Source organism: Mesoplodon mirus (assembly GCF_964341445.2).
Source record: "Mesoplodon mirus genome assembly, contig: HAP1_SCAFFOLD_34, whole genome shotgun sequence".
Classification (NCBI taxonomy): Eukaryota; Metazoa; Chordata; class Mammalia; order Artiodactyla; family Ziphiidae; genus Mesoplodon; species Mesoplodon mirus.
The window spans coordinates 367,598-439,686 of record NW_028295813.1 but is presented as its reverse complement, the minus strand read 5'-3'; positions in this window follow the sequence as shown (position 1 = coordinate 439,686).

Genomic DNA, 72,089 nt, shown 5'->3' with positions numbered 1-72,089 from the left:
TGATTGTCTGCTTTCCCAAGGTATATTCACCAGACTGGAAGTGCCCTTGGCTTTGTAGCTCTGTTGTTTACTTGTTTTAACGAACACAATGCACTCCTCCAGTGAGGCAGTTTGCAATTTACATCCAGCCCATCAGCATAACAAGGCTCCCTGTTCTCCAGGGCCTGTCTTGCCTTTCTGGTTTTTACCCATTTTTTGGATGTACATTTTGACAAGTGGGAATTGATACTTTGTAGTGCAGATTTGCATTGCCAGCATGCTTGCTTTGCCAAAATGTGCGTATGCGTTTTCTCCTGCATATATTCAGGAGAAAACGCCTACGCCCTTTTTGGCCAAGTGCATCATTGTCGATTTGTGCCCCTCTTCCTTTGCCTTAAAAGCGATTCCAACGTACCTCTTGAAGTCTGTTTCATGCTATTCTGCCTCGCTTTCAAGTCCGCCTCATTGCCTTCCCTCAACAGATTTTTGGACGATAGTTGTCCTTTATTACTCTGCCTCTTTGTGAATTGTTGTGCACTGAGCTACATTATTTAACTCGTTTTTTGTGAGCTGAACGCAAGTCCAATATTTTGGTTCAGGACCTATACTGGTTCCCGGTGTGTGGCTGAGGCTTTGGTTATTTCTTCTTCTTCCTGCGAAGTAAGATGACATGTGCCCGTACAAATGTCTAACAGCTACTCTCTCACTGGTTCTCCCTCTTCCCTTTCATCCTCTGCCAAATTGGCAACCTGTGCGAACCAGGAGGTTAAAGGTGCTGTCTCTCCAAGTTGGAGATTGATAGTAAAGCAGTTGGAAAGTCAAATGGGTGCACCAGGAGTGGGACTATTCGTTGAGTTTTAGAAACCTTTCGTATTCACACTGTGTCCATTCTCTAGGGTTCCCGTACATATTATAGCTGTAGTAATATGCCCTTAAACCTGGCCTGTTGGGACCCATGGAATGGGTGCCACACATTATAGCTTTAAAGGGTCTACATTTGCTCACCCAATCTCACCAATCCTCTCAGACCCAAGTGTCCATCCTTATGCCACATCCAGCTGTCATTGTAGATAGGGTCATTCCAGGTTTCATCAGCGACCCTGAAGGTATTGTATAAGAATTTTTCTGTTTTTATGTTTTGTTTTGAAATTCATTTTTATATTGGGTTTGAGCTAATTCTCCCTGCCATGTTTATGTCATTCTAGACACACTTAGTTACCTTACGGAGACATATCAATACATAGGTTTTAAAATTTTTACTAGTCAGATATATTTCTATGTGGGGAATAGGGATGTTGAGTTCTGTTCACTGAGGAAGGAGTAGGGTTTGTCTCTTTTGTTTTTGGATTATGGAACGGTACCTGTGCTAATATCAATCTTTTGTTTTGTGCATCTCCCCACCTGTCTTTCCCCTTAAGCAAGCGTTAGAGTGTTTTCTAAATCTGAGACTCTGTTCTCTTCCCTAAATCAGTTCATATGTTGCCATGTTTACATTCCCTTCATAAGTGATATCTTATGTCAGAATGCACCATGGCCCTTGTCATAATAATGCTTCATGACCCCTGTCATCACAATGATCCATGCCCTGGTTATCAAAATGCTCCATGTCCCTTGTCATCAAAATTCTCCACGTACTTGTCATCACAGTGCTACATGACACTTCTCATCAAAATGTTACATGCTCTTGTCATCACAATTCTCCATTCTCTTGACATTGCAATGCTCCATGCCCTTGTCATCACAATATTCCATGCCTTTGTCATCACATTGCTCCATGACCCCTGTCATCACATTGCTCCCTGACACCAGTCATCACAATGCATCATGCCCCTTGTCATTACAGTGCTCCATGATGCTCGACATCACAATTACCCAAGGTCTTCTCATCACAATGCTCCACGGTTTTGCCATCACCATGCTCCATGCCTTGTCATCTCAAAGCTCAATGTCCTTGTCCTCACAATTATCCACGTCCTTGTCATTACAATGCTCCATGGCACTTCACATCACAATGTTATAAGCTCTTGTCATCACAATACTCCATGCACTTGTCATCGCAATGCTCCATGACCCCTGTCATAGGAAGCTCGATGCGCTTTTCATCAAAATGTTTCACGACCAGGACATTAAATTTCTCAATGGCCCTTGATATCACAATGCTCCATTCCCTTGTCATCACAATGCTCCTTTACTTTGTCACAACAATCCTCCATAACACTTGGCATCACAATGCTCCATGATATTGTCATCAAACTGGAACATGACATATTTCATCACAATGCTCCCTGACACCTTTCTTCACAATAATCCATGACCTTGTCATCACAGTGCTCCATGACCTTGTCATCACAATGTGCCATGCCCATTCTTATCACAATAATCCAAGAAAATTGTCAGACCAATGCTCCATGCCACTTTTCATCACAATGCTCCATGAACGCTGTCATCAAAATGCACCATGCCCATCATCATAATGCTTCATGCTATTGTCATCACAATGAAATCAAAAAGCTCCATGACATCTGTCATCACAATGCTGCAAACCCTTGTGATCACAATGCCCCATAACACTTGTCATCACAATGCCCCATGACACTGGTCACCAAAGTTATCCTTGGGCTTCTCATCACAATGCACCATGACTTTTGTCAACACAATGCTCAATACCCTTGTCAACACAATGCTCTCTGATTATTGACCTCAGTATGCACCGTGCACTCTTTCATGACAAGGCTCCATGCCTTTTTCATCACAATGGTCCATGCCCTTCTCATCAAAATGTTCCAAGACACCTGTGATCACAATGCTCCTTGCACTTGTCTTCACAAAGCTCCATGACGAATGTCATCAGAATGCTCCATGGCCTTCTCATCATAATGTTCCATGCCCTTGTCATCACAATGCTCCAAGACCCCTGTAATCAAAATGATCCCTGCGCCTTTTCATCAGAATGCTCCATGAGACTTGTCATAACAAGGTTCCATGGTCTTCACATCACAGTGCTCCAGGACCTTGTCATCACAGTGCTCCATTCCCTTGTCATCACAAAGCTCCATGACGCATGTCATCAGAAGGTTCCATGGCCTTCTCATCACAATGCTCCATGCCCTTGTCATCACAATGCTCCATGCCACTTTTTCATCTCAATGCTCCATGAAACCTGCCATCACAATGCACCATGCCCATCATCATAATGCTTCAGGCTATTGTCATCACAATGAAATCAATATTCTCCATGACCTCTGTCATCATAATGCTCCAAACACTTGTGATCACAATGTTCCATAACACTTATCATCACAACACCCCATGACGCTCATCATCACAATTATCCATGGTCTTCTCATCACAATGCTCCATGATCTTTGTCATCACAATGCTCAATACACTTGTCGTCACAATGCTCCCTTACACTTGTCGTCAGTATGCTCCTTGAACCCTGTCATGACAAGGCTCCATGCCTTTTTCATAACAATGATCCATGCCCTTTTCATCACAATGCTCCAAGATCCCTTTAATCACAATGCTCCATGCACATCTCATCAAAATGCTCTCTCACCAGAGATATCACAGTATTCCATCACTAGTCATCACAATACTCCCTCACCCCTGTAATCACTATGTTCCATGACACTGTCATCACAGTGCTATATCCCCTTATCATCACAATGTTCCATGACCCCTGACATCACAATGTTCCATAACCCCTGTCATCAAAATGCTCCATGACCCTTTTCTTCCCAAAGTTCCAAGACCCCTGACATCACAATGTTTTATAACCCCTGCATCAAAATGTTAGTTTACACTTTTCATCAAATTGCTGCATGAACCGGCCATCAAAATGCTCCCTGCCTTTCTCATCACAATGCACCATGCCCTTGTCATCAAAATGCTCCATGACTTGTCATCACAAACTCCATGACCCTTGGCATCACAATGCTCCATGTCATTGTCATCACAATGCTCCATGAACCCTCTTATCACATTGCTTCATGCCCTTGTCATCACAAAGCTCCCTGATACTTGTCATCACAATGCTCGATGCACTTCTCATCACAATGCTCCATGCCCTTGTCATTACAATCCTGCATGACCCATGTATCACAGTGCTCCGTGCCCTTGTCATCACAATGCTCCATGCCCAATCTCATCACAATAATCCATGAAATATTTCAGACCAATGTTCCATTCCCTTCTCATCAAAATCTTGCATTACCCTTGTCATAAGGATGCACCATGACCTTTGCCATCAAAATGTTCCACGTCCTATTCATCACAAGGTTCCATGACACTTGTCATCACAATGCTTAAGACCCCTGAAATCACAATGCTCCATGCCCTTGTCATCACAAAGCTCCATGACGCATGTCATCAGAATGTTCCATGGCCTTTTCATCACAATGCTCCATGCCCTTGTCATCACAATGTTACAAGACCCTTGTAATCACAATGCTCCATGCGCCTTTTCATCTCAATGCTCCATGAACCCTGTCATCACAATGCACCATGCCCATCATCATAACGCTTCAGGCTATTGTCATCACAATGAAATCAATATTCTCCATGACCTCTGTCATCATAATGCTCCAAACCCTTGTGATCACAATGTTCCATAACACTTATCATCACAACACCCCATGATGCTCATCATCACAATTATCCATGGTCTTCTCATCACAATGCTCCATGATCTTTGTCATCACAATGCTCAATACACTTGTCATCACAATGCTCCCTGACACTTGTCGTCAGTATGCTCCTTGAACCCTGTCATGACAAGGCTCCGTGCCATTTTCATAACAATCATCCATGCCCATTTTATCACAGTGCTCCAAGTTGCCTGTAATCACAATGCTCCATGCCCTTGTCATCACAAAACTCAATGACGCATGTCATCAGAATGCTCCATGGCCTTCTCATCACAATGCTCCATGCCCTACTCATCACAATGCTCCATGGCCAATATCATCACAATGCTCCATGACCACTGTCATCACAACACTCCATGACAGCTGACAACACAATGATCTGGGACTCTTGTCATCACAATGCTCCATTCCCTAGTCATCACATTGCTCCATTACCCCTGTCATCACAATACTCCATGAACATTTTCATCCCAATGCTCCATAACCCCTGTATTCACAATGCTCCATATCGCTTGTCATCACAGTGCTCCATGATACCTGTCATCACAATGCTCCATGCCTTTGTCAGCAAAATGCTACATGACCTTATCATTACAATGCTCTATGCGCTTGTCATCACAATCCTCCATTTCCATTATCATCACAATCCTCCATGAACCTTGGGATCACATTGCTTCATGCCCATTTCATCACAATACTCCATGCTCCTTGAAATCAAAATGATCCATGACCTCTGTCATCACAATGCTCCAAACCCTTGTGATCACAATGTTCCATAACACTTGTTATCACAACGCTCCATGTTGCCTGTCATCACAATACTCCATGCCTTTTTCATCACAATGCTCTATGACCCCTGTATTCACAATGCTCCGTATCGCTTGTCATCACAGTGCTCCATGACACCTGTCATCACAATGCTCCATGACCTTTGTCATCACAATTCTCAATACACTTGTCATCACAATGCTCCCTGACACTTGTCATCAGAATGCTCCTTGAACCCTGTCACGAAAAGGCTCAATGCCTTTTTCATCACAATGCCCCATGCCGTTTTCATCACAATGCTCCATGCCATTGTCATCAAAACACTCCACAAGCTTGTCATCAGAATGCTCCATGACCCTTGTCATCACAATTCTCCATGCACTTGTCAGCACAATGCTCCCTGACACTTGTCATCACAATGCTCCAAGCCATTGTCTTCACAATGCTCCATTACCTTTGTCATCAGAATCCTCCATGACACTTGGCATCACAATGCTCCATGCCATCGTCATCACAATGCGCCATTACATATGTCATCACCCTGCTCCCTGACACCTCTCTTCACAATACTGCATGACCTCGACATCACAATGCTCCATTCCCTTGTCATCACGATGCGCCATTCCAACTGTCATTGCAATAATCCATGGAACTTATTAGACCAATGTTCCATGCACTTGTCATCACAATGCTCCATGCCCTTGTAATCACAATGCTCCATGTCATTGTCATCACAATGCTCCATGAACGCTCTCATCACATTGCTCCATGCCCTTGTCTTCACAAAGCTCTATGACACATGTCATCAGAATGCTCCATGGCGTTCTCATCACAATGCTCCATGCCCTTGCCATCACAATGCTCCTTTACCACAATCATAACAATGCTCCATGACCCCTGCCATCACGATGTTCCATGGCCTTGTCATCACAAAGCTCCATGACCCTTCTCATCACAATGCTCCTAGAACCATTTAATCACAATGCTCTATGACCTTTTTCATCTCAATAATCCATGAACCCTGTCATCACAATGCACCATTCCTATCATCATAATGCTTCATGCTATTGTCATCACAATGAAATCAAAATGCTCCATGACCTGTCATAACAATGCTCCAAACCCTTGTGATCACAATATTCCATAACACTTGTCATCACAATGCCCCATGATGCTCGTCATCACAATTATCAGTGGTCTTCTCATCACAATGCTCCATGACTTTTGTCATCACAATGCTCAATACACTTGTCATCAAAATTCTCCCTGACACTTGTTGTCTGTATGCTCCTGGAATCCTGTCATAACAAGGCTCCATGCCTTTTTCATCACAATGATCCATGTCCTTTTCATCACAATGCTCCAAGACACATGTAATATCAATGCTCCAAGCCCTTGTCATCACAATGTTACAAGACCCCTGTAATCACAATGCTCCTTGCCCTTGTCATCAAAAAACTCCATGACGTATGTCATCAGAAAGCTCCATGGCCTTCTCATCACAATGCTCCATGCCCTAGTCATCACAATGCTCCACGACCCCAGTAATCACAATGTTCCATTTCCTTTTTCATCAGAAAGCTCAATGAGACTTGTCATCACAAGTCTCCGTGGTCTTCTTATCACAATGCTCCAGGACCTTCTCATTACCATGCTCCATTCCCTTGTCTTCACAATGCTCAATGACCCCTGTCATCACAATAATCCATGAACATTTTCAGCCCAGTGCTCCACGACCTACTCATCACAATGCTCCATGGCCAATATCATCACAATGCTCCATGACGACTGTCATCACAACACTCCATGACACCTGACAACACAATGATCCGTGACTCTTGTCATCACAGTGCTCCATTCCCTAGTCATGCCAATGCTCCATGACCCCTGTCATCACAACACTCCATGAACATTTTCAGCCCATTGCTCCATGACACTTGTCATCACAATGATCCATGCCCTTGTCTTCCCAATGCTCCATGACCACTGAGTTCACAATGATCCGTGACGGTTGTCATCACAGTGCTCCATGACACCTGTCATCACAATGCTCCATACCTTTGTCAGCAAAATGCTACATGACCTTGTCATTACAATGCTCTATGCACTTGTCATCACAATACTCCATTTCCATTGTCATCACAATCCTCCATGAAACTTGGGATCACATTGCTTCATGCCCTTTTCATCACAATGCTCCTTGCTCCTTGAAATCAAAATGATCCGTGACCTCTGTCATCACAATGCTCCAAACCATTGTGATCACAGTGTTCCATAACACTTGTCATCACAACATTCCATGATGCCTGTCATCACAATACTCCATGCACTTTTCATCACAATGCTCCATGACCTTGGTCATCACAATGCTCAATACACTTGTCATCAAAATGCTCCCTGACACTTGTTGTCTGTATGCTCCTTGAACCCTTTCATGACAAGGCTCCATTCCTTTTTCATCACAATGATTATTGTCCTTTTCATCGCAATGCTCCAAGATCAATGTAATCTCAATGCTCCATGCCATTGTCATCACAAAGCTCAATGACGCATGTCATCAGAATGCTCCATGGTCTTCTCATCACAATGATCCATGCCCTAGTCATCACAATGCTCCAAGACCCCTGTAATCACAATGCTCCATGCCCATTTTCATCAGAATGTTCCATGAGACTTGTCATCACAAGTCTTCATGGCCTTCTCATCACAATGCTCCAGGAACTTGTAATCACCATGCTCCATTCCCTGGTCTTTAAAATGCTCCATGACCACTGTCATCACAACACTCCATGACACCTGACAACACAATGATCCGGGACTCCTGTCATCACAATGCTCCATTCCCTAGTCATCACAATGCTCCATGACCCGTGTCATCACAATACTCCATGAATATTTTCAGCCAAGTGCTCCATGACACTGGTCATCCCAATGATCCATGCCCTTGCCATCCCAATGCTCCATGACCGGTGTATTCACAATGCTCCGTGACGCTTGTCATCACAGTGCTCCATGACACATGTCATCACAATGGTCCATGCCTTTGTCAGCAAAATGCTCCACGACCTTGTCATTATAATGCTCTATGCACTTGTCATTTCAATACTCCCTCTCCATTGTCATCACAATCCTCCATGAACCTTGTGATCACATTTCTTCATGCCCTTGTCATCACAATGCTCCATGCTCCTTGAAATCAAAATGATCCATGACCTCTGTCATCACAGTGCTCCAAACACTTGTGATCACATTTTTCCATAACACTTGTCATCACAACGCTCCATGATGCCTGTCATCACAATACTTCATGCCCTTTTCATCACAATGCTCCATGACCTTTGTCATCACAATGCTCAATACACTTGTCATCACAATGCTCCCTGACACTTGTCGTCAGAATGCTCCTTGAACCCTATCATGACAAGGCTCCATGCCTTTTTCATCACAAGGCCCCATGCCGTTTTCATCACAATGCTCCATATCATTGTCATCAAAATACTCCACAATCTTGTCATCACAATGCTCCTTTAAATTTGTCATCACAATGCTCCATGCACTTCTCATCAAAATGATCTCTCACTACTGATATCACAATGCTACATCACTATTTGTCACAATACTCCCTCACCCCTGTCATCACAATGTTCCATGACTCCTGTAATCACAATGCTACATGCTTTTATCATCACAATGTTCGATGACCCCTGACATCACAGTGTTTCATAACACCTGTTATCAAAATGTTCCTTGACACTTCATCAAATTGCTCCATGACCCTGTCATCACAATGCTCCCTGCCCTTCTCATCACAATGCACAACGCCCTTGCTATCAAAATGCTTCTTGACTTTTTTCATCACAAAGATCCATGACCTTTGGCATCACAATGCTCCATGTCATTGTCATCACAATGCTCCATGAACTCTCTCATCACATTGCTCCATGCCCTTGTCTTCACAAAGCTCCATGACACATGTCATCAGAATGCTCCATGGCCTTCTCATCACAATGCTCCACGCCCTTGCCATAACAATGCTCCATTACACCAGGCATAACAATGCTCCATGACCCCTGCCATCACGATGTTCCATGGCCTTGTCATCACAAAGCTCCATGACCGTTCTCATCACAATGCTCCAAGACCCCTGTAATCACAATGCTCTATGCCCCTTTTCATCTCAATGATCCATGAACCCTGTCATCACAATGCACCATGCCCATCATCATAATGCTTCATGCTATTGTCATCACAATGAAATCAAAATGCTCCATGACCTCTGTCATATCAATGCTACAAACCCTTGTGATCACAATATTCCATAACACTTGTCATCACAATGCCCCATGACGCTCGTCATCACAATTATCAATGGTCTTCTCATCACAATGCTCCAAGATCTTTGTCCTCACAATGCTCAATACACTTGTCATCAAAATGCTCCCTGACACTTGTTGTCTGTATGCTCCTTGAATCCTGTCATGACAAGGCTCCATGCCTTTTTCATCACAATAATCCATGTCCTTTTCATCACAATGCTCCGAGACACATATAATCTCAATGCCCCATGCCCTTGTCATCACAAAGCTCAATGTCGCAGGCCATCAGAATGCTCCTTGGTCTTCTGCTCTCATTGCTCCATGCCCTTGTCATCACAATGTTCCAAGACCCCTGTAATCACAATGCTCCATGCCCTTGTCATCAGAAAACTCCATGACGCATGTCATCAGAATGCTCCATGGCCTTCTCATCACAATGCTCCATGCCCTAGTCATCACAGTGCTCCAAGACCGCTGTATTCACAATGCTCCATGCCCCTTTTCATCAGAATGCTCCATGAGACTTGTCATCACAAGTCTCCATGGTCTTCTCATCACAATGCTCCAGGACCTTGTCATAACCATGCTCCATTCCCTTGTCATCACAATGTTCCATGACCCCTGTCATCACAATCATCCATGAACATTTTCAGCCCAATGCTTCACGACCTACTCATCACAATGCTCCATGGCCAATATCTCAAAGCTCCATGACCACTGTCATCAAAACACTCCATGACTCCTGACAACACAATGATCCTGGACACTTGTCATCACAATGCTCCATTCCCTAGTCATCACAATGCTCCATGACCCCAGTCATCACAATACTCCATGAACATTTTCAGCCCAATGCTCCATGACCCTTGTCATCACATTGAACCATGCCATTGTCATCCCAGTGCTCCATGACACCTGTATTCACAATGCTCCGTGACTCCAGTCATCACAGTGCTTCATAAGGTTTGTCTACACAACGGTCCATGCCCGCATCATCACAAGGCTCTGTGACATTTGAAACCACAATGCTCCATGAACATTTCCTCACAATTCTCCATGACCATTGTCATCACAATGCTCCATGCGTTTTTCAGAACAATGCTCCATGACCCTTGTCACCACAATGTGCCATGCACTTTTCATCACAATGATCCACAACCTTGTCATCGCTATGCTCCATAAACCTTGTAATCACAATGCTCCATGCACTTCTCATCCAAATGCTCTCTCACATGAGATATCACAATGTTCCATCACTCGTCATCACAATCCTCCCTCACCCATGTTATCACAATGTTCCATGACCCCTGTCATCACAATGCTACATCCCATTATCAGCACAATGTTCCATGACCCATGACATCACAATGTTCCATAACCCCTGTCATCAAAATGCTCCATGACCCTTTTCATCCCAAAGCCCCAAGACCCCTGGCATCACAATTTTCTATAACCCCTGCCATCAAAATGTCCCATTACACTTTTCTTCAAATTGCTGCATGACCCGGTCATCAAAATGCTCCCTGCCCTTCTCATCACAATGCACCACACCCTTGTCATCAAAATGCTCCATGACCTTTGTCATCACAAAGCTCCATGACACTTGGCATCACAATGCTCCATGTCAGTTTCATCAAAATGCTCCATGAACACTCTCATCACATGTCTCCATGCCCTTGTCATCAAAAAGCTCCATGACACTTGTCATCACAATGCTCGATGCCCGTCTCATCACAATGCTCCATGACCTTGTCATTACAATCCTCCATGACCCATGTATAACAGTGTTCCGTGCCCTTGTCATCACAATGCTCCATGCCCACTCTCATCACAATAATCCATGAAACTTTTCAGAACAATGCTCAATGCCCTTCTCATCACAATGCTCCATTACCTCTGTCATAACAATGCTCCATGACCACTGCCATCACAATATTCCATGGCCTTGTCATCACAAGGCTCCATGACCCTTGTCATCACAATGCTCCAAGACCCCTGTAATCACAATGCTCCATGCCCTTGTCATCACAAAGCTCTATGACACATGCCATCAGAATATTCCATGGCCTTCTCATCACAATGCTCCATGCCCTTGTCATGACAATGCTGCAAGACCCCTGTAATCACAATGCTCCATGCCCCTTTTCATCTCAATGATCCATGAACACTGTAATCAAAATGCACCATGCCCATCATCATAAGGCTTCAGGCTCTTGTCATCACAATGAAATCAAATTTCTCCATGACCACTGTCATCATAATGCTCCAAACTCTTGTGATCACAATGTTCCTTAACACTTATCATCACAACACCCTATGACGCTCATCATCACAATTATCCATGGTCCTCTCATCACAATGCTCCATGAATTTTGTCATCAAAATTCTCAATACACTTGTCATCACAATGCTCCCTGACACTTGTCGTCAGTATGCTAATTGAACCCTGTAATGACATGGCTCCATGCCTTTTCATCACAATGCTCCATGCCCTTGTCATCACAAAGCTCCATGACGCATGTCATCAGAATGCTCCATGGCCTCCTGCTCACAATTCTCCATGCACTTGTCATCACAATGCTCCAAGTCCCGTGTAATCACAATGCTCCATGCCCCTTTTCATCAGAATTCTCCATGAGACTTGTCATCACAAGTCTCCATGGTCATCCCATCACAATGCTCCAGGACCTTGTCATCACAATGCTCCATGACCCCTCAAATCACAATACTCCATGAACATTTTTAGCCCAGTGCTCCATGAACTTCTCATCACAATGCTGAATGACAAATATCATCAAAATACTCCATGACCACTGTCATCACAACACTCCATGACACCTGACAACACAATGACCCGGGACTCTTGTCATCACAATTCTCCATTCCCTACTCATCACAATGCTCCATGACCCCTGTCATCACAGTACTCCATGAACATTTTCAGCCCAATGCTCCATGACCCTTGTCATCACAATCATCCATGCCCTTGTCATCCCAATTCTCCATGACGCTTGTAATCACAATGCTCAAAGAACCCTTAATCAAAATGCTCCATGCCCCTGTCATCACAAAGCTCCATGACGCATGTCATCAGAATGTTCCATGGAATTCTCCTCACAATGTTCCATGCCCTTGTCATCACAATGCTCCATGACCCCTGTAATCACAATGCTCCATGCCCTTATCATCACAAAGCTCCATGACACATGTCATCAGAATGTTCCATGGCCTTCTCCTCAATATGTTCCATGCCCTTGTCATCACAATGCTCCCAGACCCCTGTAATAACAATGCTCCTTGCCCCTTTTCATCTCAATGCTCCATGAACCCTGTCATCACAATGCATCATGCCCATTATCATAATGCTTCCGGCTATTGTCAGCACAATGAAATCAAAATTCTCCATGACCTCTGTCATCACAATGCTCCATGACCCCTGTCATCCCAATACTCCATGAACATTTTCAGCCCAATGCTCCATGACATTTGTCTGCACAATGATCCATGCCCTTGTCATCCCAATTCCCCATGACCCATGTATTCACAATGCTCCGTGACTCTTCTCATCACAGTGCTCCATGACATCTGTCATCACCATGCTCCAGGCCATTGTCAGGAAAATGCTACGTGACATTTTCATTACAATGCTCTATGCGCTTGTCATCACAATTCTCCATTACCACTGTCATCACATTCCTCCATGAACCTTAGGATCACATTGCATCATGCCCTTGACATCACAATGCTCCATGCTCCTTGAAATCAAAATGATCCGTGGCCTCTGTCATTGCAATGCTCCAAAACCTTGTGATCACAATGTTCCATGACACTTGTCATCACAACGCTCCATGATGCCTGTCATCACAATACTCCATGCCCTTTTCATCACAATGTTCCATGAACTTTGTCATCACAATTCTCAATACACTTGTCATCACAATGCTCCCTGACTCTTGTCGTCAGAATGCTCCTTGAAACCTGTCCCGAAAAGGATCCATGCCTTTTGCATCACAAAGACCCATTCCATTTCCTTCACAATGCTCCATGCCATTGTCTTCAAAATACTCCTCAAGATTGTCATCAGAATGCTCCATGACCCTTGTCATCACAATTCTCCATGCACTTGTCAGCCCAATGCCCCCTGACCCTTGTCATCACAATGCTCCAAGCCATTGTCATCACAATGCTCCATTACCTTTGTCATCAGAATCCTCCATGACACTTGGCATCACAATGCTCCATGCCATTGTCATCACAATGGTCCATTACATATGTCATCACAATGCTCCCTGATAACTCTCTTCACAATACTGCATGACCTGGTCATCACAATGCTCCAAGCCATTGGCATCACAATGCTCCATTAACTTTGTCATCAGAATCCTCCATGACACTTGGCATCACAATGCTCCATGCCATTGTCATCACAATGGGCCCTTACAAATGTCATCACATTGCTCCCTGATACCTCCCTTCACAATACTGCATGACCTGGTCATCACAATGCTCCATGCCCTTGTCATCACAATGTGCCATTCCTACTGTCATCACAATAATCCATGAAACTTCTTAGACCAATGTCCCATGCCCTTGTCATCACAATGCTCCATGCCCTTGTTATCACAATGTTCCAACACCCCTGTAATCAGAATGCTCCGTGCCCCTTTTCACCAGTATGCTCCATGAGACTTGTCATCACAAGGCTCCATGGTTTCTCATCATAATGCTCAACGACCTTGTCATCACAATGCTTCATGACACTGTCATGAAAATTCTCAATGGCCCTTGTCATCATAATGCTCCAAGCCCAAGTCATGACAATGCTCCATGATATTTGTCATCACATCCTCCATTACATTTGACATCACAATGTTACATGCCATTGTCATCGCAATGGACCATGGCATATGTCATCAAAATGGTCCCTGACACCTGTCTTCACAATACTCCATTCCCTTGTCTTCACAATGCTCCATGCCCTTGTCATCACAATGCACAATGTCCACTGTCATCACAATAATCTATGAAACTTGTCAGACCAATGCTCCATGCCCCTGTCATCACAATGCTCCATGCCCTTGTCATCACAATGCTCCATGACACCTGTCATCACAATGCTCCGTGACTCCAGTCATCCCAATGCTTCATGACCTTTGTCATAACAAAGGTCCATGCCCTCGTCATCAACAGTCTCTGTGACCTTTTTAAACACAATGCTCCATGAACATTTCATCACAATGCTCTTTTACCCATGTCATCACAATGCTCCATGCGCTGGTCAGCACAATGCTCCATGACACATGTCATCACAATGCACCATGCGCTTGTCATCACAGTGCTCCACAATCTTGTCATCACAATGCTCCTTAAAATTTGTCATCACAATGCTCCATGCACTTCTCATCAAAATGCTCTCTCACCACTGATATCACAATGCTACATCACTATTTGTCACAATACTCCCTCACCCCTGTCATCACAATGTTCCATGACTCCTGTCATCACAATGCTACATGCACTTATCACAATGTTCGATGACCCCTGACATCACAGTGTTCCATAACACCTGTCATCAAAATGTTCCATGACATTTTTCATCAAATTGCTCCAAGACCCTGTCATCAGAATGCTCCCTGCCCTTCTCATCACATTGCACAACGCCCTTGCCATCTAAATGCTCCATGACCTTTGTCATCACAAATATCCATGACTCTTGGCATCACAATGCTCCATGTCATTGTCATCACCATGCTACATGAACGCTCTCATCACATTGCTCCATGCCCTTGTCTTCACAAAGCTCCATGACACATGTCATCAGAATGCTCCATGGCCTTCTCATCACAATGCTCCATGCCCTTGCCATCACAATGCTCCATTACCACAGTCATAACAATGTTCCATGACACCTGCCATCACGATGTTCCATGGTCTTGTCATCACAAAGCTCCATGACCCTTCTCATCACAATGCTCCAAGAACCCTGTAATCACAATGCTCTATGCCCTTTTTCATCTCAATGATCCATGAGTCCTGTCATCACAATGCACCATGCCCATCATCATAATGCTTCATGCTATTGTCATCACAATGAAATCAAAATGCTCCATGACCTCTGTCATAACAATGCTCCAAACCCTTGTGATCACAATATTCCCTATCACTTGTCATCACAATGCCCCATGACACTCGTCATCACAATTATCAATGGTCTTCTCATCACAATGCTCAATACACTTGTCATCAAAATGCTCCCTGACACTTGTTGTCTGTATGCTCCTTGAACCCTGTCATGACAAGGCTCCATGCCTTTTTCATCACAATGATCCATGCCCTTTTCATCACAATGCTCCAAGACACATGTAATCACAATGCTCCATTACCCCAGTCATAACAATGCTCCATGACCCCTGCCATCACGTTGTTCCATGGTCTTCTCCTCACAATGCTCCATGCCCTTGTCATCACAATGTGCCAAGACCCCTCTAATCACAATGCTCCATGCCCCTTTTCATCAGTATGCTCCATTAGACTTTTCATCACAAGGCTCCATGGTTTTGCCATCACAATGCTCCAGGACTTGTCATCACAATGCTTCTCGACATTGTCATGAAAATTTTCAATGGCCCTTGTCATCATAATGCTCCAAGCCCTAATCATCAAAATGCTCCATTATATTTGTCATCACAATTCTCCATTACATTTTGCATCACAATGCTCCATGCCATTGTAATCGCAATGGACCATGACATATGTCATCACAATGCTCCTTGACACCTGTCTTCACAATACTCCATGACGTTTTCATCAGAATGTGCCAGGCCCTGTTCATCACAATGCACCATGCCCACTGTCATCACAAAAATCTATGAAACTTGTCAGACCAATGCTCCATGACCCTGTCATCATAATGCTCCATGCCCTTGTCATCACAAAGCTACATGACCCCTGTCTTCACAATGCTCCGTGACTCCAGTCATCACAATGTTTCATAACGTTTGTCATCACAGTGGTCCATGCCCGCATCATCACAAGGCTCTGTGACCTTTGTAACCACAATGCTCCATGAACGTTTCATCACAATGCTCTTTGACCCTTGTCATCACAATGCTCCATGCGCTGGTCAGCACAATGCTCCATGACACATGTCATCACAATGCACCATGCGCTTGTCATCACAGTGCTCCACAATCTTGTCATCACAATGCTCCTTAAAATTTGTCATCACAATGTTCCATGCACTTCTCATCAAAATGCTCTCTCACCACTGATATCACAATGCTACATCACTCTTTGTCACAATACTCCCTCACCCCTGTCATCACAATGTTCCATGACTCCTGTCATCACAATGCTACATGCACTTATCACAATGTTCGATGACCCCTGACATCACAGTGTTCCATAACACCTGTCATCAAAATGTTCCATGACACTTTTCATCAAATTGCTCCAAGACACTGTCATCAGAATGCTCCCTGCCCTTCTCATCACAATGCACAATGCCCTTGCCATCTAAATGCTCCGTGACCTTTGTCATCACAAAGATCCATGACCCCTGTCTTCACAATGCTCCGTGACTCCAGTCATCACAATGTTTCATAACGTTTGTCATCACAGTGGTCCATGCCCGTGTCATCACAAGGCTCTGTGACCTTTGTAACCACAATGCTCCCTGAAATTTTCATCACAATTCTCTGTGACCCTTGTCATCATAATGCTCCATGTCTTTTTCAGAACAATTCTCCATGACCATTGACATCACAATGTGCCACGTGCATTTCATCACAACGGTCCACAACTTTGCCATTGCGATGCTCCCTAAAACTTGTAATCACAATGCTCCATGCACTTCTCAACAAAATGCTCTCTCACACGAGATATCACAATGTTCCATCACTAGTCATCACAATACTCCCTCACCCCTGTAATCACAATGTTCCATGAAACTGTCATCACAATGCTACATCCCCTTATCATCACAATGTTCCATGACCCCTGACATCACAATGTTCCATATCCCCTGTCATCAAAATGCTCCATGATGCTTTTCATCCCAAAGCTCCAAGACCCCTGACATCACAATGTTCTATAACCCCTGCCATCAAAATGTTCCATGACACTTTTCATCAAATTGCTGCATGACACGGTCATCAAAATGCTCCCTGCCCTTCTCATCACAATGCACCATGCCCTTGTCATCAAAATGCTCCATGACTTGTCATCACAAAGCTCCATGACCCTTGGCATCACAATGCTCCATGTCATTGTCATCACAATGCTCCATAAACCCTCTTATCACATTGCTCCATGCCCTTGTCATCACAAAGATCCCTGATACTTGTCATCACAATGCTCGATGCCCTTCTCATCATAATGCTCCATGCCCTTGTCATTACCATCCTGAATGACCCATGTATCACAGTGCTCCGTGCCCTTGTCATCACAATGCTCCATGCCCACTATCATCACAATAATCCATGAAATATTTCAGACCAATGTTCCACGCCCTTCTCATCAAAATGCTCCATTACACCTGTCATAACAATGCACCATGACCCTTGCCATCAAAATATTCCACGGCCTAGTCATCACAAGGTTCCATGACACTTGACATCACAATGCTTAAGACCCCTGAAATCACAATGCTCCATGACTTTGTCATCACAAAGCTCCATGACACATGCCATCAGAATGTTTCATGGCCTTTTCATCACAATGCTCCATGCCCTTGTCATCACAATGCTCTATGACCCTTGTAATCACAATGCTCCATGCCCCTTTTTATCTCAATGCTCCATGAACCCTGTCATCACAATGCACCATGCCCATCATCATAATGCTTCAGGCTATTTTCATCACAATGAAATCAATATTCTCCATGACCTCTGTCATAATAATGCTCCAAACCCTTGTGATCACAATGTTCCATAACACTTATCATCACAACACGCCATGACGCTCATCATCACAATTATCCATGGTCTTCTCATCACAATGCTCCATGATCTTTGTCATCACAATGCTCAATACACTGGTCGTCACAATGCTCCCTGACACTTGTCGTCAGTATGCTCCTTGAACCCTGTCATGACAAGGCTCCATGCCTTTTTCATAACAATGATCCATGCCCTTTTCATCACAATGCTCCAAGATCCCTGTAATCACAATGCTCCATGCACATCTCATCAAAATGCTCTCTCAACAGAGATATCAAAATATTCCATCACTAGTCAGCACAATACTCCCTCACCCCTGTAATCACTATGTTCCATGACACTGTCATCACAATGCTACATCCCCTTATCATCACAATGTTCCATGACCCCTGACATCACAATGTTCCATAACCCCTGTCATCAAAATGCTCCATGACCCTTTTCTTCCCAAAGTTCCAAGACCCCTGACATCACAATGTTTTATAACCCCTGCATCAAAATGTTCCTTTACACTTTTCATCAAATTGCTGCATGAACCGGCCATCAAAATGCTCCCTGCCTTTCTCATCACAATGCACCATGCCCTTGTCATCAAAATGCTCCATGACTTGTCATCACAAACTCCATGACCCTTGGCATCACAATGCTCCATGTCATTGTCATCACAATGCTCCATGAACCCTCTTATCACATTGCTCCATGCCCTTGTCATCACAAAGCTCCCTGATACTTGTCATCACAATGCTCGATGCCCTTCTCATCACAATGCTCCATGCCCTTGTCATTACAATCCTGCATGACCCATGTATCACAGTGCTCCGTGCCCTTGTCATCACAATGCTCCATGCCCAATCTCATCACAATAATCCATGAAATATTTCAGACCAATGTTCCATGCCCTTCTCATCAAAATCTTGCATTACCCCTGTCATAAGAATGCACCATGACCTTTGCCATCAAAATGTTCCACGTCCTAGTCATCACAAGGTTCCATGACACTTGTCATCACAATGCTTAAGACCACTGAAATCACAATGCTCCATGCCCTTGTCATCACAAAGCCCCATGACGCATGTCATCAGAATGATCCATGGCCTTTTCATCACAATGCTCCATGCCCTTGTCATCACAATGTTACAAGACCCTTGTAATCACAATGCTCCATGCGCCTTTTCATCTCAATGCTCCATGAACCCTGTCATCACAATGCACCATGCCCATCATCATAACGCTTCAGGCTATTGTCATCACAATGAAATCAATATTCTCCATGACCTCTGTCATCATAATGCTCCAAACCCTTGTGATCACAACGTTCCATAACACTTATCATCACAACACCCCATGATGCTCATCATCACAATTATCCATGGTCTTCTCATCACAGTGCTCCATGATCTTTGTCATCACAATGCTCAATACACTTGTCATCACAATGCTCCCTGACACTTGTCGTCAGTATGCTCCTTGAACCCTGTCAGGACAAGGCTCCGTGCCTTTTTCATAACAATGATCCATGCCCTTTTTATCACAATGCTCCAAGATGCCTGTAATCACAATGCTCCATGCCCTTGTCATCACAAAACTCCATGACGCATGTCATCAGAATGCTCCATGGCCTTCTCATCACAATGCTCCATGCCCTACGCATCACAATGCTCCATGGCCAATATCATCACAATGATCCATGACCACTGTCATCACAACACTCCAGGACACCTGACAACACAATGATCTGGGACTCTTGTCATCACAGTGCTCCATTCCCTAGTCATCACAATGCTTCATGACCCCTGTCATCACAACACTCCATGAACATTTTCAGCCCAGTGCTCCATGACCCTTGTCATCACAATGCTCCATGACCCCTGTATTCACAATGCTCTGTGACGCTTGTCATCACTGTGCTCCATGACACATGTCATCACAATGCTCCATGTCTTTGTCAGCAAAATGCTACATGACATTGTCATTACAATGCCCTATGCGCTTGTCATTACAATACTCTATTTCCATTGTCATCACAATCCTCCATGAACCTTGGGATCACATTGCTTCATACCCCTGTCATCACAATGCTCCATGCTCCTTGAAATCAAAATGATCCATGATGTCTGTCATCACAATGCTCCAAACACTTGTGATCACAATGTTCCATAACACTTGTCATCACAATGCTCCATGATGCCTGTCATCACAATACTCCATGCCCTTTTCATCCCAATGCTCCATGACCTTTGTCATCACAATTCTCAATACACTTGTCATCACAAAGCTCCCTGACACTTGTCATCAGAATGCTCCTTCAAACCTGTCACGAAAATGCACCATGCCTCTTTCATCACAATGCCCCATGCCATTTTCATCTCAATGCTCCATGCCATCGTCATTAAAATACTCCACAAGCTTGTCATCAGAATGCTCCATGACCCTTGTCATCACAGTTCTACATGCACTTGTCAGCACAATGTTCCCTGACCCTTGTCATCACAATGCTCCAAGCCATTGTCATCAAAATGCTCCATTACCTTTGTCATCAGAATCCTCCCTGACACTTATCATCACAATGATCCAAGCCATTGTCATCACAATGGGCCATTACATATGTCATCACAATGCTACCTGACACGTGTCTTCACAATACTGCATGACCTGGTCATCACAATGCTCCATGCCCTTTTCATCACAATGCGCCATTCCAACTGTCATCACAATAATCCATGAAACTTATTAGACCAATGTTCCATGCACTTGTCATCACAACGCTCCATGCCCTTATTATCACAATGCTCCATGGCCACTGTCATCACAATGCTCCGTGACTCCAGTCATCACAGTGCTTCATGACCTTTCTCATCACAATGGTCCATGCCCTCGTCATCAACAGTCTCTGTGACCTTTTTAAACACAATGCTCCATGAACTTTTCATCACAACGCTCTTTGACCCTTGTCATCACAATGCTCCATGCGGTGGTCAGCACAATTCTCCATGACACATGTCATCACAATGCACCATGCGCTTGTCATCACAGTGCTCCACAATCTTGTCATCACAGTGCTCCTTAAAATTTGTCATCACAATGCTCCATGCACTTCTCATCAAAATGCTCTCTCACCACTGATATCACAATGCTACATCACTCTTTGTCACAATACTCCCTCACCCCTGTCATCACAATGTTCCATGACTCCTGTCATCACAATGCTACATGCACTTATCACAATGTTCGATGACCCCTGACATCACAGTGTTCCATAACACCTGTCATCAAAATGTTCCATGACACTTTTCATCAAATTGCTCCAAGACACTGTCATCAGAATGCTCCCTGCCCTTCTCATCACAATGCACAATGCCCTTGCCATCTAAATGCTCCGTGACCTTTGTCATCACAAAGATCCATGACCCCTGTCTTCACAATGCTCCGTGACTCCAGTCATCACAATGTTTCATAACGTTTGTCATCACAGTGGTCCATGCCCGTGTCATCACAAGGCTCTGTGACCTTTGTAACCACAATGCTCCCTGAAATTTTCATCACAATTCTCTGTGACCCTTGTCATCATAATGCTCCATGTCTTTTTCAGAACAATTCTCCATGACCATTGACATCACAATGTGCCACGTGCATTTCATCACAACGGTCCACAACTTTGCCATTGCGATGCTCCCTAAAACTTGTAATCACAATGCTCCATGCACTTCTCAACAAAATGCTCTCTCACACGAGATATCACAATGTTCCATCACTAGTCATCACAATACTCCCTCACCCCTGTAATCACAATGTTCCATGAAACTGTCATCACAATGCTACATCCCCTTATCATCACAATGTTCCATGACCCCTGACATCACAATGTTCCATAACCCCTGTCATCAAAATGCTCCATGATGCTTTTCATCCCAAAGCTCCAAGACCCCTGACATCACAATGTTCTATAACCCCTGCCATCAAAATGTTCCATGACACTTTTCATCAAATTGCTGCATGACACGGTCATCAAAATGCTCCCTGCCCTTCTCATCACAATGCACCATGCCCTTGTCATCAAAATGCTCCATGACTTGTCATCACAAAGCTCCATGACCCTTGGCATCACAATGCTCCATGTCATTGTCATCACAATGCTCCATAAACCCTCTTATCACATTGCTCCATGCCCTTGTCATCACAAAGATCCCTGATACTTGTCATCACAATGCTCGATGCCCTTCTCATCATAATGCTCCATGCCCTTGTCATTACCATCCTGAATGACCCATGTATCACAGTGCTCCGTGCCCTTGTCATCACAATGCTCCATGCCCACTATCATCACAATAATCCATGAAATATTTCAGACCAATGTTCCACGCCCTCCTCATCAAAATGCTCCATTACACCTGTCATAACAATGCACCATGACCCTTGCCATCAAAATATTCCACGGCCTAGTCATCACAAGGTTCCATGACACTTGACATCACAATGCTTAAGACCCCTGAAATCACAATGCTCCATGACTTTGTCATCACAAAGCTCCATGACGCATGCCATCAGAATGTTTCATGGCCTTTTCATCACAATGCTCCATGCCCTTGTCATCACAATGCACAATGTCCACTGTCATCACAATAATCTATGAAACTTGTCAGACCAATGCTCCATGCCCCTGTCATCACAATGCTCCATGCCCTTGTCATCACAATGCTCCATGACACCTGTCATCACAATGCTCCGTGACTCCAGTCATCCCAATGCTTCATGACCTTTGTCATAACAAAGGTCCATGCCCTCGTCATCAACAGTCTCTGTGACCTTTTTAAACACAATGCTCCATGAACATTTCATCACAATGCTCTTTTACCCATGTCATCACAATGCTCCATGCGCTGGTCAGCACAATGCTCCATGACACATGTCATCACAATGCACCATGCGCTTGTCATCACAGTGCTCCACAATCTTGTCATCACAATGCTCCTTAAAATTTGTCATCACAATGCTCCATGCACTTCTCATCAAAATGCTCTCTCACCACTGATATCACAATGCTACATCACTATTTGTCACAATACTCCCTCACCCCTGTCATCACAATGTTCCATGACTCCTGTCATCACAATGCTACATGCACTTATCACAATGTTCGATGACCCCTGACATCACAGTGTTCCATAACACCTGTCATCAAAATGTTCCATGACATTTTTCATCAAATTGCTCCAAGACCCTGTCATCAGAATGCTCCCTGCCCTTCTCATCACATTGCACAACGCCCTTGCCATCTAAATGCTCCATGACCTTTGTCATCACAAATATCCATGACTCTTGGCATCACAATGCTCCATGTCATTGTCATCACCATGCTACATGAACGCTCTCATCACATTGCTCCATGCCCTTGTCTTCACAAAGCTCCATGACACATGTCATCAGAATGCTCCATGGCCTTCTCATCACAATGCTCCATGCCCTTGCCATCACAATGCTCCATTACCACAGTCATAACAATGTTCCATGACACCTGCCATCACGATGTTCCATGGTCTTGTCATCACAAAGCTCCATGACCCTTCTCATCACAATGCTCCAAGAACCCTGTAATCACAATGCTCTATGCCCTTTTTCATCTCAATGATCCATGAGTCCTGTCATCACAATGCACCATGCCCATCATCATAATGCTTCATGCTATTGTCATCACAATGAAATCAAAATGCTCCATGACCTCTGTCATAACAATGCTCCAAACCCTTGTGATCACAATATTCCCTATCACTTGTCATCACAATGCCCCATGACACTCGTCATCACAATTATCAATGGTCTTCTCATCACAATGCTCAATACACTTGTCATCAAAATGCTCCCTGACACTTGTTGTCTGTATGCTCCTTGAACCCTGTCATGACAAGGCTCCATGCCTTTTTCATCACAATGATCCATGCCCTTTTCATCACAATGCTCCAAGACACATGTAATCACAATGCTCCATTACCCCAGTCATAACAATGCTCCATGACCCCTGCCATCACGTTGTTCCATGGTCTTCTCCTCACAATGCTCCATGCCCTTGTCATCACAATGTGCCAAGACCCCTCTAATCACAATGCTCCATGCCCCTTTTCATCAGTATGCTCCATTAGACTTTTCATCACAAGGCTCCATGGTTTTGCCATCACAATGCTCCAGGACTTGTCATCACAATGCTTCTCGACATTGTCATGAAAATTTTCAATGGCCCTTGTCATCATAATGCTCCAAGCCCTAATCATCAAAATGCTCCATTATATTTGTCATCACAATTCTCCATTACATTTTGCATCACAATGCTCCATGCCATTGTAATCGCAATGGACCATGACATATGTCATCACAATGCTCCTTGACACCTGTCTTCACAATACTCCATGACGTTTTCATCAGAATGTGCCAGGCCCTGTTCATCACAATGCACCATGCCCACTGTCATCACAAAAATCTATGAAACTTGTCAGACCAATGCTCCATGACCCTGTCATCATAATGCTCCATGCCCTTGTCATCACAAAGCTACATGACCCCTGTCTTCACAATGCTCCGTGACTCCAGTCATCACAATGTTTCATAACGTTTGTCATCACAGTGGTCCATGCCCGCATCATCACAAGGCTCTGTGACCTTTGTAACCACAATGCTCCATGAACGTTTCATCACAATGCTCTTTGACCCTTGTCATCACAATGCTCCATGCGCTGGTCAGCACAATGCTCCATGACACATGTCATCACAATGCACCATGCGCTTGTCATCACAGTGCTCCACAATCTTGTCATCACAATGCTCCTTAAAATTTGTCATCACAATGTTCCATGCACTTCTCATCAAAATGCTCTCTCACCACTGATATCACAATGCTACATCACTATTTGTCACAATACTCCCTCACCCCTGTCATCACAATGTTCCATGACTCCTGTCATCACAATGCTACATGCACTTATCACAATGTTCGATGACCCCTGACATCACAGTGTTCCATAACACCTGTCATCAAAATGTTCCATGACACTTTTCATCAAATTGCTCCAAGACACTGTCATCAGAATGCTCCCTGCCCTTCTCATCACAATGCACAATGCCCTTGCCATCTAAATGCTCCGTGACCTTTGTCATCACAAAGATCCATGAACCCTGTCTTCACAATGCTCCGTGACTCCAGTCATCACAATGTTTCATAACGTTTGTCATCACAGTGGTCCATGCCCGTGTCATCACAAGGCTCTGTGACCTTTGTAACCACAATGCTCCCTGAAATTTTCATCACAATTCTCTGTGACCCTTGTCATCATAATGCTCCATGTCTTTTTCAGAACAATTCTCCATGACCATTGACATCACAATGTGCCACGTGCATTTCATCACAACGGTCCACAACTTTGCCATTGCGATGCTCCCTAAAACTTGTAATCACAATGCTCCATGCACTTCTCAACAAAATGCTCTCTCACACGAGATATCACAATGTTCCATCACTAGTCATCACAATACTCCCTCACCCCTGTAATCACAATGTTCCATGAAACTGTCATCACAATGCTACATCCCCTTATCATCACAATGTTCCATGACCCCTGACATCACAATGTTCCATAACCCCTGTCATCAAAATGCTCCATGATGCTTTTCATCCCAAAGCTCCAAGACCCCTGACATCACAATGTTCTATAACCCCTGCCATCAAAATGTTCCATGACACTTTTCATCAAATTGCTGCATGACACGGTCATCAAAATGCTCCCTGCCCTTCTCATCACAATGCACCATGCCCTTGTCATCAAAATGCTCCATGACTTGTCATCACAAAGCTCCATGACCCTTGGCATCACAATGCTCCATGTCATTGTCATCACAATGCTCCATAAACCCTCTTATCACATTGCTCCATGCCCTTGTCATCACAAAGATCCCTGATACTTGTCATCACAATGCTCGATGCCCTTCTCATCATAATGCTCCATGCCCTTGTCATTACCATCCTGAATGACCCATGTATCACAGTGCTCCGTGCCCTTGTCATCACAATGCTCCATGCCCACTATCATCACAATAATCCATGAAATATTTCAGACCAATGTTCCACGCCCTCCTCATCAAAATGCTCCATTACACCTGTCATAACAATGCACCATGACCCTTGCCATCAAAATATTCCACGGCCTAGTCATCACAAGGTTCCATGACACTTGACATCACAATGCTTAAGACCCCTGAAATCACAATGCTCCATGACTTTGTCATCACAAAGCTCCATGACGCATGCCATCAGAATGTTTCATGGCCTTTTCATCACAATGCTCCATGCCCTTGTCATCACAATGCTCTATGACCCTTGTAATCACAATGCTCCATGCCCCTTTTTATCTCAATGCTCCATGAACCCTGTCATCACAATGCACCATGCCCATCATCATAATGCTTCAGGCTATTTTCATCACAATGAAATCAATATTCTCCATGACCTCTGTCATAATAATGCTCCAAACCCTTGTGATCACAATGTTCCATAACACTTATCATCACAACACGCCATGACGCTCATCATCACAATTATCCATGGTCTTCTCATCACAATGCTCCATGATCTTTGTCATCACAATGCTCAATACACTGGTCGTCACAATGCTCCCTGACACTTGTCGTCAGTATGCTCCTTGAACCCTGTCATGACAAGGCTCCATGCCTTTTTCATAACAATGATCCATGCCCTTTTCATCACAATGCTCCAAGATCCCTGTAATCACAATGCTCCATGCACATCTCATCAAAATGCTCTCTCAACAGAGATATCAAAATATTCCATCACTAGTCAGCACAATACTCCCTCACCCCTGTAATCACTATGTTCCATGACACTGTCATCACAATGCTACATCCCCTTATCATCACAATGTTCCATGACCCCTGACATCACAATGTTCCATAACCCCTGTCATCAAAATGCTCCATGACCCTTTTCTTCCCAAAGTTCCAAGACCCCTGACATCACAATGTTTTATAACCCCTGCATCAAAATGTTCCTTTACACTTTTCATCAAATTGCTGCATGAACCGGCCATCAAAATGCTCCCTGCCTTTCTCATCACAATGCACCATGCCCTTGTCATCAAAATGCTCCATGACTTGTCATCACAAACTCCATGACCCTTGGCATCACAATGCTCCATGTCATTGTCATCACAATGCTCCATGAACCCTCTTATCACATTGCTCCATGCCCTTGTCATCACAAAGCTCCCTGATACTTGTCATCACAATGCTCGATGCCCTTCTCATCACAATGCTCCATGCCCTTGTCATTACAATCCTGCATGACCCATGTATCACAGTGCTCCGTGCCCTTGTCATCACAATGCTCCATGCCCAATCTCATCACAATAATCCATGAAATATTTCAGACCAATGTTCCATGCCCTTCTCATCAAAATCTTGCATTACCCCTGTCATAAGAATGCACCATGACCTTTGCCATCAAAATGTTCCACGTCCTAGTCATCACAAGGTTCCATGACACTTGTCATCACAATGCTTAAGACCACTGAAATCACAATGCTCCATGCCCTTGTCATCACAAAGCCCCATGACGCATGTCATCAGAATGATCCATGGCCTTTTCATCACAATGCTCCATGCCCTTGTCATCACAATGTTACAAGACCCTTGTAATCACAATGCTCCATGCGCCTTTTCATCTCAATGCTCCATGAACCCTGTCATCACAATGCACCATGCCCATCATCATAACGCTTCAGGCTATTGTCATCACAGTGAAATCAATATTCTCCATGACCTCTGTCATCATAATGCTCCAAACCCTTGTGATCACAACGTTCCATAACACTTATCATCACAACACCCCATGATGCTCATCATCACAATTATCCATGGTCTTCTCATCACAGTGCTCCATGATCTTTGTCATCACAATGCTCAATACACTTGTCATCACAATGCTCCCTGACACTTGTCGTCAGTATGCTCCTTGAACCCTGTCAGGACAAGGCTCCGTGCCTTTTTCATAACAATGATCCATGCCCTTTTTATCACAATGCTCCAAGATGCCTGTAATCACAATGCTCCATGCCCTTGTCATCACAAAACTCCATGACGCATGTCATCAGAATGCTCCATGGCCTTCTCATCACAATGCTCCATGCCCTACGCATCACAATGCTCCATGGCCAATATCATCACAATGATCCATGACCACTGTCATCACAACACTCCAGGACACCTGACAACACAATGATCTGGGACTCTTGTCATCACAGTGCTCCATTCCCTAGTCATCACAATGCTTCATGACCCCTGTCATCACAACACTCCATGAACATTTTCAGCCCAGTGCTCCATGACCCTTGTCATCACAATGCTCCATGACCCCTGTATTCACAATGCTCTGTGACGCTTGTCATCACTGTGCTCCATGACACATGTCATCACAATGCTCCATGTCTTTGTCAGCAAAATGCTACATGACATTGTCATTACAATGCCCTATGCGCTTGTCATTACAATACTCTATTTCCATTGTCATCACAATCCTCCATGAACCTTGGGATCACATTGCTTCATACCCCTGTCATCACAATGCTCCATGCTCCTTGAAATCAAAATGATCCATGATGTCTGTCATCACAATGCTCCAAACACTTGTGATCAAAATGTTCCATAACACTTGTCATCACAATGCTCCATGATGCCTGTCATCACAATACTCCATGCCCTTTTCATCCCAATGCTCCATGACCTTTGTCATCACAATTCTCAATACACTTGTCATCACAAAGCTCCCTGACACTTGTCATCAGAATGCTCCTTCAAACCTGTCACGAAAATGCACCATGCCTCTTTCATCACAATGCCCCATGCCATTTTCATCTCAATGCTCCATGCCATCGTCATTAAAATACTCCACAAGCTTGTCATCAGAATGCTCCATGACCCTTGTCATCACAGTTCTACATGCACTTGTCAGCACAATGTTCCCTGACCCTTGTCATCACAATGCTCCAAGCCATTGTCATCAAAATGCTCCATTACCTTTGTCATCAGAATCCTCCCTGACACTTATCATCACAATGATCCAAGCCATTGTCATCACAATGGGCCATTACATATGTCTTCACAATGCTACCTGACACGTGTCTTCACAATACTGCATGACCTGGTCATCACAATGCTCCATGCCCTTTTCATCACAATGCGCCATTCCAACTGTCATCACAATAATCCATGAAACTTATTAGACCAATGTTCCATGCACTTGTCATCACAACACTCCATGCCCTTATTATCACAATGCTCCATGGCCACTGTCATCACAATGCTCCGTGACTCCAGTCATCACAGTGCTTCATGACCTTTCTCATCACAATGGTCCATGCCCTCGTCATCAACAGTCTCTGTGACCTTTTTAAACACAATGCTCCATGAACTTTTCATCACAACGCTCTTTGACCCTTGTCATCACAATGCTCCATGCGGTGGTCAGCACAATTCTCCATGACACATGTCATCACAATGCACCATGCGCTTGTCATCACAGTGCTCCACAATCTTGTCATCACAATGCTCCTTAAAATTTGTCATCACAATGCTCCATGCACTTCTCATCAAAATGCTCTCTCACCACTGATATCACAATGCTACATCACTATTTGTCACAATACTCCCTCACCCCTGTCATCACAATGTTCCATGACTCCTGTCATCACAATGCTACATGCACTTATCACAATGTTCGATGACCCCTGACATCACAGTGTTCCATAACACCTGTCATCAAAATGTTCCATGACACTTTTCATCAAATTGCTCCAAGACCCTGTCATCAGAATGCTCCCTGCCTTTCTCATCACAATGCACAACGCCCTTGCCATCTAAATGCTCCATGACCTTTGTCATCATAAAGATCCATGACCCTTGGCATCACAATGCTCCATGTCATTGTCAACACCATGCTCCATGAACCCTCTCATCACATTGCTCCATGCCCTTGTCTTCACAAAGCTCCATGACACATGTCATCAGAATGCTCCATGGCCTTCTCATCACAATGCTCCATGCCCTTGCCATCACAATGCTCCATTACCCCAGTCATAACAATGCTCCATGACCCCTGCCATCACGTTGTTCCATGGTCTTCTCCTCACAATGCTCCATGCCCTTGTCATCACAATGTGCCAAGACCCCTCTAATCACAATGCTCCATGCCCCTTTTCATCAGTATGCTCCATTAGACTTTTCATCACAAGGCTCCATGGTTTTGCCATCACAATGCTCCAGGACTTGTCATCACAATGCTTCTCGACATTGTCATGAAAATTTTCAATGGCCCTTGTCATCATAATGCTCCAAGCCCTAATCATCAAAATGCTCCATTATATTTGTCATCACAATTCTCCATTACATTTTGCATCACAATGCTCCATGCCATTGTAATCGCAATGGACCATGACATATGTCATCACAATGCTCCTTGACACCTGTCTTCACAATACTCCATGACGTTTTCATCAGAATGCTCCAGGCCCTGTTCATCACAATGCACCATGCCCACTGTCATCACAAAAATCTATGAAACTTGTCAGACCAATGCTCCATGACCCTGTCATCATAATGCTCCATGCCCTTGTCATCACAAAGCTACATGACCCCTGTCTTCACAATGCTCCGTGACTCCAGTCATCACAATGTTTCATAACGTTTGTCATCACAGTGGTCCATGCCCGCATCATCACAAGGCTCTGTGACCTTTGTAACCACAATGCTCCATGAACGTTTCATCACAATGCTCTTTGACCCTTGTCATCACAATGCTCCATGCGCTGGTCAGCACAATGCTCCATGACACATGTCATCACAATGCACCATGCGCTTGTCATCACAGTGCTCCACAATCTTGTCATCACAATGCTCCTTAAAATTTGTCATCACAATGTTCCATGCACTTCTCATCAAAATGCTCTCTCACCACTGATATCACAATGCTACATCACTCTTTGTCACAATACTCCCTCACCCCTGTCATCACAATGTTCCATGACTCCTGTCATCACAATGCTACATGCACTTATCACAATGTTCGATGACCCCTGACATCACAGTGTTCCATAACACCTGTCATCAAAATGTTCCATGACACTTTTCATCAAATTGCTCCAAGACACTGTCATCAGAATGCTCCCTGCCCTTCTCATCACAATGCACAATGCCCTTGCCATCTAAATGCTCCGTGACCTTTGTCATCACAAAGATCCATGACCCCTGTCTTCACAATGCTCCGTGACTCCAGTCATCACAATGTTTCATAACGTTTGTCATCACAGTGGTCCATGCCCGTGTCATCACAAGGCTCTGTGACCTTTGTAACCACAATGCTCCCTGAAATTTTCATCACAATTCTCTGTGACCCTTGTCATCATAATGCTCCATGTCTTTTTCAGAACAATTCTCCATGACCATTGACATCACAATGTGCCACGTGCATTTCATCACAACGGTCCACAACTTTGCCATTGCGATGCTCCCTAAAACTTGTAATCACAATGCTCCATGCACTTCTCAACAAAATGCTCTCTCACACGAGATATCACAATGTTCCATCACTAGTCATCACAATACTCCCTCACCCCTGTAATCACAATGTTCCATGAAACTGTCATCACAATGCTACATCCCCTTATCATCACAATGTTCCATGACCCCTGACATCACAATGTTCCATAACCCCTGTCATCAAAATGCTCCATGATGCTTTTCATCCCAAAGCTCCAAGACCCCTGACATCACAATGTTCTATAACCCCTGCCATCAAAATGTTCCATGACACTTTTCATCAAATTGCTGCATGACACGGTCATCAAAATGCTCCCTGCCCTTCTCATCACAATGCACCATGCCCTTGTCATCAAAATGCTCCATGACTTGTCATCACAAAGCTCCATGACCCTTGGCATCACAATGCTCCATGTCATTGTCATCACAATGCTCCATAAACCCTCTTATCACATTGCTCCATGCCCTTGTCATCACAAAGATCCCTGATACTTGTCATCACAATGCTCGATGCCCTTCTCATCATAATGCTCCATGCCCTTGTCATTACCATCCTGAATGACCCATGTATCACAGTGCTCCGTGCCCTTGTCATCACAATGCTCCATGCCCACTATCATCACAATAATCCATGAAATATTTCAGACCAATGTTCCACGCCCTTCTCATCAAAATGCTCCATTACACCTGTCATAACAATGCACCATGACCCTTGCCATCAAAATATTCCACGGCCTAGTCATCACAAGGTTCCATGACACTTGACATCACAATGCTTAAGACCCCTGAAATCACAATGCTCCATGACTTTGTCATCACAAAGCTCCATGACGCATGCCATCAGAATATTTCATGGCCTTTTCATCACAATGCTCCATGCCCTTGTCATCACAATGCTCTATGACCCTTGTAATCACAATGCTCCATGCCCCTTTTTATCTCAATGCTCCATGAACCCTGTCATCACAATGCACCATGCCCATCATCATAATGCTTCAGGCTATTTTCATCACAATGAAATCAATATTCTCCATGACCTCTGTCATAATAATGCTCCAAACCCTTGTGATCACAATGTTCCATAACACTTATCATCACAACACGCCATGACGCTCATCATCACAATTATCCATGGTCTTCTCATCACAATGCTCCATGATCTTTGTCATCACAATGCTCAATACACTGGTCGTCACAATGCTCCCTGACACTTGTCGTCAGTATGCTCCTTGAACCCTGTCATGACAAGGCTCCATGCCTTTTTCATAACAATGATCCATGCCCTTTTCATCACAATGCTCCAAGATCCCTGTAATCACAATGCTCCATGCACATCTCATCAAAATGCTCTCTCAACAGAGATATCAAAATATTCCATCACTAGTCAGCACAATACTCCCTCACCCCTGTAATCACTATGTTCCATGACACTGTCATCACAATGCTACATCCCCTTATCATCACAATGTTCCATGACCCCTGACATCACAATGTTCCATAACCCCTGTCATCAAAATGCTCCATGACCCTTTTCTTCCCAAAGTTCCAAGACCCCTGACATCACAATGTTTTATAACCCCTGCATCAAAATGTTCCTTTACACTTTTCATCAAATTGCTGCATGAACCGGCCATCAAAATGCTCCCTGCCTTTCTCATCACAATGCACCATGCCCTTGTCATCAAAATGCTCCATGACTTGTCATCACAAACTCCATGACCCTTGGCATCACAATGCTCCATGTCATTGTCATCACAATGCTCCATGAACCCTCTTATCACATTGCTCCATGCCCTTGTCATCACAAAGCTCCCTGATACTTGTCATCACAATGCTCGATGCCCTTCTCATCACAATGCTCCATGCCCTTGTCATCACAAAGCTCCCTGATACTTGTCATCACAATGCTCGATGCCCTTCTCATCACAATGCTCCATGCCCTTGTCATTACAATCCTGCATGACCCATGTATCACAGTGCTCCGTGCCCTTGTCATCACAATGCTCCATGCCCAATCTCATCACAATAATCCATGAAATATTTCAGACCAATGTTCCATGCCCTTCTCATCAAAATCTTGCATTACCCCTGTCATAAGAATGCACCATGACCTTTGCCATCAAAATGTTCCACGTCCTAGTCATCACAAGGTTCCATGACACTTGTCATCACAATGCTTAAGACCACTGAAATCACAATGCTCCATGCCCTTGTCATCACAAAGCCCCATGACGCATGTCATCAGAATGATCCATGGCCTTTTCATCACAATGCTCCATGCCCTTGTCATCACAATGTTACAAGACCCTTGTAATCACAATGCTCCATGCGCCTTTTCATCTCAATGCTCCATGAACCCTGTCATCACAATGCACCATGCCCATCATCATAACGCTTCAGGCTATTGTCATCACAGTGAAATCAATATTCTCCATGACCTCTGTCATCATAATGCTCCAAACCCTTGTGATCACAACGTTCCATAACACTTATCATCACAACACCCCATGATGCTCATCATCACAATTATCCATGGTCTTCTCATCACAGTGCTCCATGATCTTTGTCATCACAATGCTCAATACACTTGTCATCACAATGCTCCCTGACACTTGTCGTCAGTATGCTCCTTGAACCCTGTCAGGACAAGGCTCCGTGCCTTTTTCATAACAATGATCCATGCCCTTTTTATCACAATGCTCCAAGATGCCTGTAATCACAATGCTCCATGCCCTTGTCATCACAAAACTCCATGACGCATGTCATCAGAATGCTCCATGGCCTTCTCATCACAATGCTCCATGCCCTACGCATCACAATGCTCCATGGCCAATATCATCACAATGATCCATGACCACTGTCATCACAACACTCCAGGACACCTGACAACACAATGATCTGGGACTCTTGTCATCACAGTGCTCCATTCCCTAGTCATCACAATGCTTCATGACCCCTGTCATCACAACACTCCATGAACATTTTCAGCCCAGTGCTCCATGACCCTTGTCATCACAATGCTCCATGACCCCTGTATTCACAATGCTCTGTGACGCTTGTCATCACTGTGCTCCATGACACATGTCATCACAATGCTCCATGTCTTTGTCAGCAAAATGCTACATGACATTGTCATTACAATGCCCTATGCGCTTGTCATTACAATACTCTATTTCCATTGTCATCACAATCCTCCATGAACCTTGGGATCACATTGCTTCATACCCCTGTCATCACAATGCTCCATGCTCCTTGAAATCAAAATGATCCATGATGTCTGTCATCACAATGCTCCAAACACTTGTGATCAAAATGTTCCATAACACTTGTCATCACAATGCTCCATGATGCCTGTCATCACAATACTCCATGCCCTTTTCATCCCAATGCTCCATGACCTTTGTCATCACAATTCTCAATACACTTGTCATCACAAAGCTCCCTGACACTTGTCATCAGAATGCTCCTTCAAACCTGTCACGAAAATGCACCATGCCTCTTTCATCACAATGCCCCATGCCATTTTCATCTCAATGCTCCATGCCATCGTCATTAAAATACTCCACAAGCTTGTCATCAGAATGCTCCATGACCCTTGTCATCACAGTTCTACATGCACTTGTCAGCACAATGTTCCCTGACCCTTGTCATCACAATGCTCCAAGCCATTGTCATCAAAATGCTCCATTACCTTTGTCATCAGAATCCTCCCTGACACTTATCATCACAATGATCCAAGCCATTGTCATCACAATGGGCCATTACATATGTCTTCACAATGCTACCTGACACGTGTCTTCACAATACTGCATGACCTGGTCATCACAATGCTCCATGCCCTTTTCATCACAATGCGCCATTCCAACTGTCATCACAATAATCCATGAAACTTATTAGACCAATGTTCCATGCACTTGTCATCACAACACTCCATGCCCTTATTATCACAATGCTCCATGGCCACTGTCATCACAATGCTCCGTGACTCCAGTCATCACAGTGCTTCATGACCTTTCTCATCACAATGGTCCATGCCCTCGTCATCAACAGTCTCTGTGACCTTTTTAAACACAATGCTCCATGAACTTTTCATCACAACGCTCTTTGACCCTTGTCATCACAATGCTCCATGCGGTGGTCAGCACAATTCTCCATGACACATGTCATCACAATGCACCATGCGCTTGTCATCACAGTGCTCCACAATCTTGTCATCACAATGCTCCTTAAAATTTGTCATCACAATGCTCCATGCACTTCTCATCAAAATGCTCTCTCACCACTGATATCACAATGCTACATCACTATTTGTCACAATACTCCCTCACCCCTGTCATCACAATGTTCCATGACTCCTGTCATCACAATGCTACATGCACTTATCACAATGTTCGATGACCCCTGACATCACAGTGTTCCATAACACCTGTCATCAAAATGTTCCATGACACTTTTCATCAAATTGCTCCAAGACCCTGTCATCAGAATGCTCCCTGCCTTTCTCATCACAATGCACAACGCCCTTGCCATCTAAATGCTCCATGACCTTTGTCATCATAAAGATCCATGACCCTTGGCATCACAATGCTCCATGTCATTGTCAACACCATGCTCCATGAACCCTCTCATCACATTGCTCCATGCCCTTGTCTTCACAAAGCTCCATGACACATGTCATCAGAATGCTCCATGGCCTTCTCATCACAATGCTCCATGCCCTTGCCATCACAATGCTCCATTACCCCAGTCATAACAATGCTCCATGACCCCTGCCATCACGTTGTTCCATGGTCTTCTCCTCACAATGCTCCATGCCCTTGTCATCACAATGTGCCAAGACCCCTCTAATCACAATGCTCCATGCCCCTTTTCATCAGTATGCTCCATTAGACTTTTCATCACAAGGCTCCATGGTTTTGCCATCACAATGCTCCAGGACTTGTCATCACAATGCTTCTCGACATTGTCATGAAAATTTTCAATGGCCCTTGTCATCATAATGCTCCAAGCCCTAATCATCAAAATGCTCCATTATATTTGTCATCACAATTCTCCATTACATTTTGCATCACAATGCTCCATGCCATTGTAATCGCAATGGACCATGACATATGTCATCACAATGCTCCTTGACACCTGTCTTCACAATACTCCATGACGTTTTCATCAGAATGCTCCAGGCCCTGTTCATCACAATGCACCATGCCCACTGTCATCACAAAAATCTATGAAACTTGTCAGACCAATGCTCCATGACCCTGTCATCATAATGCTCCATGCCCTTGTCATCACAAAGCTACATGACCCCTGTCTTCACAATGCTCCGTGACTCCAGTCATCACAATGTTTCATAACGTTTGTCATCACAGTGGTCCATGCCCGCATCATCACAAGGCTCTGTGACCTTTGTAACCACAATGCTCCATGAACGTTTCATCACAATGCTCTTTGACCCTTGTCATCACAATGCTCCATGCGCTGGTCAGCACAATGCTCCATGACACATGTCATCACAATGCACCATGCGCTTGTCATCACAGTGCTCCACAATCTTGTCATCACAATGCTCCTTAAAATTTGTCATCACAATGTTCCATGCACTTCTCATCAAAATGCTCTCTCACCACTGATATCACAATGCTACATCACTCTTTGTCACAATACTCCCTCACCCCTGTCATCACAATGTTCCATGACTCCTGTCATCACAATGCTACATGCACTTATCACAATGTTCGATGACCCCTGACATCACAGTGTTCCATAACACCTGTCATCAAAATGTTCCATGACACTTTTCATCAAATTGCTCCAAGACACTGTCATCAGAATGCTCCCTGCCCTTCTCATCACAATGCACAATGCCCTTGCCATCTAAATGCTCCGTGACCTTTGTCATCACAAAGATCCATGACCCCTGTCTTCACAATGCTCCGTGACTCCAGTCATCACAATGTTTCATAACGTTTGTCATCACAGTGGTCCATGCCCGTGTCATCACAAGGCTCTGTGACCTTTGTAACCACAATGCTCCCTGAAATTTTCATCACAATTCTCTGTGACCCTTGTCATCATAATGCTCCATGTCTTTTTCAGAACAATTCTCCATGACCATTGACATCACAATGTGCCACGTGCATTTCATCACAACGGTCCACAACTTTGCCATTGCGATGCTCCCTAAAACTTGTAATCACAATGCTCCATGCACTTCTCAACAAAATGCTCTCTCACACGAGATATCACAATGTTCCATCACTAGTCATCACAATACTCCCTCACCCCTGTAATCACAATGTTCCATGAAACTGTCATCACAATGCTACATCCCCTTATCATCACAATGTTCCATGACCCCTGACATCACAATGTTCCATAACCCCTGTCATCAAAATGCTCCATGATGCTTTTCATCCCAAAGCTCCAAGACCCCTGACATCACAATGTTCTATAACCCCTGCCATCAAAATGTTCCATGACACTTTTCATCAAATTGCTGCATGACACGGTCATCAAAATGCTCCCTGCCCTTCTCATCACAATGCACCATGCCCTTGTCATCAAAATGCTCCATGACTTGTCATCACAAAGCTCCATGACCCTTGGCATCACAATGCTCCATGTCATTGTCATCACAATGCTCCATAAACCCTCTTATCACATTGCTCCATGCCCTTGTCATCACAAAGATCCCTGATACTTGTCATCACAATGCTCGATGCCCTTCTCATCATAATGCTCCATGCCCTTGTCATTACCATCCTGAATGACCCATGTATCACAGTGCTCCGTGCCCTTGTCATCACAATGCTCCATGCCCACTATCATCACAATAATCCATGAAATATTTCAGACCAATGTTCCACGCCCTTCTCATCAAAATGCTCCATTACACCTGTCATAACAATGCACCATGACCCTTGCCATCAAAATATTCCACGGCCTAGTCATCACAAGGTTCCATGACACTTGACATCACAATGCTTAAGACCCCTGAAATCACAATGCTCCATGACTTTGTCATCACAAAGCTCCATGACGCATGCCATCAGAATATTTCATGGCCTTTTCATCACAATGCTCCATGCCCTTGTCATCACAATGCTCTATGACCCTTGTAATCACAATGCTCCATGCCCCTTTTTATCTCAATGCTCCATGAACCCTGTCATCACAATGCACCATGCCCATCATCATAATGCTTCAGGCTATTTTCATCACAATGAAATCAATATTCTCCATGACCTCTGTCATAATAATGCTCCAAACCCTTGTGATCACAATGTTCCATAACACTTATCATCACAACACGCCATGACGCTCATCATCACAATTATCCATGGTCTTCTCATCACAATGCTCCATGATCTTTGTCATCACAATGCTCAATACACTGGTCGTCACAATGCTCCCTGACACTTGTCGTCAGTATGCTCCTTGAACCCTGTCATGACAAGGCTCCATGCCTTTTTCATAACAATGATCCATGCCCTTTTCATCACAATGCTCCAAGATCCCTGTAATCACAATGCTCCATGCACATCTCATCAAAATGCTCTCTCAACAGAGATATCAAAATATTCCATCACTAGTCAGCACAATACTCCCTCACCCCTGTAATCACTATGTTCCATGACACTGTCATCACAATGCTACATCCCCTTATCATCACAATGTTCCATGACCCCTGACATCACAATGTTCCATAACCCCTGTCATCAAAATGCTCCATGACCCTTTTCTTCCCAAAGTTCCAAGACCCCTGACATCACAATGTTTTATAACCCCTGCATCAAAATGTTCCTTTACACTTTTCATCAAATTGCTGCATGAACCGGCCATCAAAATGCTCCCTGCCTTTCTCATCACAATGCACCATGCCCTTGTCATCAAAATGCTCCATGACTTGTCATCACAAACTCCATGACCCTTGGCATCACAATGCTCCATGTCATTGTCATCACAATGCTCCATGAACCCTCTTATCACATTGCTCCATGCCCTTGTCATCACAAAGCTCCCTGATACTTGTCATCACAATGCTCGATGCCCTTCTCATCACAATGCTCCATGCCCTTGTCATCACAAAGCTCCCTGATACTTGTCATCACAATGCTCGATGCCCTTCTCATCACAATGCTCCATGCCCTTGTCATTACAATCCTGCATGACCCATGTATCACAGTGCTCCGTGCCCTTGTCATCACAATGCTCCATGCCCAATCTCATCACAATAATCCATGAAATATTTCAGACCAATGTTCCATGCCCTTCTCATCAAAATCTTGCATTACCCCTGTCATAAGAATGCACCATGACCTTTGCCATCAAAATGTTCCACGTCCTAGTCATCACAAGGTTCCATGACACTTGTCATCACAATGCTTAAGACCACTGAAATCACAATGCTCCATGCCCTTGTCATCACAAAGCCCCATGACGCATGTCATCAGAATGATCCATGGCCTTTTCATCACAATGCTCCATGCCCTTGTCATCACAATGTTACAAGACCCTTGTAATCACAATGCTCCATGCGCCTTTTCATCTCAATGCTCCATGAACCCTGTCATCACAATGCACCATGCCCATCATCATAACGCTTCAGGCTATTGTCATCACAGTGAAATCAATATTCTCCATGACCTCTGTCATCATAATGCTCCAAACCCTTGTGATCACAACGTTCCATAACACTTATCATCACAACACCCCATGATGCTCATCATCACAATTATCCATGGTCTTCTCATCACAGTGCTCCATGATCTTTGTCATCACAATGCTCAATACACTTGTCATCACAATGCTCCCTGACACTTGTCGTCAGTATGCTCCTTGAACCCTGTCAGGACAAGGCTCCGTGCCTTTTTCATAACAATGATCCATGCCCTTTTTATCACAATGCTCCAAGATGCCTGTAATCACAATGCTCCATGCCCTTGTCATCACAAAACTCCATGACGCATGTCATCAGAATGCTCCATGGCCTTCTCATCACAATGCTCCATGCCCTACGCATCACAATGCTCCATGGCCAATATCATCACAATGATCCATGACCACTGTCATCACAACACTCCAGGACACCTGACAACACAATGATCTGGGACTCTTGTCATCACAGTGCTCCATTCCCTAGTCATCACAATGCTTCATGATCCCTGTCATCACAACACTCCATGAACATTTTCAGCCCAGTGCTCCATGACCCTTGTCATCACAATGCTCCATGACCCCTGTATTCACAATGCTCTGTGACGCTTGTCATCACTGTGCTCCATGACACATGTCATCACAATGCTCCATGTCTTTGTCAGCAAAATGCTACATGACATTGTCATTACAATGCCCTATGCGCTTGTCATTACAATACTCTATTTCCATTGTCATCACAATCCTCCATGAACCTTGGGATCACATTGCTTCATACCCCTGTCATCACAATGCTCCATGCTCCTTGAAATCAAAATGATCCATGATGTCTGTCATCACAATGCTCCAAACACTTGTGATCAAAATGTTCCATAACACTTGTCATCACAATGCTCCATGATGCCTGTCATCACAATACTCCATGCCCTTTTCATCCCAATGCTCCATGACCTTTGTCATCACAATTCTCAATACACTTGTCATCACAAAGCTCCCTGACACTTGTCATCAGAATGCTCCTTCAAACCTGTCACGAAAATGCACCATGCCTCTTTCATCACAATGCCCCATGCCATTTTCATCTCAATGCTCCATGCCATCGTCATTAAAATACTCCACAAGCTTGTCATCAGAATGCTCCATGACCCTTGTCATCACAGTTCTACATGCACTTGTCAGCACAATGTTCCCTGACCCTTGTCATCACAATGCTCCAAGCCATTGTCATCAAAATGCTCCATTACCTTTGTCATCAGAATCCTCCCTGACACTTATCATCACAATGATCCAAGCCATTGTCATCACAATGGGCCATTACATATGTCTTCACAATGCTACCTGACACGTGTCTTCACAATACTGCATGACCTGGTCATCACAATGCTCCATGCCCTTTTCATCACAATGCGCCATTCCAACTGTCATCACAATAATCCATGAAACTTATTAGACCAATGTTCCATGCACTTGTCATCACAACGCTCCATGCCCTTATTATCACAATGCTCCATGGCCACTGTCATCACAATGCTCCGTGACTCCAGTCATCACAGTGCTTCATGACCTTTCTCATCACAATGGTCCATGCCCTCGTCATCAACAGTCTCTGTGACCTTTTTAAACACAATGCTCCATGAACTTTTCATCACAACGCTCTTTGACCCTTGTCATCACAATGCTCCATGCGGTGGTCAGCACAATTCTCCATGACACATGTCATCACAATGCACCATGCGCTTGTCATCACAGTGCTCCACAATCTTGTCATCACAATGCTCCTTAAAATTTGTCATCACAATGCTCCATGCACTTCTCATCAAAATGCTCTCTCACCACTGATATCACAATGCTACATCACTATTTGTCACAATACTCCCTCACCCCTGTCATCACAATGTTCCATGACTCCTGTCATCACAATGCTACATGCACTTATCACAATGTTCGATGACCCCTGACATCACAGTGTTCCATAACACCTGTCATCAAAATGTTCCATGACACTTTTCATCAAATTGCTCCAAGACCCTGTCATCAGAATGCTCCCTGCCTTTCTCATCACAATGCACAACGCCCTTGCCATCTAAATGCTCCATGACCTTTGTCATCATAAAGATCCATGACCCTTGGCATCACAATGCTCCATGTCATTGTCAACACCATGCTCCATGAACCCTCTCATCACATTGCTCCATGCCCTTGTCTTCACAAAGCTCCATGACACATGTCATCAGAATGCTCCATGGCCTTCTCATCACAATGCTCCATGCCCTTGCCATCACAATGCTCCATTACCCCAGTCATAACAATGCTCCATGACCCCTGCCATCACGTTGTTCCATGGTCTTCTCCTCACAATGCTCCATGCCCTTGTCATCACAATGTGCCAAGACCCCTCTAATCACAATGCTCCATGCCCCTTTTCATCAGTATGCTCCATTAGACTTTTCATCACAAGGCTCCATGGTTTTGCCATCACAATGCTCCAGGACTTGTCATCACAATGCTTCTCGACATTGTCATGAAAATTTTCAATGGCCCTTGTCATCATAATGCTCCAAGCCCTAATCATCAAAATGCTCCATTATATTTGTCATCACAATTCTCCATTACATTTTGCATCACAATGCTCCATGCCATTGTAATCGCAATGGACCATGACATATGTCATCACAATGCTCCTTGACACCTGTCTTCACAATACTCCATGACGTTTTCATCAGAATGCTCCAGGCCCTGTTCATCACAATGCACCATGCCCACTGTCATCACAAAAATCTATGAAACTTGTCAGACCAATGCTCCATGACCCTGTCATCATAATGCTCCATGCCCTTGTCATCACAAAGCTACATGACCCCTGTCTTCACAATGCTCCGTGACTCCAGTCATCACAATGTTTCATAACGTTTGTCATCACAGTGGTCCATGCCCGCATCATCACAAGGCTCTGTGACCTTTGTAACCACAATGCTCCATGAACGTTTCATCACAATGCTCTTTGACCCTTGTCATCACAATGCTCCATGCGCTGGTCAGCACAATGCTCCATGACACATGTCATCACAATGCACCATGCGCTTGTCATCACAGTGCTCCACAATCTTGTCATCACAATGCTCCTTAAAATTTGTCATCACAATGTTCCATGCACTTCTCATCAAAATGCTCTCTCACCACTGATATCACAATGCTACATCACTCTTTGTCACAATACTCCCTCACCCCTGTCATCACAATGTTCCATGACTCCTGTCATCACAATGCTACATGCACTTATCACAATGTTCGATGACCCCTGACATCACAGTGTTCCATAACACCTGTCATCAAAATGTTCCATGACACTTTTCATCAAATTGCTCCAAGACACTGTCATCAGAATGCTCCCTGCCCTTCTCATCACAATGCACAATGCCCTTGCCATCTAAATGCTCCGTGACCTTTGTCATCACAAAGATCCATGACCCCTGTCTTCACAATGCTCCGTGACTCCAGTCATCACAATGTTTCATAACGTTTGTCATCACAGTGGTCCATGCCCGTGTCATCACAAGGCTCTGTGACCTTTGTAACCACAATGCTCCCTGAAATTTTCATCACAATTCTCTGTGACCCTTGTCATCATAATGCTCCATGTCTTTTTCAGAACAATTCTCCATGACCATTGACATCACAATGTGCCACGTGCATTTCATCACAACGGTCCACAACTTTGCCATTGCGATGCTCCCTAAAACTTGTAATCACAATGCTCCATGCACTTCTCAACAAAATGCTCTCTCACACGAGATATCAAAATATTCCATCACTAGTCAGCACAATACTCCCTCACCCCTGTAATCACTATGTTCCATGACACTGTCATCACAATGCTACATCCCCTTATCATCACAATGTTCCATGACCCCTGACATCACAATGTTCCATAACCCCTGTCATCAAAATGCTCCATGATGCTTTTCATCCCAAAGCTCCAAGACCCCTGACATCACAATGTTCTATAACCCCTGCCATCAAAATGTTCCATGACACTTTTCATCAAATTGCTGCATGACACGGTCATCAAAATGCTCCCTGCCCTTCTCATCACAATGCACCATGCCCTTGTCATCAAAATGCTCCATGACTTGTCATCACAAAGCTCCATGACCCTTGGCATCACAATGCTCCATGTCATTGTCATCACAATGCTCCATAAACCCTCTTATCACATTGCTCCATGCCCTTGTCATCACAAAGATCCCTGATACTTGTCATCACAATGCTCGATGCCCTTCTCATCATAATGCTCCATGCCCTTGTCATTACCATCCTGAATGACCCATGTATCACAGTGCTCCGTGCCCTTGTCATCACAATGCTCCATGCCCACTATCATCACAATAATCCATGAAATATTTCAGACCAATGTTCCACGCCCTTCTCATCAAAATGCTCCATTACACCTGTCATAACAATGCACCATGACCCTTGCCATCAAAATATTCCACGGCCTAGTCATCACAAGGTTCCATGACACTTGACATCACAATGCTTAAGACCCCTGAAATCACAATGCTCCATGACTTTGTCATCACAAAGCTCCATGACGCATGCCATCAGAATATTTCATGGCCTTTTCATCACAATGCTCCATGCCCTTGTCATCACAATGCTCTATGACCCTTGTAATCACAATGCTCCATGCCCCTTTTTATCTCAATGCTCCATGAACCCTGTCATCACAATGCACCATGCCCATCATCATAATGCTTCAGGCTATTTTCATCACAATGAAATCAATATTCTCCATGACCTCTGTCATAATAATGCTCCAAACCCTTGTGATCACAATGTTCCATAACACTTATCATCACAACACGCCATGACGCTCATCATCACAATTATCCATGGTCTTCTCATCACAATGCTCCATGATCTTTGTCATCACAATGCTCAATACACTGGTCGTCACAATGCTCCCTGACACTTGTCGTCAGTATGCTCCTTGAACCCTGTCATGACAAGGCTCCATGCCTTTTTCATAACAATGATCCATGCCCTTTTCATCACAATGCTCCAAGATCCCTGTAATCACAATGCTCCATGCACATCTCATCAAAATGCTCTCTCAACAGAGATATCAAAATATTCCATCACTAGTCAGCACAATACTCCCTCACCCCTGTAATCACTATGTTCCATGACACTGTCATCACAATGCTACATCCCCTTATCATCACAATGTTCCATGACCCCTGACATCACAATGTTCCATAACCCCTGTCATCAAAATGCTCCATGACCCTTTTCTTCCCAAAGTTCCAAGACCCCTGACATCACAATGTTTTATAACCCCTGCATCAAAATGTTCCTTTACACTTTTCATCAAATTGCTGCATGAACCGGCCATCAAAATGCTCCCTGCCTTTCTCATCACAATGCACCATGCCCTTGTCATCAAAATGCTCCATGACTTGTCATCACAAACTCCATGACCCTTGGCATCACAATGCTCCATGTCATTGTCATCACAATGCTCCATGAACCCTCTTATCACATTGCTCCATGCCCTTGTCATCACAAAGCTCCCTGATACTTGTCATCACAATGCTCGATGCCCTTCTCATCACAATGCTCCATGCCCTTGTCATCACAAAGCTCCCTGATACTTGTCATCACAATGCTCGATGCCCTTCTCATCACAATGCTCCATGCCCTTGTCATTACAATCCTGCATGACCCATGTATCACAGTGCTCCGTGCCCTTGTCATCACAATGCTCCATGCCCAATCTCATCACAATAATCCATGAAATATTTCAGACCAATGTTCCATGCCCTTCTCATCAAAATCTTGCATTACCCCTGTCATAAGAATGCACCATGACCTTTGCCATCAAAATGTTCCACGTCCTAGTCATCACAAGGTTCCATGACACTTGTCATCACAATGCTTAAGACCACTGAAATCACAATGCTCCATGCCCTTGTCATCACAAAGCCCCATGACGCATGTCATCAGAATGATCCATGGCCTTTTCATCACAATGCTCCATGCCCTTGTCATCACAATGTTACAAGACCCTTGTAATCACAATGCTCCATGCGCCTTTTCATCTCAATGCTCCATGAACCCTGTCATCACAATGCACCATGCCCATCATCATAACGCTTCAGGCTATTGTCATCACAGTGAAATCAATATTCTCCATGACCTCTGTCATCATAATGCTCCAAACCCTTGTGATCACAACGTTCCATAACACTTATCATCACAACACCCCATGATGCTCATCATCACAATTATCCATGGTCTTCTCATCACAGTGCTCCATGATCTTTGTCATCACAATGCTCAATACACTTGTCATCACAATGCTCCCTGACACTTGTCGTCAGTATGCTCCTTGAACCCTGTCAGGACAAGGCTCCGTGCCTTTTTCATAACAATGATCCATGCCCTTTTTATCACAATGCTCCAAGATGCCTGTAATCACAATGCTCCATGCCCTTGTCATCACAAAACTCCATGACGCATGTCATCAGAATGCTCCATGGCCTTCTCATCACAATGCTCCATGCCCTACGCATCACAATGCTCCATGGCCAATATCATCACAATGATCCATGACCACTGTCATCACAACACTCCAGGACACCTGACAACACAATGATCTGGGACTCTTGTCATCACAGTGCTCCATTCCCTAGTCATCACAATGCTTCATGACCCCTGTCATCACAACACTCCATGAACATTTTCAGCCCAGTGCTCCATGACCCTTGTCATCACAATGCTCCATGACCCCTGTATTCACAATGCTCTGTGACGCTTGTCATCACTGTGCTCCATGACACATGTCATCACAATGCTCCATGTCTTTGTCAGCAAAATGCTACATGACATTGTCATTACAATGCCCTATGCGCTTGTCATTACAATACTCTATTTCCATTGTCATCACAATCCTCCATGAACCTTGGGATCACATTGCTTCATACCCCTGTCATCACAATGCTCCATGCTCCTTGAAATCAAAATGATCCATGATGTCTGTCATCACAATGCTCCAAACACTTGTGATCACAATGTTCCATAACACTTGTCATCACAATGCTCCATGATGCCTGTCATCACAATACTCCATGCCCTTTTCATCCCAATGCTCCATGACCTTTGTCATCACAATTCTCAATACACTTGTCATCACAAAGCTCCCTGACACTTGTCATCAGAATGCTCCTTCAAACCTGTCACGAAAATGCACCATGCCTCTTTCATCACAATGCCCCATGCCATTTTCATCTCAATGCTCCATGCCATCGTCATTAAAATACTCCACAAGCTTGTCATCAGAATGCTCCATGACCCTTGTCATCACAGTTCTACATGCACTTGTCAGCACAATGTTCCCTGACCCTTGTCATCACAATGCTCCAAGCCATTGTCATCAAAATGCTCCATTACCTTTGTCATCAGAATCCTCCCTGACACTTATCATCACAATGATCCAAGCCATTGTCATCACAATGGGCCATTACATATGTCTTCACAATGCTACCTGACACGTGTCTTCACAATACTGCATGACCTGGTCATCACAATGCTCCATGCCCTTTTCATCACAATGCGCCATTCCAACTGTCATCACAATAATCCATGAAACTTATTAGACCAATGTTCCATGCACTTGTCATCACAACGCTCCATGCCCTTATTATCACAATGCTCCATGGCCACTGTCATCACAATGCTCCGTGACTCCAGTCATCACAGTGCTTCATGACCTTTCTCATCACAATGGTCCATGCCCTCGTCATCAACAGTCTCTGTGACCTTTTTAAACACAATGCTCCATGAACTTTTCATCACAACGCTCTTTGACACTTGTCATCACAATGCTCCATGCGGTGGTCAGCACAATTCTCCATGACACATGTCATCACAATGCACCATGCGCTTGTCATCACAGTGCTCCACAATCTTGTCATCACAATGCTCCTTAAAATTTGTCATCACAATGCTCCATGCACTTCTCATCAAAATGCTCTCTCACCACTGATATCACAATGCTACATCACTATTTGTCACAATACTCCCTCACCCCTGTCATCACAATGTTCCATGACTCCTGTCATCACAATGCTACATGCACTTATCACAATGTTCGATGACCCCTGACATCACAGTGTTCCATAACACCTGTCATCAAAATGTTCCATGACACTTTTCATCAAATTGCTCCAAGACCCTGTCATCAGAATGCTCCCTGCCTTTCTCATCACAATGCACAACGCCCTTGCCATCTAAATGCTCCATGACCTTTGTCATCATAAAGATCCATGACCCTTGGCATCACAATGCTCCATGTCATTGTCAACACCATGCTCCATGAACCCTCTCATCACATTGCTCCATGCCCTTGTCTTCACAAAGCTCCATGACACATGTCATCAGAATGCTCCATGGCCTTCTCATCACAATGCTCCATGCCCTTGCCATCACAATGCTCCATTACCCCAGTCATAACAATGCTCCATGACCCCTGCCATCACGTTGTTCCATGGTCTTCTCCTCACAATGCTCCATGCCCTTGTCATCACAATGTGCCAAGACCCCTCTAATCACAATGCTCCATGCCCCTTTTCATCAGTATGCTCCATTAGACTTTTCATCACAAGGCTCCATGGTTTTGCCATCACAATGCTCCAGGACTTGTCATCACAATGCTTCTCGACATTGTCATGAAAATTTTCAATGGCCCTTGTCATCATAATGCTCCAAGCCCTAATCATCAAAATGCTCCATTATATTTGTCATCACAATTCTCCATTACATTTTGCATCACAATGCTCCATGCCATTGTAATCGCAATGGACCATGACATATGTCATCACAATGCTCCTTGACACCTGTCTTCACAATACTCCATGACGTTTTCATCAGAATGCTCCAGGCCCTGTTCATCACAATGCACCATGCCCACTGTCATCACAAAAATCTATGAAACTTGTCAGACCAATGCTCCATGACCCTGTCATCATAATGCTCCATGCCCTTGTCATCACAAAGCTACATGACCCCTGTCTTCACAATGCTCCGTGACTCCAGTCATCACAATGTTTCATAACGTTTGTCATCACAGTGGTCCATGCCCGCATCATCACAAGGCTCTGTGACCTTTGTAACCACAATGCTCCATGAACGTTTCATCACAATGCTCTTTGACCCTTGTCATCACAATGCTCCATGCGCTGGTCAGCACAATGCTCCATGACACATGTCATCACAATGCACCATGCGCTTGTCATCACAGTGCTCCACAATCTTGTCATCACAATGCTCCTTAAAATTTGTCATCACAATGTTCCATGCACTTCTCATCAAAATGCTCTCTCACCACTGATATCACAATGCTACATCACTCTTTGTCACAATACTCCCTCACCCCTGTCATCACAATGTTCCATGACTCCTGTCATCACAATGCTACATGCACTTATCACAATGTTCGATGACCCCTGACATCACAGTGTTCCATAACACCTGTCATCAAAATGTTCCATGACACTTTTCATCAAATTGCTCCAAGACACTGTCATCAGAATGCTCCCTGCCCTTCTCATCACAATGCACAATGCCCTTGCCATCTAAATGCTCCGTGACCTTTGTCATCACAAAGATCCATGACCCCTGTCTTCACAATGCTCCGTGACTCCAGTCATCACAATGTTTCATAACGTTTGTCATCACAGTGGTCCATGCCCGTGTCATCACAAGGCTCTGTGACCTTTGTAACCACAATGCTCCCTGAAATTTTCATCACAATTCTCTGTGACCCTTGTCATCATAATGCTCCATGTCTTTTTCAGAACAATTCTCCATGACCATTGACATCACAATGTGCCACGTGCATTTCATCACAACGGTCCACAACTTTGCCATTGCGATGCTCCCTAAAACTTGTAATCACAATGCTCCATGCACTTCTCAACAAAATGCTCTCTCACACGAGATATCACAATGTTCCATCACTAGTCATCACAATACTCCCTCACCCCTGTAATCACAATGTTCCATGAAACTGTCATCACAATGCTACATCCCCTTATCATCACAATGTTCCATGACCCCTGACAAAACAATGTTCCATAACCCCTGTCATCAAAATGCTCCATGATGCTTTTCATCCCAAAGCTCCAAGACCCCTGACATCACAATGTTCTATAACCCCTGCCATCAAAATGTTCCATGACACTTTTCATCAAATTGCTGCATGACACGGTCATCAAAATGCTCCCTGCCCTTCTCATCACAATGCACCATGCCCTTGTCATCAAAATGCTCCATGACTTGTCATCACAAAGCTCCATGACCCTTGGCATCACAATGCTCCATGTCATTGTCATCACAATGCTCCATAAACCCTCTTATCACATTGCTCCATGCCCTTGTCATCACAAAGATCCCTGATACTTGTCATCACAATGCTCGATGCCCTTCTCATCATAATGCTCCATGCCCTTGTCATTACCATCCTGAATGACCCATGTATCACAGTGCTCCGTGCCCTTGTCATCACAATGCTCCATGCCCACTATCATCACAATAATCCATGAAATATTTCAGACCAATGTTCCACGCCCTTCTCATCAAAATGCTCCATTACACCTGTCATAACAATGCACCATGACCCTTGCCATCAAAATATTCCACGGCCTAGTCATCACAAGGTTCCATGACACTTGACATCACAATGCTTAAGACCCCTGAAATCACAATGCTCCATGACTTTGTCATCACAAAGCTCCATGACGCATGCCATCAGAATGTTTCATGGCCTTTTCATCACAATGCTCCATGCCCTTGTCATCACAATGCTCTATGACCCTTGTAATCACAATGCTCCATGCCCCTTTTTATCTCAATGCTCCATGAACCCTGTCATCACAATGCACCATGCCCATCATCATAATGCTTCAGGCTATTTTCATCACAATGAAATCAATATTCTCCATGACCTCTGTCATAATAATGCTCCAAACCCTTGTGATCACAATGTTCCATAACACTTATCATCACAACACGCCATGACGCTCATCATCACAATTATCCATGGTCTTCTCATCACAATGCTCCATGATCTTTGTCATCACAATGCTCAATACACTGGTCGTCACAATGCTCCCTGACACTTGTCGTCAGTATGCTCCTTGAACCCTGTCATGACAAGGCTCCATGCCTTTTTCATAACAATGATCCATGCCCTTTTCATCACAATGCTCCAAGATCCCTGTAATCACAATGCTCCATGCACATCTCATCAAAATGCTCTCTCAACAGAGATATCAAAATATTCCATCACTAGTCAGCACAATACTCCCTCACCCCTGTAATCACTATGTTCCATGACACTGTCATCACAATGCTACATCCCCTTATCATCACAATGTTCCATGACCCCTGACATCACAATGTTCCATAACCCCTGTCATCAAAATGCTCCATGACCCTTTTCTTCCCAAAGTTCCAAGACCCCTGACATCACAATGTTTTATAACCCCTGCATCAAAATGTTCCTTTACACTTTTCATCAAATTGCTGCATGAACCGGCCATCAAAATGCTCCCTGCCTTTCTCATCACAATGCACCATGCCCTTGTCATCAAAATGCTCCATGACTTGTCATCACAAACTCCATGACCCTTGGCATCACAATGCTCCATGTCATTGTCATCACAATGCTCCATGAACCCTCTTATCACATTGCTCCATGCCCTTGTCATCACAAAGCTCCCTGATACTTGTCATCACAATGCTCGATGCCCTTCTCATCACAATGCTCCATGCCCTTGTCATTACAATCCTGCATGACCCATGTATCACAGTGCTCCGTGCCCTTGTCATCACAATGCTCCATGCCCAATCTCATCACAATAATCCATGAAATATTTCAGACCAATGTTCCATGCCCTTCTCATCAAAATCTTGCATTACCCCTGTCATAAGAATGGACCATGACCTTTGCCATCAAAATGTTCCACGTCCTAGTCATCACAAGGTTCCATGACACTTGTCATCACAATGCTTAAGACCACTGAAATCACAATGCTCCATGCCCTTGTCATCACAAAGCCCCATGACGCATGTCATCAGAATGATCCATGGCCTTTTCATCACAATGCTCCATGCCCTTGTCATCACAATGTTACAAGACCCTTGTAATCACAATGCTCCATGCGCCTTTTCATCTCAATGCTCCATGAACCCTGTCATCACAATGCACCATGCCCATCATCATAACGCTTCAGGCTATTGTCATCACAGTGAAATCAATATTCTCCATGACCTCTGTCATCATAATGCTCCAAACCCTTGTGATCACAACGTTCCATAACACTTATCATCACAACACCCCATGATGCTCATCATCACAATTATCCATGGTCTTCTCATCACAGTGCTCCATGATCTTTGTCATCACAATGCTCAATACACTTGTCATCACAATGCTCCCTGACACTTGTCGTCAGTATGCTCCTTGAACCCTGTCAGGACAAGGCTCCGTGCCTTTTTCATAACAATGATCCATGCCCTTTTTATCACAATGCTCCAAGATGCCTGTAATCACAATGCTCCATGCCCTTGTCATCACAAAACTCCATGACGCATGTCATCAGAATGCTCCATGGCCTTCTCATCACAATGCTCCATGCCCTACGCATCACAATGCTCCATGGCCAATATCATCACAATGATCCATGACCACTGTCATCACAACACTCCAGGACACCTGACAACACAATGATCTGGGACTCTTGTCATCACAGTGCTCCATTCCCTAGTCATCACAATGCTTCATGACCCCTGTCATCACAACACTCCATGAACATTTTCAGCCCAGTGCTCCATGACCCTTGTCATCACAATGCTCCATGACCCCTGTATTCACAATGCTCTGTGACGCTTGTCATCACTGTGCTCCATGACACATGCCATCACAATGCTCCATGTCTTTGTCAGCAAAATGCTACATGACATTGTCATTACAATGCCCTATGCGCTTGTCATTACAATACTCTATTTCCATTGTCATCACAATCCTCCATGAACCTTGGGATCACATTGCTTCATACCCCTGTCATCACAATGCTCCATGCTCCTTGAAATCAAAATGATCCATGATGTCTGTCATCACAATGCTCCAAACACTTGTGATCACAATGTTCCATAACACTTGTCATCACAATGCTCCATGATGCCTGTCATCACAATACTCCATGCCCTTTTCATCCCAATGCTCCATGACCTTTGTCATCACAATTCTCAATACACTTGTCATCACAAAGCTCCCTGACACTTGTCATCAGAATGCTCCTTCAAACCTGTCACGAAAATGCACCATGCCTCTTTCATCACAATGCCCCATGCCATTTTCATCTCAATGCTCCATGCCATCGTCATTAAAATACTCCACAAGCTTGTCATCAGAATGCTCCATGACCCTTGTCATCACAGTTCTACATGCACTTGTCAGCACAATGTTCCCTGACCCTTGTCATCACAATGCTCCAAGCCATTGTCATCAAAATGCTCCATTACCTTTGTCATCAGAATCCTCCCTGACACTTATCATCACAATGATCCAAGCCATTGTCATCACAATGGGCCATTACATATGTCATCACAATGCTACCTGACACGTGTCTTCACAATACTGCATGACCTGGTCATCACAATGCTCCATGCCCTTTTCATCACAATGCGCCATTCCAACTGTCATCACAATAATCCATGAAACTTATTAGACCAATGTTCCATGCACTTGTCATCACAACGCTCCATGCCCTTATTATCACAATGCTCCATGGCCACTGTCATCACAATGCTCCGTGACTCCAGTCATCACAGTGCTTCATGACCTTTCTCATCACAATGGTCCATGCCCTCGTCATCAACAGTCTCTGTGACCTTTTTAAACACAATGCTCCATGAACTTTTCATCACAACGCTCTTTGACACTTGTCATCACAATGCTCCATGCGGTGGTCAGCACAATTCTCCATGACACATGTCATCACAATGCACCATGCGCTTGTCATCACAGTGCTCCACAATCTTGTCATCACAATGCTCCTTAAAATTTGTCATCACAATGCTCCATGCACTTCTCAACAAAATGCTCTCTCACACGAGATATCACAATGTTCCATCACTAGTCATCACAATACTCCCTCACCCCTGTAATCACAATGTTCCATGAAACTGTCATCACAATGCTACATCCCCTTATCATCACAATGTTCCATGACCCCTGACATCACAATGTTCCATAACCCCTGTCATCAAAATGCTCCATGATGCTTTTCATCCCAAAGCTCCAAGACCCCTGACATCACAATGTTCTATAACCCCTGCCATCAAAATGTTCCATGACACTTTTCATCAAATTGCTGCATGACACGGTCATCAAAATGCTCCCTGCCCTTCTCATCACAATGCACCATGCCCTTGTCATCAAAATGCTCCATGACTTGTCATCACAAAGCTCCATGACCCTTGGCATCACAATGCTCCATGTCATTGTCATCACAATGCTCCATAAACCCTCTTATCACATTGCTCCATGCCCTTGTCATCACAAAGATCCCTGATACTTGTCATCACAATGCTCGATGCCCTTCTCATCATAATGCTCCATGCCCTTGTCATTACCATCCTGAATGACCCATGTATCACAGTGCTCCGTGCCCTTGTCATCACAATGCTCCATGCCCACTATCATCACAATAATCCATGAAATATTTCAGACCAATGTTCCACGCCCTTCTCATCAAAATGCTCCATTACACCTGTCATAACAATGCACCATGACCCTTGCCATCAAAATATTCCACGGCCTAGTCATCACAAGGTTCCATGACACTTGACATCACAATGCTTAAGACCCCTGAAATCACAATGCTCCATGACTTTGTCATCACAAAGCTCCATGACGCATGCCATCAGAATGTTTCATGGCCTTTTCATCACAATGCTCCATGCCCTTGTCATCACAATGCTCTATGACCCTTGTAATCACAATGCTCCATGCCCCTTTTTATCTCAATGCTCCATGAACCCTGTCATCACAATGCACCATGCCCATCATCATAATGCTTCAGGCTATTTTCATCACAATGAAATCAATATTCTCCATGACCTCTGTCATAATAATGCTCCAAACCCTTGTGATCACAATGTTCCATAACACTTATCATCACAACACGCCATGACGCTCATCATCACAATTATCCATGGTCTTCTCATCACAATGCTCCATGATCTTTGTCATCACAATGCTCAATACACTGGTCGTCACAATGCTCCCTGACACTTGTCGTCAGTATGCTCCTTGAACCCTGTCATGACAAGGCTCCATGCCTTTTTCATAACAATGATCCATGCCCTTTTCATCACAATGCTCCAAGATCCCTGTAATCACAATGCTCCATGCACATCTCATCAAAATGCTCTCTCAACAGAGATATCAAAATATTCCATCACTAGTCAGCACAATACTCCCTCACCCCTGTAATCACTATGTTCCATGACACTGTCATCACAATGCTACATCCCCTTATCATCACAATGTTCCATGACCCCTGACATCACAATGTTCCATAACCCCTGTCATCAAAATGCTCCATGACCCTTTTCTTCCCAAAGTTCCAAGACCCCTGACATCACAATGTTTTATAACCCCTGCATCAAAATGTTCCTTTACACTTTTCATCAAATTGCTGCATGAACCGGCCATCAAAATGCTCCCTGCCTTTCTCATCACAATGCACCATGCCCTTGTCATCAAAATGCTCCATGACTTGTCATCACAAACTCCATGACCCTTGGCATCACAATGCTCCATGTCATTGTCATCACAATGCTCCATGAACCCTCTTATCACATTGCTCCATGCCCTTGTCATCACAAAGCTCCCTGATACTTGTCATCACAGTGCTCGATGCCCTTCTCATCACAATGCTCCATGCCCTTGTCATTACAATCCTGCATGACCCATGTATCACAGTGCTCCGTGCCCTTGTCATCACAATGCTCCATGCCCAATCTCATCACAATAATCCATGAAATATTTCAGACCAATGTTCCATGCCCTTCTCATCAAAATCTTGCATTACCCCTGTCATAAGAATGGACCATGACCTTTGCCATCAAAATGTTCCACGTCCTAGTCATCACAAGGTTCCATGACACTTGTCATCACAATGCTTAAGACCACTGAAATCACAATGCTCCATGCCCTTGTCATCACAAAGCCCCATGACGCATGTCATCAGAATGATCCATGGCCTTTTCATCACAATGCTCCATGCCCTTGTCATCACAATGTTACAAGACCCTTGTAATCACAATGCTCCATGCGCCTTTTCATCTCAATGCTCCATGAACCCTGTCATCACAATGCACCATGCCCATCATCATAACGCTTCAGGCTATTGTCATCACAGTGAAATCAATATTCTCCATGACCTCTGTCATCATAATGCTCCAAACCCTTGTGATCACAACGTTCCATAACACTTATCATCACAACACCCCATGATGCTCATCATCACAATTATCCATGGTCTTCTCATCACAGTGCTCCATGATCTTTGTCATCACAATGCTCAATACACTTGTCATCACAATGCTCCCTGACACTTGTCGTCAGTATGCTCCTTGAACCCTGTCAGGACAAGGCTCCGTGCCTTTTTCATAACAATGATCCATGCCCTTTTTATCACAATGCTCCAAGATGCCTGTAATCACAATGCTCCATGCCCTTGTCATCACAAAACTCCATGACGCATGTCATCAGAATGCTCCATGGCCTTCTCATCACAATGCTCCATGCCCTACGCATCACAATGCTCCATGGCCAATATCATCACAATGATCCATGACCACTGTCATCACAACACTCCAGGACACCTGACAACACAATGATCTGGGACTCTTGTCATCACAGTGCTCCATTCCCTAGTCATCACAATGCTTCATGACCCCTGTCATCACAACACTCCATGAACATTTTCAGCCCAGTGCTCCATGACCCTTGTCATCACAATGCTCCATGACCCCTGTATTCACAATGCTCTGTGACGCTTGTCATCACTGTGCTCCATGACACATGCCATCACAATGCTCCATGTCTTTGTCAGCAAAATGCTACATGACATTGTCATTACAATGCCCTATGCGCTTGTCATTACAATACTCTATTTCCATTGTCATCACAATCCTCCATGAACCTTGGGATCACATTGCTTCATACCCCTGTCATCACAATGCTCCATGCTCCTTGAAATCAAAATGATCCATGATGTCTGTCATCACAATGCTCCAAACACTTGTGATCACAATGTTCCATAACACTTGTCATCACAATGCTCCATGATGCCTGTCATCACAATACTCCATGCCCTTTTCATCCCAATGCTCCATGACCTTTGTCATCACAATTCTCAATACACTTGTCATCACAAAGCTCCCTGACACTTGTCATCAGAATGCTCCTTCAAACCTGTCACGAAAATGCACCATGCCTCTTTCATCACAATGCCCCATGCCATTTTCATCTCAATGCTCCATGCCATCGTCATTAAAATACTCCACAAGCTTGTCATCAGAATGCTCCATGACCCTTGTCATCACAGTTCTACATGCACTTGTCAGCACAATGTTCCCTGACCCTTGTCATCACAATGCTCCAAGCCATTGTCATCAAAATGCTCCATTACCTTTGTCATCAGAATCCTCCCTGACACTTATCATCACAATGATCCAAGCCATTGTCATCACAATGGGCCATTACATATGTCATCACAATGCTACCTGACACGTGTCTTCACAATACTGCATGACCTGGTCATCACAATGCTCCATGCCCTTTTCATCACAATGCGCCATTCCAACTGTCATCACAATAATCCATGAAACTTATTAGACCAATGTTCCATGCACTTGTCATCACAACGCTCCATGCCCTTATTATCACAATGCTCCATGGCCACTGTCATCACAATGCTCCGTGACTCCAGTCATCACAGTGCTTCATGACCTTTCTCATCACAATGGTCCATGCCCTCGTCATCAACAGTCTCTGTGACCTTTTTAAACACAATGCTCCATGAACTTTTCATCACAACGCTCTTTGACCCTTGTCATCACAATGCTCCATGCGGTGGTCAGCACAATTCTCCATGACACATGTCATCACAATGCACCATGCGCTTGTCATCACAGTGCTCCACAATCTTGTCATCACAATGCTCCTTAAAATTTGTCATCACAATGCTCCATGCACTTCTCATCAAAATGCTCTCTCACCACTGATATCACAATGCTACATCACTATTTGTCACAATACTCCCTCACCCCTGTCATCACAATGTTCCATGACTCCTGTCATCACAATGCTACATGCACTTATCACAATGTTCGATGACCCCTGACATCACAGTGTTCCATAACACCTGTCATCAAAATGTTCCATGACACTTTTCATCAAATTGCTCCAAGACCCTGTCATCAGAATGCTCCCTGCCTTTCTCATCACAATGCACAACGCCCTTGCCATCTAAATGCTCCATGACCTTTGTCATCATAAAGATCCATGACCCTTGGCATCACAATGCTCCATGTCATTGTCAACACCATGCTCCATGAACCCTCTCATCACATTGCTCCATGCCCTTGTCTTCACAAAGCTCCATGACACATGTCATCAGAATGCTCCATGGCCTTCTCATCACAATGCTCCATGCCCTTGCCATCACAATGCTCCATTACCCCAGTCATAACAATGCTCCATGACCCCTGCCATCACGTTGTTCCATGGTCTTCTCCTCACAATGCTCCATGCCCTTGTCATCACAATGTGCCAAGACCCCTCTAATCACAATGCTCCATGCCCCTTTTCATCAGTATGCTCCATTAGACTTTTCATCACAAGGCTCCATGGTTTTGCCATCACAATGCTCCAGGACTTGTCATCACAATGCTTCTCGACATTGTCATGAAAATTTTCAATGGCCCTTGTCATCATAATGCTCCAAGCCCTAATCATCAAAATGCTCCATTATATTTGTCATCACAATTCTCCATTACATTTTGCATCACAATGCTCCATGCCATTGTAATCGCAATGGACCATGACATATGTCATCACAATGCTCCTTGACACCTGTCTTCACAATACTCCATGACGTTTTCATCAGAATGCTCCAGGCCCTGTTCATCACAATGCACCATGCCCACTGTCATCACAAAAATCTATGAAACTTGTCAGACCAATGCTCCATGACCTTGTCATCATAATGCTCCATGCCCTTGTCATCACAAAGCTACATGACCCCTGTCTTCACATTGCTCCGTGACTCCAGTCATCACAATGTTTCATAACGTTTGTCATCACAGTGGTCCATGCCCGCATCATCACAAGGCTCTGTGACCTTTGTAACCACAATGCTCCATGAACGTTTCATCACAATGCTCTTTGACCCTTGTCATCACAATGCTCCATGCGCTGGTCAGCACAATGCTCCATGACACATGTCATCACAATGCACCATGCGCTTGTCATCACAGTGCTCCACAATCTTGTCATCACAATGCTCCTTAAAATTTGTCATCACAATGTTCCATGCACTTCTCATCAAAATGCTCTCTCACCACTGATATCACAATGCTACATCACTCTTTGTCACAATACTCCCTCACCCCTGTCATCACAATGTTCCATGACTCCTGTCATCACAATGCTACATGCACTTATCACAATGTTCGATGACCCCTGACATCACAGTGTTCCATAACACCTGTCATCAAAATGTTCCATGACACTTTTCATCAAATTGCTCCAAGACACTGTCATCAGAATGCTCCCTGCCCTTCTCATCACAATGCACAATGCCCTTGCCATCTAAATGCTCCGTGGCCTTTGTCATCACAAAGATCCATGACCCCTGTCTTCACAATGCTCCGTGACTCCAGTCATCACAATGTTTCATAACGTTTGTCATCACAGTGGTCCATGCCCGTGTCATCACAAGGCTCTGTGACCTTTGTAACCACAATGCTCCCTGAAATTTTCATCACAATTCTCTGTGACCCTTGTCATCATAATGCTCCATGTCTTTTTCAGAACAATTCTCCATGACCATTGACATCACAATGTGCCACGTGCATTTCATCACAACGGTCCACAACTTTGCCATTGCGATGCTCCCTAAAACTTGTAATCACAATGCTCCATGCACTTCTCAACAAAATGCTCTCTCACACGAGATATCAAAATATTCCATCACTAGTCAGCACAATACTCCCTCACCCCTGTAATCACTATGTTCCATGACACTGTCATCACAATGCTACATCCCCTTATCATCACAATGTTCCATGACCCCTGACATCACAATGTTCCATAACCCCTGTCATCAAAATGCTCCATGACCCTTTTCTTCCCAAAGTTCCAAGACCCCTGACATCACAATGTTTTATAACCCCTGCATCAAAATGTTCCTTTACACTTTTCATCAAATTGCTGCATGAACCGGCCATCAAAATGCTCCCTGCCTTTCTCATCACAATGCACCATGCCCTTGTCATCAAAATGCTCCATGACTTGTCATCACAAACTCCATGACCCTTGGCATCACAATGCTCCATGTCATTGTCATCACAATGCTCCATGAACCCTCTTATCACATTGCTCCATGCCCTTGTCATCACAAAGCTCCCTGATACTTGTCATCACAATGCTCGATGCCCTTCTCATCACAATGCTCCATGCCCTTGTCATTACAATCCTGCATGACCCATGTATCACAGTGCTCCGTGCCCTTGTCATCACAATGCTCCATGCCCAATCTCATCACAATAATCCATGAAATATTTCAGACCAATGTTCCATGCCCTTCTCATCAAAATCTTGCATTACCCCTGTCATAAGAATGCACCATGACCTTTGCCATCAAAATGTTCCACGTCCTAGTCATCACAAGGTTCCATGACACTTGTCATCACAATGCTTAAGACCACTGAAATCACAATGCTCCATGCCCTTGTCATCACAAAGCCCCATGACGCATGTCATCAGAATGATCCATGGCCTTTTCATCACAATGCTCCATGCCCTTGTCATCACAATGTTACAAGACCCTTGTAATCACAATGCTCCATGCGCCTTTTCATCTCAATGCTCCATGAACCCTGTCATCACAATGCACCATGCCCATCATCATAACGCTTCAGGCTATTGTCATCACAGTGAAATCAATATTCTCCATGACCTCTGTCATCATAATGCTCCAAACCCTTGTGATCACAACGTTCCATAACACTTATCATCACAACACCCCATGATGCTCATCATCACAATTATCCATGGTCTTCTCATCACAGTGCTCCATGATCTTTGTCATCACAATGCTCAATACACTTGTCATCACAATGCTCCCTGACACTTGTCGTCAGTATGCTCCTTGAACCCTGTCAGGACAAGGCTCCGTGCCTTTTTCATAACAATGATCCATGCCCTTTTTATCACAATGCTCCAAGATGCCTGTAATCACAATGCTCCATGCCCTTGTCATCACAAAACTCCATGACGCATGTCATCAGAATGCTCCATGGCCTTCTCATCACAATGCTCCATGCCCTACGCATCACAATGCTCCATGGCCAATATCATCACAATGATCCATGACCACTGTCATCACAACACTCCAGGACACCTGACAACACAATGATCTGGGACTCTTGTCATCACAGTGCTCCATTCCCTAGTCATCACAATGCTTCATGACCCCTGTCATCACAACACTCCATGAACATTTTCAGCCCAGTGCTCCATGACCCTTGTCATCACAATGCTCCATGACCCCTGTATTCACAATGCTCTGTGACGCTTGTCATCACTGTGCTCCATGACACATGTCATCACAATGCTCCATGTCTTTGTCAGCAAAATGCTACATGACATTGTCATTACAATGCCCTATGCGCTTGTCATTACAATACTCTATTTCCATTGTCATCACAATCCTCCATGAACCTTGGGATCACATTGCTTCATACCCCTGTCATCACAATGCTCCATGCTCCTTGAAATCAAAATGATCCATGATGTCTGTCATCACAATGCTCCAAACACTTGTGATCACAATGTTCCATAACACTTGTCATCACAATGCTCCATGATGCCTGTCATCACAATACTCCATGCCCTTTTCATCCCAATGCTCCATGACCTTTGTCATCACAATTCTCAATACACTTGTCATCACAAAGCTCCCTGACACTTGTCATCAGAATGCTCCTTCAAACCTGTCACGAAAATGCACCATGCCTCTTTCATCACAATGCCCCATGCCATTTTCATCTCAATGCTCCATGCCATCGTCATTAAAATACTCCACAAGCTTGTCATCAGAATGCTCCATGACCCTTGTCATCACAGTTCTACATGCACTTGTCAGCACAATGTTCCCTGACCCTTGTCATCACAATGCTCCAAGCCATTGTCATCAAAATGCTCCATTACCTTTGTCATCAGAATCCTCCCTGACACTTATCATCACAATGATCCAAGCCATTGTCATCACAATGGGCCATTACATATGTCATCACAATGCTACCTGACACGTGTCTTCACAATACTGCATGACCTGGTCATCACAATGCTCCATGCCCTTTTCATCACAATGCGCCATTCCAACTGTCATCACAATAATCCATGAAACTTATTAGACCAATGTTCCATGCACTTGTCATCACAACGCTCCATGCCCTTATTATCACAATGCTCCATGGCCACTGTCATCACAATGCTCCGTGACTCCAGTCATCACAGTGCTTCATGACCTTTCTCATCACAATGGTCCATGCCCTCGTCATCAACAGTCTCTGTGACCTTTTTAAACACAATGCTCCATGAACTTTTCATCACAACGCTCTTTGACCCTTGTCATCACAATGCTCCATGCGGTTGTCAGCACAATTCTCCATGACACATGTCATCACAATGCACCATGCGCTTGTCATCACAGTGCTCCACAATCTTGTCATCACAATGCTCCTTAAAATTTGTCATCACAATGCTCCATGCACTTCTCATCAAAATGCTCTCTCACCACTGATATCACAATGCTACATCACTATTTGTCACAATACTCCCTCACCCCTGTCATCACAATGTTCCATGACTCCTGTCATCACAATGCTACATGCACTTATCACAATGTTCGATGACCCCTGACATCACAGTGTTCCATAACACCTGTCATCAAAATGTTCCATGACACTTTTCATCAAATTGCTCCAAGACCCTGTCATCAGAATGCTCCCTGCCTTTCTCATCACAATGCACAACGCCCTTGCCATCTAAATGCTCCATGACCTTTGTCATCATAAAGATCCATGACCCTTGGCATCACAATGCTCCATGTCATTGTCAACACCATGCTCCATGAACCCTCTCATCACATTGCTCCATGCCCTTGTCTTCACAAAGCTCCATGACACATGTCATCAGAATGCTCCATGGCCTTCTCATCACAATGCTCCATGCCCTTGCCATCACAATGCTCCATTACCCCAGTCATAACAATGCTCCATGACCCCTGCCATCACGTTGTTCCATGGTCTTCTCCTCACAATGCTCCATGCCCTTGTCATCACAATGTGCCAAGACCCCTCTAATCACAATGCTCCATGCCCCTTTTCATCAGTATGCTCCATTAGACTTTTCATCACAAGGCTCCATGGTTTTGCCATCACAATGCTCCAGGACTTGTCATCACAATGCTTCTCGCCATTGTCATGAAAATTTTCAATGGCCCTTGTCATCATAATGCTCCAAGCCCTAATCATCAAAATGCTCCATTATATTTGTCATCACAATTCTCCATTACATTTTGCATCACAATGCTCCATGCCATTGTAATCGCAATGGACCATGACATATGTCATCACAATGCTCCTTGACACCTGTCTTCACAATACTCCATGACGTTTTCATCAGAATGCTCCAGGCCCTGTTCATCACAATGCACCATGCCCACTGTCATCACAAAAATCTATGAAACTTGTCAGACCAATGCTCCATGACCCTGTCATCATAATGCTCCATGCCCTTGTCATCACAAAGCTACATGACCCCTGTCTTCACAATGCTCCGTGACTCCAGTCATCACAATGTTTCATAACGTTTGTCATCACAGTGGTCCATGCCCGCATCATCACAAGGCTCTGTGACCTTTGTAACCACAATGCTCCATGAACGTTTCATCACAATGCTCTTTGACCCTTGTCATCACAATGCTCCATGCGCTGGTCAGCACAATGCTCCATGACACATGTCATCACAATGCACCATGCGCTTGTCATCACAGTGCTCCACAATCTTGTCATCACAATGCTCCTTAAAATTTGTCATCACAATGTTCCATGCACTTCTCATCAAAATGCTCTCTCACCACTGATATCACAATGCTACATCACTCTTTGTCACAATACTCCCTCACCCCTGTCATCACAATGTTCCATGACTCCTGTCATCACAATGCTACATGCACTTATCACAATGTTCGATGACCCCTGACATCACAGTGTTCCATAACACCTGTCATCAAAATGTTCCATGACACTTTTCATCAAATTGCTCCAAGACACTGTCATCAGAATGCTCCCTGCCCTTCTCATCACAATGCACAATGCCCTTGCCATCTAAATGCTCCGTGACCTTTGTCATCACAAAGATCCATGACCCCTGTCTTCACAATGCTCCGTGACTCCAGTCATCACAATGTTTCATAACGTTTGTCATCACAGTGGTCCATGCCCGTGTCATCACAAGGCTCTGTGACCTTTGTAACCACAATGCTCCCTGAAATTTTCATCACAATTCTCTGTGACCCTTGTCATCATAATGCTCCATGTCTTTTTCAGAACAATTCTCCATGACCATTGACATCACAATGTGCCACGTGCATTTCATCACAACGGTCCACAACTTTGCCATTGCGATGCTCCCTAAAACTTGTAATCACAATGCTCCATGCACTTCTCAACAAAATGCTCTCTCACACGAGATATCACAATGTTCCATCACTAGTCATCACAATACTCCCTCACCCCTGTAATCACAATGTTCCATGAAACTGTCATCACAATGCTACATCCCCTTATCATCACAATGTTCCATGACCCCTGACATCACAATGTTCCATAACCCCTGTCATCAAAATGCTCCATGATGCTTTTCATCCCAAAGCTCCAAGACCCCTGACATCACAATGTTCTATAACCCCTGCCATCAAAATGTTCCATGACACTTTTCATCAAATTGCTGCATGACACGGTCATCAAAATGCTCCCTGCCCTTCTCATCACAATGCACCATGCCCTTGTCATCAAAATGCTCCATGACTTGTCATCACAAAGCTCCATGACCCTTGGCATCACAATGCTCCATGTCATTGTCATCACAATGCTCCATAAACCCTCTTATCACATTGCTCCATGCCCTTGTCATCACAAAGATCCCTGATACTTGTCATCACAATGCTCGATGCCCTTCTCATCATAATGCTCCATGCCCTTGTCATTACCATCCTGAATGACCCATGTATCACAGTGCTCCGTGCCCTTGTCATCACAATGCTCCATGCCCACTATCATCACAATAATCCATGAAATATTTCAGACCAATGTTCCACGCCCTTCTCATCAAAATGCTCCATTACACCTGTCATAACAATGCACCATGACCCTTGCCATCAAAATATTCCACGGCCTAGTCATCACAAGGTTCCATGACACTTGACATCACAATGCTTAAGACCCCTGAAATCACAATGCTCCATGACTTTGTCATCACAAAGCTCCATGACGCATGCCATCAGAATGTTTCATGGCCTTTTCATCACAATGCTCCATGCCCTTGTCATCACAATGCTCTATGACCCTTGTAATCACAATGCTCCATGCCCCTTTTTATCTCAATGCTCCATGAACCCTGTCATCACAATGCACCATGCCCATCATCATAATGCTTCAGGCTATTTTCATCACAATGAAATCAATATTCTCCATGACCTCTGTCATAATAATGCTCCAAACCCTTGTGATCACAATGTTCCATAACACTTATCATCACAACACGCCATGACGCTCATCATCACAATTATCCATGGTCTTCTCATCACAATGCTCCATGATCTTTGTCATCACAATGCTCAATACACTGGTCGTCACAATGCTCCCTGACACTTGTCGTCAGTATGCTCCTTGAACCCTGTCATGACAAGGCTCCATGCCTTTTTCATAACAATGATCCATGCCCTTTTCATCACAATGCTCCAAGATCCCTGTAATCACAATGCTCCATGCACATCTCATCAAAATGCTCTCTCAACAGAGATATCAAAATATTCCATCACTAGTCAGCACAATACTCCCTCACCCCTGTAATCACTATGTTCCATGACACTGTCATCACAATGCTACATCCCCTTATCATCACAATGTTCCATGACCCCTGACATCACAATGTTCCATAACCCCTGTCATCAAAATGCTCCATGACCCTTTTCTTCCCAAAGTTCCAAGACCCCTGACATCACAATGTTTTATAACCCCTGCATCAAAATGTTCCTTTACACTTTTCATCAAATTGCTGCATGAACCGGCCATCAAAATGCTCCCTGCCTTTCTCATCACAATGCACCATGCCCTTGTCATCAAAATGCTCCATGACTTGTCATCACAAACTCCATGACCCTTGGCATCACAATGCTCCATGTCATTGTCATCACAATGCTCCATGAACCCTCTTATCACATTGCTCCATGCCCTTGTCATCACAAAGCTCCCTGATACTTGTCATCACAATGCTCGATGCCCTTCTCATCACAATGCTCCATGCCCTTGTCATTACAATCCTGCATGACCCATGTATCACAGTGCTCCGTGCCCTTGTCATCACAATGCTCCATGCCCAATCTCATCACAATAATCCATGAAATATTTCAGACCAATGTTCCATGCCCTTCTCATCAAAATCTTGCATTACCCCTGTCATAAGAATGCACCATGACCTTTGCCATCAAAATGTTCCACGTCCTAGTCATCACAAGGTTCCATGACACTTGTCATCACAATGCTTAAGACCACTGAAATCACAATGCTCCATGCCCTTGTCATCACAAAGCCCCATGACGCATGTCATCAGAATGATCCATGGCCTTTTCATCACAATGCTCCATGCCCTTGTCATCACAATGTTACAAGACCCTTGTAATCACAATGCTCCATGCGCCTTTTCATCTCAATGCTCCATGAACCCTGTCATCACAATGCACCATGCCCATCATCATAACGCTTCAGGCTATTGTCATCACAATGAAATCAATATTCTCCATGACCTCTGTCATCATAATGCTCCAAACCCTTGTGATCACAACGTTCCATAACACTTATCATCACAACACCCCATGATGCTCATCATCACAATTATCCATGGTCTTCTCATCACAGTGCTCCATGATCTTTGTCATCACAATGCTCAATACACTTGTCATCACAATGCTCCCTGACACTTGTCGTCAGTATGCTCCTTGAACCCTGTCATGACAAGGCTCCGTGCCATTTTCATAACAATGATCCATGCCCATTTTATCACAGTGCTCCAAGATGCCTGTAATCACAATGCTCCATGCCCTTGTCATCACAAAACTCCATGACGCATATCATCAGAATGCTCCATGGCCTTCTCATCACAATGCTCCATGCCCTAATCATCACAATGCTCCATGGCCAATATCATCACAATGCTCCATGACCACTGTCATCACAACACTCCATGACACCTGACAACACAATGATCTGGGACTCTTGTCATCACAATGCTCCATTCCCTAGTCATCACATTGCTCCATGACCTCTGTCATCACAATACTCCATTAACATTTTCATCCCAATGCTCCATGACCCCTGTATTCACAATGCTCCGTATCGCTTGTCATCACAGTGCTCCATGACACCTGTCATCACAATGCTCCATGCCTTTGTCAGCAAAATGCTACATGACCTTATCATTACAATGCTCTATGCGCTTGTCATCACAATCCTCCATTTCCATTATCATCACAATCCTCCATGAACCTTGGGATCACATTGCTTCATGCCCATTTCAACACAATGCTCCATGCTCCTTGAAATCAAAATGATCCATGACCTCTGTCATCACAATGCTCAAAACCCTTGTGATCACAATGTTCCATAACACTTGTTATCACAACGCTCCATGTTGCCTGTCATCACAATACTCCATGCCCTTTTCATCACAATGCTCCATGACCCCTGTATTCACAATGCTCCGTATCGCTTGTCATCAGAGTGCTCCATGACACCTGTCATCACAATGCTCCATGACCTTTGTCATCACAATTCTCAATACACTTGTCATCACAATGCTCCCTGACACTTGTCATCAGAATGCTCCTTGAACCCTGTCACAAAAAGGCTCAATGCCTTTTTCATCACAATGCCCCATGCCGTTTTCATCACAATGCTCCATGCCATTGTCATCAAAACACTCCAGAAGCTTGTCATCAGAATGCTCCATGACCCTTGTCATCACAATTCTCCATGCACTTGTCAGCACAATGCTCCCTGACATTTGTCATCACAATGCTCCAAGCCATTGTCTTCACAATGCTCCATTACCTTTGTCATCAGAATCCTCCATGACACTTGGCATCACAATGCTCCATGCCATTGTCATCACAATGCGACATTACATATGTCATCACCATGCTCCCTGTCACCTCTCTTCACAATACTGCATGACCTCGACATCACCATGCTCCATTCCCTTGTCATCACGATGCGCCATTCCAACTGTCATTGCAATAATCCATGCAACTTATTAGACCAATGTTCCATGCACTTGTCATCACAATGCTCCATGCCCTTTTAATCACAATGCTCCATGTCATTTTCATCACAATGCTCCATGAACGCTCTCATCACATTGCTCCATGCCCTTGTCTTCACAAAGCTCTATGACACATGTCATCAGAATGCTCCATGGCGTTCTTATCACAATGCTCCATGCCCTTGCCATCACAATGCTCCTTTACCACAATCATAACAATGCTCCATGACCCCTGCCATCACGATGTTCCATGGCCTTGTCATCACAAAGCTCCATGACCCTTCTCATCACAATGCTCCTAGAACCATTTAATCACAATGCTCTATGCCCTTTTTCATCTCAATAATCCATGAACCCTGTCATCACAATGCACCATGCCCATCATCATAATGCTTCATGCTATTGTCATCACAATGAAATCAAAATGCTCCATGACCTCTGTCATAACAATGCTCCAAACCCTTGTGATCACAATATTCCATAACACTTGTCATCACAATGCCCCATGATGCTCGTCATCACAATTATCAATGGTCTTCTCATCACAATGCTCCATGACTTTTGTCATCACAATGCTCAATACACTTGTCATCAAAATTCTCCCTGACACTTGTTGTCTGTATGCTCCTTGAATCCTGTCATAACAAGGCTCCATGCCTTTTTCATCACAATGATCCATGTCCTTTTCATCACAATGCTCCAAGACACATGTAATATCAATGCTCCAAGCCCTTGTCATCACAATGTTACAAGACCCCTGTAATCACAATGCTCCTTGCCCTTGTCATCAAAAAACTCCATGACGTATGTCATCAGAAAGCTCCATGGCCTTCTCATCACAATGCTCCATGCCCTAGTCATCACAATGCTCCAAGACCCCAGTAATCACAGTGTTCCATTTCCTTTTTCATCAGAAAGCTCAATGAGACTTGTCATCACAAGTCTCCATGGTCTTCTTATCACAGTGCTCCAGGACCTTCTCATTACCATGCTCCATTCCCTTGTCTTCACAATGCTCAATGACCCCTGTCATCACAATAATCCATGAACATTTTCAGCCCAGTGCTCCACGACCTACTCATCACAATGCTCCATGGCCAATATCATCACAGTGCTCCATGACGACTGTCATCACAACACTCCATGACACCTGACAACACAATGATCCGTGACTCTTGTCATCACAGTGCTCCATTCCCTAGTCATCCCAATGCTCCATGACCCCTGTCATCACAACACTCCATGAACATTTTCAGCCCATTGCTCCATGACACTTGTCATCACAATGATCCATGTCCTTGTCTTCCCAATGCTCCATGACCACTGTATTCACAATGATCCGTGACGGTTGTCATCACAGTGCTCCATGACACCTTTCATCACAATACTCCATTTCCATTGTCATCACAATCCTCCATGAAACTTGGGATCACATTGCTTCATGCCCTTTTCATCACAATGCTCCATGCTCCTTGAAATCAAAATGATCCGTGACCTCTGTCATCACAATGCTCCAAACCATTGTGATCACAGTGTTCCATAACCCTTGTCATCACAACACTCCATGATGCCTGTCATCACAATACTCCATGCACTTTTCATCACAATGCTCCATGACCTTGGTCATCACAATGCTCAATACACTTGTCATCAAAATGCTCCCTGACACTTGTTGTCTGTATGCTCCTTGAACCCTTTCATGACAAGGCTCCATTCCTTTTTCATCACAATGATTATTGTCCTTTTCATCACAATGCTCCAAGACCAATGTTATCTCAATGCTCCATGCCATTGTCATCACAAAGCTCAATGACGCATGTCATCAGAATGCTCCATGGCCTTTTCATCACAATGATCCATGCCCTAGTCATCACAATGCTCCAAGACCCCTGTAATCACAATGCTCCATGCCCCTTTTCATCAGAATGTTCCATGAGACTTGTCATCACAAGTCTTCATGGCCTTCTCATCACAATGCTCCAGGAACTTGTAATCCCCATGCTCCATTCCCTGGTCTTTAAAATGCTCCATGACCACTGTCATCACAACACTCCATGACACCTGACAAAACAATGATCCGGGACTCCTGTCATCACAATGATCCATTCCCTAGTCATCACAATGCTCCATGACCCGTGTCATCACAATATTCCATGAATATTTTCAGCCAAGTGCTCCATGACACTTGTCATCCCAATGATCCATGCTCTTGCCATCCCAATGCTCC